This window comes from Carcharodon carcharias, chromosome 4, assembly GCF_017639515.1.
Source record: "Carcharodon carcharias isolate sCarCar2 chromosome 4, sCarCar2.pri, whole genome shotgun sequence".
Lineage (NCBI taxonomy): Eukaryota > Metazoa > Chordata > Chondrichthyes > Lamniformes > Lamnidae > Carcharodon > Carcharodon carcharias.
The window spans coordinates 203,330,436-203,402,524 of NC_054470.1; the positions used below are offsets into that span (position 1 = coordinate 203,330,436).

The 72,089-nt window shown below is 51.6% G+C and overlaps 1 protein-coding gene across 1 annotated transcript; it reads right to left on the minus strand.

Moving 5' to 3' along the window:
- Nucleotides 1-6,472: 6,472 nt before the first annotated feature.
- Nucleotides 6,473-55,224, minus strand: LOC121276839 (alanine--glyoxylate aminotransferase 2, mitochondrial-like). Its single transcript, XM_041185383.1, has 7 exons — nt 55,171-55,224; nt 47,636-47,820; nt 37,446-37,569; nt 21,408-21,502; nt 15,723-15,927; nt 7,223-7,316; nt 6,473-6,498 (listed from the first exon to the last, which is right to left on the minus strand). Exons 1-7 carry the CDS (start codon nt 55,222-55,224, stop codon nt 6,473-6,475), a joined length of 783 nt encoding a protein of 260 aa, XP_041041317.1.
- Between the last annotated feature and the right edge of the window lie 16,865 nt (nt 55,225-72,089).

A 72,089-nucleotide genomic window follows, 5' to 3' on the forward strand; every position in this document is an offset into this window, starting at 1 on the left:
ACTGCAGGACACTCTTCCCAGACTGCTTCACCATGGTGCTGTCTGCAGGACACTCTTCCCAGACGTCTTCACTGCGATGCTGACTGCAGAACACAATTCCCAGACTGCTTCAACGCGATGCTGATTGCAGGACACTCTTCCCAGACTGCTTCACAGCAATGCTGACTGCAGGATACTCTTCCCAGACTGCTTCACCGCGATGCTGACTGCAAAACACTCTTCCCAGACTGCTTCACAGCAATGCTGACTGCAGGACACTCTTCCCAGACTGCTTCACCATGATGCTGACTGCAGCTCGCTCTTCCCAGACTGCTTCACAGCGATGCTGACTGCAGAACACTCTTCCCAGACTGCTTCACAGCAATGCTGACTGCAGGACACTCTTCCCAGACTTCTTCACCATGATGCTGACTGCAGGACACTCTTCCCAGACTGTTTCACCATGATGCTGACAGCAGGACTCTCTTCCCAGACTGCTTCACCGCGATGCTGACTGCAGGACACTCTTCCCAGACTGCTTCACCGCGATGCTGACTGCAGGATACTCCTCCCAGACTGCTTCACCTTGATGCTGACTGCAGCTTGCTCTTCCCAGACTGCCTCACCACGATGCTGACTGCAGGACACTGTTCCCAGACTGCTTCACCGCCATGCTGACTGCAGGACACTCTTCCCAGACTGCTTCACCGCCATGCTGACTGCAGGACTCTCCTCCCAGACTGCCTCACCACGATGCTGACTGCAGGACACTCTTCCCAGACTGTTTCACCATGATGCTGACTGCAGCTCACTCTTCCCAGACTGCTTCACCACGATGCTGACTGCAGGACACTCTTCCCAGACTGCTTCACCACGAAGCTGACTGCAGCTCGCTCTTCCCAGAGTGCTTCACCATGATGCTGACTGCAGGACACTCTTCCCAGACTGCTTCACCGCCATGTTGACTGCATAACACAATTCTCAGACTGCTTCACCATGATGCTGACTGCAGGACACTCTTCCCAGACTGCTTCACCATGAAGCTGACTGCAGGACACTCTTCCCAGACTGCTTCACCGCGATGCTGACTGCAGGACACTTCCCAGAATGCTTCAACGCGATGCTGACTGCAGGACTCTCTTCCCAGACTGCTTCACAGCGATAATGACTGCAAGACACTCTTTCCAGACTGCTTCACCCCGATGCTGACTGCAGGACGCTCTTCCCAGACTGCACCACTGCGATGCTGACTGCAGGACACTCTTCCCAGACTGCTTCACTCTGATTCTGACTGCAGGACACTCTTCCCAGACTGCTTCACTCTGATTCTGACTGCAGGACACTCTTCCCAGACTGCCTCACCACGATGCTGACTGCAGGACACTCTTCCCAGACTGCCTCACCACGATGCTGACTGCAGGACACTCTTCCCAGACTGCTTCACCGCGATGCTGACTGCAGGATACTCTTCCCAGACTGCTTCACCATGATGCTGACTGCAGGACACTCTTCCCAGACTGCTTCACCATGATGCTGATTGCAGGACACACCTCCCAGACTGCTTCACCGCGATGCTGACTGCAGGACACTCTTCCCAGACTGCTTCACCATGATGCTGACTGCAGGACGCTCTTCCCAGTCTGCTTCACAGTGATGCTGACTGCAGGACACTCTTCCCATACTGCTTCACCGTGATGCTGACTGCAGGACTCTCTTCCCAGACTGCTTCACAGTGATGCTGACTGCAGGACACTCTTCCCAGACTGCTTCACCGCGATGCTGACTACAGGACTCTCTTCCCAGACTGCTTCACCGCAATGCTGACTGCAGGATACCCCCCCCAAGACTGCTTCACCACGATGCTGTCTGCAGGACGCTCTTCCCAGACTGTTTCACTGCAATGCTGACTGCAGGACACTCTTCCCAGACTGCTTCACCGCGATGCTGATTGCAGGACACACTTCCCAGACTGCTTCACCGCGATGCTGACTGCAGGATACTCTTCCCAGACTCCTTCACTGTGATGCTGACTGCAGCTCGCTCTTCCCAGACTGCCTCACCACAATGCTGGCTGCAGGACACTTTTCCCAGACTGCTTCACCACGATGCTGACTGCAGAACACTCTTCCCAGACTGCTTCACAGCATTGCTGGCTGCAGGATACTTTTCCCAGACTGCTTCACCACAATGCTGACTGCAGAACACTCTTCCCAGACTGCTTCACAGCAATGCTGACTGCAGGACACTCTTCCCAGACTGCTTCACTGCGATGCTGACTGCAGGACACTCTTGCCAGACTGCTTCACCACGATACTGACTGCAGGACTCTCTTCCCAGACCGCTTCACCGCGATGCTGACTGCAGGACGCTCTTCCCAGACTGCTTCACTGCGATGCTGACTGCAGGACACTCTTCCCAGACTGCTTCACCACGATGCTGACTGCAGGAAACTCCTCCCAGTCTGCTTCACCGTGATGCTGACTGCAGCTCGCTCTTCCCAGACAGCTTCACCACGATGCTGACTGCAGGACACTCTTCCCAGACTGCTTCACCACGATGCTGACTGCAGCTCGCTCTTCCCAGACTGCTTCACCACAATGCTGGCTGCAGGACGCTCTTCCCAGACTGCCTCACCACGATGCTGACTGCAGGACACTCTTCCCAGACTGCTTCACCGTGATGCTGACTGCAGCTCACTCTTCCCAGACAGCTTCACCATGTTGCTGACTGCAGTACACTCTTCCAAGACTGCTTCACCACGATGCTGACTGCAGCTAGCTCTTCCCAGACTGCTTCACCATGATGCTGACTGCAGGACACTATTCCCAGACTGCTTCACCATGATGCTGACTGCAGGACACTCTTCCCAGACTGCTTCACCGCGATGCTGACTGCAGGACACTCTTCCCAGACTGCTTCACCGCGATGCTGACTGCAGGACACTCTTCCCAGACTGCTTCACAGCGATGCTGACTGCAGGACACTCTTCCCAGACTGCTTCACAGCGATGCTGACTGCAGGACACTCTTCCCAGACTGCTTCACCATGATGCTGACTGCAGGACTCTCTTCCCAGACTGCTTCACCGCGATGCTGACTGCAGGACACTCTTCCCAGACTGCTTCACAGCGATGCTGACTGCAAGACACTCTTTCCAGACTGCTTCACCGCGATGCTGACTGCAGGACGCTCTTCCCAGACTGCTTCACTGCGATGCTGACTGCAGGACACTCTTCCCAAACTGCTTCACTCTGATTCTGACTGCAGGACACTCTTCCCAGACTGCCTCACCACGATGCTGACTGCAGGACACTCTTCCCAGACTGCCTCACCATGATGCTGACTGCAGAACACTCTTCCCAGACTGCTTCACAGCAATGCTGACTGCAGGATACTCTTCCCAGACTGCTTCACCGCGATGCTGACTGCAGGACACTCTTCCCAGACTGCTTCACCATGATGCTGATTGCAAGACACACCTCCCAGACTGCTTCACCGCGATGCTGACTGCAGGACACTCTTCCCAGACTGCTTCACAGCGATGCTGACTGCAGGACACTCTTCCCAGACTGCTTCACAGCGATGCTGACTGCAGGACACTCTTCCCAGACTGCTTCACCGTGATGCTGACTGCAGGACTCTCTTCCCAGACTGCTTCACCGCGATGCTGACTGCAGGACACCCCCCCCAAGACTGCTTCACCACGATGCTGTCTGCAGGACGCTCTTCCCAGACTGCTTCACTGCAATGCTGACTGCAGGACACTCTTCCCAGACTGCTTTACCATGATGCTGACTGCAGGACACTCTTCCCAGACTGCTTCACCGCGATGCTGACTGCAGGATACTCTTCCCAGACTCCTTCACTGTGATGCTGACTGCAGCTCGCTCTTCCCAGACTGCCTCACCACGATGCTGACTGCCGGACACTCTTCCCAGACTGCTTCACCACAATTCTGACTGCAGGACACTCTTCCCAGACTGCTTCACCGACATGCTGACTGCAGGACACTATTCCCAGACTGCTTCACCGCGATGCTGACTGCAGGACTCTCTTCCCAGACTGCTTCACAGCGATGCTGACTGCAGGACTCTCTTCCCAGACTGCTTCACCGTGTTGCTGACTGCAGGACACTCTTCCCAGACTGCTTCACCATGATGCTGACTGCAGGACACTCTTCCCAGACTGCTTCACCGCGATGCTGACTGCAGGACTCTCTTCCCAGACTGCTTCACCGCGATGCTGACTGCAGGACACTCTTCCCAGACTGCTTCTCCACAATGCTGGCTGCAGGACACTTTTCCCAGACTGCTTCACCATGATGCTGTTTGCAGGACACTCTTCCCAGACTGCTTCACCGTGATGCTGACTGCAGAACACAATTCCCAGACTGCTTCACTGCGATGCTGACTGCAGGACACTCTTCCCAGACTGCTTCACAGCGATGCTGACTGCAGGACTCTCTTCCCAGACTGCTTCACTGTGATGCTGACTGCAGGACACTCTTCCCAGACTGCTTCACCATGATGCTGACTGCAGCTCGCTCTTCCCAGACTGCTTCACCACGATGCTGACTGCAGGACACTCTTCCCAGACTGCTTCACCATGATGCTGACTGCAGGACTCTCTTCCCAGACTGCTTCACCGCGATGCTGACTGCAGGACACTCTTCCCAGACTGCTTCACCATGATGCTGACTGCAGGACTCTTTTCCCAGACTGCTTCACAGCGATGCTGACTGCAGGACACTCTTCCCAGACTGCTTCACTGTGATGCTGACTGCAGGACGCTCTTCCCAGACTGCTTCACCATGATGCTGACTGCAGCTCGCTCTTCCCAGACTGCTTCACCACGATGCTGACTGCAGGACACTCTTCCCAGACTGCTTCACCACGATGCGGACTGCAGAACACTCTTCCCAGACTGCTTCACAGCAATGCTGACTGCAGGACACTCTTCCCAGACTTCTTCACCATGATGCTGACTGCAGGACTCTCTTCCCAGACTGCTTCACAGCGATGCTGACTGCAGGACACTCTTCCAAGACTGCTTCACAGCAATGCTGACTGCAGGACACTCTTCCCAGACTGCTTCACAGCAATGCTGACTGCAGGACTCTCTTCCCAGACTGCTTCACCGCGATGCTGACTGCATGACTCTCTTCCCAGACTGCTTCACCGCGATGCTGACTGCAGGACTCTCTTCCCAGACTGTTTCAGCGCGATGCTGACTGCAGGACACTCTTCCCAGACTGCTTCACCGCGATGCTGACTGCAGAACACAATTCCCAGACTGCTTCACCGCGATGCTGACTGCAGGACTCTCTTTCCAGACTTTTTCACCGCGATGCTGACTGCAGGACACTCTTCCCAGACTGCTTCACAGCGATGCTGACTGCAGGACACTTTTCCCAGACTGCTTCACCATGATGCTGACTGCAGGACACTCTTCCCAGACTGCTTCACCGCGATGCTGACTGCAGAACACAATTCCCAGACTGCTTCACCGCGATGCTGACTGCAGGACTCTCTTCCCAGACTTTTTCACCGCGATGCTGACTGCAGGACACTCTTCCCAGACTGCTTCACAGCGATGCTGACTGCAGGACACTCTTCCCAGACTACAACTTCTTGCTGCTGTTTTTTTATATTTGTACACTCTGTCCCTTCCTGTCACTCTCTGCGTATCATTACCTAAATAGCTGCCCTACAATGCTGCTATATCCTTTTGCTTTGTAAGTCTATGTATCCCCATTACAGAACCTTCCCCCCTCTATTCAGTTTAAAAGCCTGTCTACAGCCCTAGTTATTTGGTTCACCAGGAGAATGGTCCCAGCACATAAAAACCACCCTCTACCATCATCCTCTCCCTCCAGCCACTAAACCAATCTTGGATCTGATTTACCCGGTTGCCCTGGATCCGATGGGCTCTTATCCTCATGACCATTTCTCCCATGTGGGACCTTGTTAAAAGTTTTACTGAAGTCCATGTAGACTACATCAAGTGCACTACACTCATCTACACAACTAATCACATCCTTGAAAAATTCAATCAAATTTGTTCGACATGATCTCCCCCTGACAAAGCCATGCTGACTATCCCTGATTAACCCCTGCTCTCCAACAGGGATCCCCTTGTGTGAAAGATGAGATTCAGTGACCATTTGGCTCACGCTGTGAAAGGTTCCTGGAGGGGTCGGATGGAGGGGGAGGTAGATGATGAGAGATCCATAGCATCTGTTTTGGGTGGCATTAAAGTATAAGATTGCTTTTATAACTTGTGTTATCCCTACAAATCTGTATATATCTGTAAAGGCATAGTTGTGGGTGAAGGAGTATTGTAATATAGTTCATCCTTTCTTGTTTAATAAATATTTTATTCTTTTGGTAGAAGTTCATGAGCAGACTCCTGTGACTCTGTTCAGTAGCCCCTCTCCACGTATCTAAACAAACAAATTAAAGTTAGGATCTATCTAGCTGGGTTCCACCCTGGGTTCAGGCTTGTTCAGGGGTAACTTCAGCTGGGATCATAACAATATACACAAAGTAACAGACAGAATAACACAGACACAGACACCCACACACACAGACACAGACACACATACACACAGACACCCACACACAGACACAGACACGCACATACACACACACACAGACACCCACACACACAGACACAGACACGCACATACACACACACACAGACACAGACACGCATACGCACACACACACACAGACACCCACACACATACACAGACACCCACACACACAGGCACAGACAAACACATGCACAGACACACACACACACACACACAGGCACAGACAAACACACACACAGACAGACACCCACACACACACAGACACAGATAAACACATGCACAGACACACACAGACACAGACACCCACACACACAGACACAGGCAAACACATGCACAGACACAGACAAACACAGGCACAGACACAAACACACACACACACACACACACACAGACACACAGACACACACACAGGCACAGACAAACACATGCACAGACACACACACAGACACACACACACACACACACACACACACAGAAACAGACAAACACATGCACAGACACACACACAGACACACACACACACAGACAAACACATGCACAGACACACACAGACACAAACACGTGCACACACACACACACACACACACACACACACAGACAAACACGTGCACACACACACACACACATGCACAGATATACACAGACAGACCTGGAGAGCAGTTACAGGAGCGAAGGGTTTGTACTGGAGAATCCCGACACTGGCTCCCACCCCATAAACCTTGGAAAACATCTGGACACATAATCTGGAAAAAGGAAAAGTGTGTGATGCAAGGATGGGAACATGTTCCAAGTCTTCAGTACAGGAAGGTGGTAGCATAGGAGTACTGTCACTGGACATCATTGTTATTGATTTGTTCTTGGGATGTGGGCATCACTGGCTGGGCCATCATTTGCCCCATTCCAAATTGCCCTTGTTCAGGGTCATTTCAGAGACAACCACATTGCTGTGGGTCTGGAGTCACATGTAGGCCAGACCAGGTAAGGAGGGCAGATTTCCTTCCCTAAAGGGCATTAGTGACCCAGATGGGTTTTTACAACAATGGACAATGGTTTCATGGTCATTATTAGACTGTTAATCCCAGGATCTCATTGAATTCAAATTTCATCACCTGCAGTGTTGGGGATTGAACCTAGAGCAGCTCCCTGGGTCTCTGAAATATAAGAGCAGTGACAATAACACTACGCCTCCTCCACCTCCACCAATATTGCAGAGACACAGGGTATTGATCTGGGGACCTGGCTTCGAATCCCGACAATGCAGTTGGTGGAATTTGAATTCAATACAAATCTGGAATTCCAGTGAGAGTCAGTGTGTGTGGGATCCGTACCCCAGTGAGATTCAGTGTGTGTGTGGGACCCGTACCCCAGTGAGAGTCAGTGTGTGTGGGACCCGTACCCCAGTGAGGGTCAGTGTGTGTGTGGGACCCGTACCCCAGTAAGAGTCAGTGTGTGGGACCCACTCTGCAGTGAGAGTCAGTGTGTGTGGGACCCGTACCCCAGTGAGAGTCAGTGTGTGTGGGACCCGTACCCCAGTGAGGGTCAGTGTGTGGGACCCGAACCGCAGTGAGAGTCAGTGCGTGTGACCCATACCCCAGTGAGAGTCAGTGTGTGGGACCCGTACCCCAGTGAGATTCAGTGTGTGTGTGGGACCCATACCCCAGTAAGAGTCAGTGTGTGGGACCCACTCTGCAGTGAGAGTCAGTGTGTGTGGGACCCGTACCCCAGTGAGGGTCAGTGTGTGGGACCCGTACCCCAGTGAGAGTCAGTGTGTGGGACCCGTACCCCAGTGAGAGTCAGTGTGTGTGGAGCATGTACTCAAGTGAGAGTCAGTGTGTGTGGGACCCGTACCCCAGTGAGAGTCAGTGTGTGTGGGACCCGTACCCCAGTGAGAGTCAGTGTGTGTGGAGCATGTACTCAAGTGAGAGTCAGTGTGTGTGGAGCACGTACCCCAGTGAGAGTCAGTGTGTGTGGGACCCGTACCCCAGTGAGAGTCAGTGTGTGTGGGACCTGTACCCCAGTGAGAGTCAGTGTGTGTGGGACCAGTACCCCAGTGAGAGTCAGTGTGTGTGGGACCCGTACACCAGTGAGAGTCAGTGTGTGTGGGACCCGTACCCCAGTGAGAGTCAGTGTGTGTGGGACCCGTACCCCAGTGAGAGTCAGTGTGTGTGGGACCCGTACCCCAGTGAGAGTCTGTGTGTGTGGGACCTGTACCCCAGTGAGAGTCAGTGTGTGTGGGACCTGTACCCCAGTGAGGGTCAGTGTGTGTGGGACCTGTACCCCAGTGAGATTCAGTGTGTGTGGGACCTGTACCCCAGTGAGAGTCAGTGTGTGTGGGACCCATACCCCAGTGAGAGTCAGTGTGTGTGGGACCCGTACCCCAGTGAGAGTCAGTGTGTATGGGACCCGTACCCCAGTGAGAGTCAGTGTGTGTGAGGAACCTGTATCCCAGTGAGAGTCAGTGTGTGTGGGACCCGTCCTCCAGTGAGAGTCAGTGTGTGTGGGACCTGTACCCCAGTGAGAGTCAGTGTGTGTGGGACCCGTACCCCAGTGAGAGTCAGTGTGTGTGGGACCCGTACCCCAGTGAGAGTCAGTGTGTGTGGGACCCATACCCCAGTGAGGGTCAGTGTGTGGGACCCACTCTGCAGTGACTATTTATTTTTTAAGGGGTTGGATTGAAACCCTGTCTCCCTTTCCCATTCTGATGGTGAAGTTGAACAACAAAGTAGCTTTGTTAATTAAGGATGGCATTAGTTCAGTACTAAGAGAAGACCTTAGCTTGAAAAAGCAAGATGAAGAGATTGGGTGGAGATAAGAAATAGTAACGGTATGAGGTCTTGCAGGAATAGTTTATAGGCCCCTTACCAGTAGCTACACTGTAGGACGGAGCATACAGGAAGAAATAAATGGGGTGTGTAAGAAATGTACCTCAATAATCATGGGTGACTTTAATCTACATGTAGATTGGGAAAATCAGATTGGCAATGGTAGCCCCAAAAATGAGTTCATAGTGTGTTTTCGGGACAATTTCTTAGAGCAGTACGTTCAACAGCCAACTAAGGAGCAGGCTATCCGAGACCTGGTAATGTGTAGAGAGACAGGATTAGTCAATAACATCATGTTCAAGGAGCCTTTAGGTGACAGCGATCATAACATAACAGTAGCTCATGCTCAGTTTGAAATGAAGTGTAGGTCCATGACTGCTGTTTTAAACGTAAATAACAGGTAACTGTGAGGGCATGAAGACAGAGCTAGCTAAGATGAACTGGGAAACTAGATTAAAAGAAGGTAGCACATGGTGGAGTTGCAGTGGCAAACTTTTAAGGAGATATTTCATAACACTCAGGAAAAAATTGATCCCTGTGAGAAAGAAAGTCTCTTTGAGAAGGATGCATCATCCGTGGATAAATAAGGAAGTTAATGATGGTATTAAGTTGAAAGAAACACTGTACAAATCTGCAATGATTAGTGGTAGGTCAGAGGATTGGAAAGACTAAGAACCAGCAAAGAATAACTAAAAAGATAATAAAGAGGCAGAAAGCAGAGTATGAGAGAAAGCTAGCTAATAATATAAAAAGATTAAGACTTTCTCGAAGTATTTGAACAGGTAAAGAGTAACTAAAGCTCGTGTTGGTCCTCTGGAGAGAGTGAGTCTAGGGAATTGATAAGGAAATGGTGGAGGCATTGAACAAGTATTTTGTGTCAAAAAACAAAAACAGAATTACCTGGAAAAACTCAGCAGGTCTGGCAGCATCGGCGGAGAAGAAAAGAGTTGATGTTTCAAGTCCTCATGACCCTTCGACAGAACTTGAGTTCGAGTCCAAGAAAGAGTTGAAATATAAGCTGGTTTAAGGTGTGTGTGTGGAGGGTGGAGAGATAGAGAGACAGAGAGGTGGAGGGGGGGGTTGTGGTTGTAGGGACAAACAAGCAGTGATAGAAGCAGATCATCAAAAGATGTCAACGACAATAGTACAATAGAACACATAGGTGTTAAAGTTAAAGTTGGTGATATTATCTAAACGAATGTGCTAATTAAGAATGGATGGTAGGGCACTCAAGGTATAGCTCTAGTGGGGGTTTTTTTTTAAATAATGGAAATAGGTGGGAAAAGGAAAATCTTTATAATTTATTGGGAAAAAAAAGGAAGGGGGAAACAGAAAAGGGGTGGGGATGGGGGAGGGAGCTCATGACCTAAAGTTGTTGAATTCAATATTCAGTCCGGAAGGCTGTAAAGTGCCTAGTTGGAAGATGAGGTGCTGTTCCTCCAGTTTGCGTTGGGCTTCACTAGAACAATGCAGCAAGCCAAGGACAGACATGTGGGCAAGAGAGCAGGGTGGAGTGTTAAAATGGCAAGCGACAGGGAGGTTTGGGTCATCCTTGCGGACAGACCGCAGGTGTTCTGCAAAGCGGTCGCCCAGTTTACGTTTGGTCTCTCCAATGTAGAGGAGACCACATTGGGAGCAACGAATGCAGTAGACTAAGTTGGGGGAAATGCAAGTGAAATGCTGCTTCACTTGAAAGGAGTGTTTGGCCCCTTGGACGGTGAGGAGAGAGGAAGTGAAGGGGCAGGTGTTGCATCTTTTGCGTGGGCATGGGGTGGTGCCATAGGAGGGGGTTGAGGAGTAGGGGGTGATGGAGGAGTGGACCAGGGTGTCCCAGTATTTTGTGTCTGTCTTCATGGTAGAGAACTTAGAAAACTTCCCAAAGATTCTTGAAAATCAAGAGGTGACAGGGAGGTATGAACTTATTACAATCACCATTACCAGAGAAAGGCCGACAAGTCCCCAGCATCAGGTGGCTTGTATCGTAGGGTTTTAAAAGAAGTGGCTACAGAGATAGTAGAGGCATTGGTTATAACCTTCCAAAATTCCTTAGATTCTAGAAAGTTCCAGTGGATTAGAAAATAGTGAACGTAACACCTTTATTCAAGAAAGGAGGGAGACAGAAAGCAGGAAACTATAGGCCAGTTAGCCTAACATCTGTCATAGGGAAAATGCTAGAATCCATTATTAAGGAGGTTTTAGCAGGATACTTAGAAAATCACAATGTGATCAGGCAGAGCCAACATGGCTTTGTGAAAGAGAAATTGTGTTTAACTATTTATATAAACGACATAGATGACTATGTGGGGGGTAGGGTTAGTAAGTTTGCGGATGACACAAGATTGGCCAAGTGGTTAACAGTGAAAAAAAAAACAAAAAAACTGCGGATGCTGGAAATCCAAAACAAAAACAGAATTACCTGGAAAAACTCAGCAGGTCTGGCAGCATCGGCGGAGAAGAAAAGAGTTGACGTTTCGAGTCCTCATGACCCTTCGACAGAACTTAACAGTGAGGTTGAGTGTCTTGGGCTCCAGGAAGATATAGACGGGATGGTCAAATGGGCAGATAAGTGGCAGATGGAATTTCACCTGAAAAGTGTGAGGTGATACACTTTGGAAGGAGTAATTTGACAAGGAAGTATTCAATGAACTGCATGACACTAGGAAGTTCTGAGGAACAAAGGGACCTTGGCGTGTGTGTCCATAGATCTCTGAAGGCGGAGGGGCATGTTAGTGGGGTGATGAAAAAGGCGTATGGAACACTTGCCTTTATCAATAGAGGCATAGATTACAAAAGTAGGGAGGTCATGTTGGAGTTGTATAGAACCTTGGTGAGGCCACAGCTGGAGTACTGTGTGCAGTTCTGGTCGCCACATTATAGGAAGGATGTGATTGCACTGGAGGGGGTGCAGACGAGATTCACCAGGATGTTGCCTGGGATGAAACATTTAAGTTATGAAGAGAGGTTGGATAGACTTGGGTTGTTTTCGTTGGAGCAGAGAAGACTGAGAAGCGACCTGATGGAGGTGTACAAGATTATGAGGGGCATGGACAGGGTGGATAGGGAGCAGCTGTTTCCCTTAGTTGAAGGGTCAGTCACAAGGGGGCATAAGTTCAAGGTGAGGGGCAGGAGGTTTAGGGGGGATGTGAGGAAAAACTTTTTTACCCAGAGGGTGGTGACGGTCTGGAATGCGCTGCCTGGGAGGGTGGTGGAGGCGGGTTGCCTCACATCCTTTAAAAAGTACCTGGATGAGCACTTGGCACATCATAACATTCAAGGCTATGGGCTAAGTGCTGGTAAATGGGATTAGGTAGGTAGGTCAGGTGTTTCTCACGTGTCAGTACAGACTCAATGGGCCGAAGGGCCTCTTCTGCACTGTGTGATTCTGGTTATAGAGTTTTCAGACACAATAGAGTAGGAGATAAAAAAAGAGGGGGGTTAGCACTAATGGTTAAAGAATCAATTCCAGCTGTGAGAAGGGATGATATACTAAATGGGCCAACAAACGAAGCTTTATGGATTGAGCTTAGAAATAAAAAAAGGGACAGTCACACTACTGGGAGTATACTACAGACCCCCAAATAGTGAAAGGGAGATAGAAGAACAAATATCTAGGCAAATTTCTGCTTGTAAGGGCAAGAGGCCAATAATAGTAGGAGACTTCAACTCTCCTAATATCAACTGGGATTCAAGCAATACAAAGGACACTGAGGGAGAAAAATTCATGCAGTGTGTCCAGGAAAATTCTTTCAACCAACTAGTGACAAACCCAAAGAGAGGAGGTGCAATTCTAGACCCAGTCTTGGGGAATGAAGAAGGGCAAGTGGGTGAAGTGACAGTTGTCGACCATATCGGGGACAGTGATCACAATTCAGTAAGATTTAGCATTACCGTGGAAAAGGACAGAGATAAGGCAGGAGTAAAAGTCTTGAATTGGGGGAAGGCAAATTTTGCAGAAATGAGAAGGGACTTGGCTGAGGTGGACGAGACAGCACTGCTGGAGGATAAAACAGTGGAAAACCAGTGGGAAGCACTAAAAAGCGAGATCCTTATTGTACAAAGTGGACATGTCCCCTACAAAAATAAGAGTGGTACTGCTAAATCTAGACACCCCTGGTTGTCGAGAGGAATACAGGCGAAGATCAAACAGAAAAAGAAAGTGTACGATAGGCACAAAGGACTAAGCACTGCAGACAGCCTAGATGAATATAGGAAGTGCAGGGACCAAGTAAAAAAGAAAATAAGGAAATCAAAGAAGGCATGAAAAAGATTAGCAAGTAAAGTTAAAGATAACCCAAAGATGTTTTTACCAATACATTAATGCTAAAAGGTTAGTTAAGGAAAAAGTGGGACCTATCAGAGATGAAGATGGATACTCGTGTGTAGATGCAGAGGCTGTGGGAAGGGTTTTGAATGAATATTTTGTCTCCGTGTTTACAAAGGAAAAGGGAGGATGTAGATATAGTAGTCCAGGAGGAACACTGCGAGATATTGGACAGGATAGTCATAAAGAGAGAGGAAGTACTCGAAGGGTTGAAATCCTTGAAAGTTGATAAGTCACCAGGGCCAGATGGATTGTTTCCAAGGCTGCTGAAGGAATTCAGGGAGGAGATAGCAGATGCTCTGAGGATGATTTTCCAATCTTCACTAGATACAGGGGAGGTACCGGAGGACTGGAGAAATGCAAACGTAGTTCCATTGTTTAAAAAGGGATCAAAGGAAATGCCAAACAATTATAGGCCAGTTAGTCTTACATCGGTGGTGAGCAAATTAGTAGAATCAATATTGAGAGATAGGATTAACTGGACTAGTCAGGGATGGTCAGCATGGATTTGTTAAAGGAAGGTCCTGCATCACAAATTTGATTGAATTCTTTGAGGAAGTGACAAGAAGGGTTGATGAAGGTAGTGCAGTGGATGTTGTGTACATGGATTTTAGCAAGGCATTTGACAAGGTCCCACATGACAGATTGGTCAGCAAAGTAAAAGCCCATGGGATTCAGGGTAATGTAGCAAACTGGATAAAAGGTTGGCTTTGTAACAGGAAACAAAGGGTAATGGTCGATGGATGGCCTTGCGAATGGAAAGTTGTCTCAAGTAGTGTTCCACAGGGCTCGGTGTTGGGACCCTTGCTGTTTGTGTTATATATTAATGATTTGGACGTGAACGTTGGGGGCACGATTGGGAAATTTGCAGATGAGACAAAGATTGGCCGAGTAGAGGATAGTGTAGAGGATAGCCATAATCTCCAAAACGATATAGATGGGTTGGTGGAGTGGGCGGTTATGTGGCAGATGGATTTTAACATACCGAAGTGTGAGGTCATACATTTAGGAAGGTCAAACAGTTACAGGGATTACACAGTAAATGGGAATATACTAAGAGGGGTAGATGAAGTGAGAGATCTTGGCGTACAAGTACATAGGTCCCTGAAAGCAGCAGTTCAAGTAGACAAGGTTGTAAAGAAGGCATTTGGAATGCTCTCCTTCATTGGCAGAGATATAGAATATAAAAGTAAGGATATAATGTTGGAATTGTATAAAACGCCGGTGAGACCACAACTGGAGTATTGTGTGCAGTTCTGGTCACCACATTGCAGGAAGGGCGTAATAGCTCTGGAGAGAGTGCAGAGGAGGTTTACAAGAATGTTGCCAGGGTTAGAAAAGTGTAGCTACAAGGAGAGATTGGATAGGTTGGGGTTATTTTCCTTAGAACAAAGAAGGCTGAGAGGTGACTTGATTGAGGTGCACAAAATTATGAGGGGAATAGATAGAGTGGACAGGATAAAATTGTTTCCCTTGATGGAGAATTCTAGAACCAGGGGACATAGATTCAAGATAAGTGGCAGAAGGTGTAGGGGGGGACATGAGAAAGAACATTTTTACGCAGAGGGTAGTGGGTGCCTGGAATTCGCTGCCCAAGTTGGTGGTAGAGGCAGAAACTTTAAACTCTTTTAAAAAGTACCTGGATCTGCACCTTAAGTGCTGTAAGCTGCAGGGCTATGGGCCGGGTGCAGGAAGGTGGGATTAGAAAGGGCACATGGGTGTCCTCGGGCTGGCATGGACAAGATGGGCTGAATGGCCTCCTTCTGTGCTGTAACTTTTCTTTGGTTCTATGATGGCCATAATCATGAAAGGAATTTCATGGTGGAAGACACAGTTCTCGCGAAGAACTTTGGAAGTCGGCCCAATTGGCAACTGGGTGAAGTGACAGGACCTCTCTCCTATAATGTGTCAATAAACAGCCGGATAATTCGACACATGGATCATCTCTGGAGAAGAGAGACAGTCCCACAAGAAGGAATACCCTCATCATTTGTGTTTGAGTCTACGCCGCAGGTGGAAGAAATGTCACACGAGTTGGAAGTACCGGTGGGGCTTGTTCGACCCGAGAGGGTCAAAGACACAAGCCTGGCCACTTCCACTGAAGAGCCTGGTGGACAGCTGACTCCTGAGAAGGGAGTCTCGGAAAAACCAGCCGAGGCCATTGAGCTACGACACTCGACACGTCTGGGGAAGCCTCCTGAGAGAGTTGACCTGTAAATAGTTATTTCTGTAAATAATTGGGATGTTGTGAAGCTTGTTCACTGTACTTTCATGTAAAGGGGAGGGACGTGGTAAAGTGGAGTGCTCTGTACCTTTAAGAGAATGTAGTTAGTTGACCATGTGACTGTATTGCCCAATCGCTACACAGTGTGGGCTTCTTGGTTACTAAGTGGAGAACTGGAGGTGATTGAAGAAGCACACGTGGTGTTAGTGCTCTGTTCTTAGTTCCAATAAACCACCAGTGTTTGTTCAGTTAATCGGTCTCTCTGCCTGTTTTGTTTCAAGCACCAATTAATGTGTTAATATCAAAAGCGTAGTTAGCGTTCGCCAGACAAAATGGCCCAACAATTTGCTTGGTGATTGTAATTTTCCCGAGTTCCTCCCTCCCATTTCCTGATTTGCAGCTATTTCTGGATGTTACTTGTGCTCTCTGTAGTGAAGATTGAAACACAATACCTGTTTAATTTGTCCGCCATCTCCCTACGTTCCATTATCAATTACCCAGACACACTCTCTATAGGACCGATGCTCACTTTGTTAACTCTTTTCTTACTTAAATATCTATGGAAACTCTTACTATCCATCTTTATATTACTAGCTGGCTTTCTCTCATACTCTAATTTTTCCCTCATTAATCTTTTTGTCATTCTTTGCTGTTCCTTATATTCATTTCAATCTTCTGATCTGCCACCCACCTTTGTGTAATGATATGCTTTTTCTTTAATTTGATACTGTCGTTAAGTTTTTTAGTTAACCACAGATGGTGGACCCTCCCCCTTGGAATTTTTCTCTCACTGGAATGTGTATATTCTGTGTATTCTGAAATATCCCTTTAAATGTCTGTCACTGAACTTCTATTGACATATCCCTTAACCTCATTTGCCAGTTCACTTTAGCTAGCTCTGCTTTCATGCCCTCAAAATTGCCCATCTTTAAATTTAAAATACTAGTCCTGGACGCACTCGTTTCTCTCTCAAAATGAATGTAAAATTCAATCATATTATGATAGCTGCTACCTAGGGGAATCTTCATGAGGAGGTTATCAATTAATCCTATCTCATTGCTCAATACCAGGTCTAGTATAGCCTGCTCTCTGGTTGGTTCCAGAACATGTGGTTCTAAGAAACTATCCCAAAAACATTCTATGAACTCCTCATCTATGCTACCTTTGCCCATCTGATTTTTCCAGTCTATATGTAGATTAAAATCCCCCGTGATTATTGCTATATCTTTCTGGCAAGCTCTCATTATCTCTTCTTTTATACTCTGTCCTACTGTGTAGTTACAATTAGGAGCCTGTACACCACTCCCACAAGTGACTTCTGCCCTTTATCATCCTCATCTCAACCCAAACCGCTTCTACTTCCTGGTTTCCTGAATTTCGGTCATCCCTCTTGTCTGTGCTAATACCATCATTAATAAACAGAGCCATCCCTCCACCTTTTCCTAACTTCCTGTCTTTCCTAAATGTCACCTACCCTTCAATATTCAGATCCCAATCTATGTCATCCTGTAACCATGTCTCTGTAACGTCTGTCAGATTGGATTTATTTATTTCGATTTGCGTTATCAGTTCATCTGTTTTGTTTCGAATGCTACATGATTTAAGACACAGAGCCTTTAGTTTTGTCTTTTTATTTGTTTTGTAGTTTGTCTGCTGATTTACCCTTAGGGCAGAATCTTTTGGTCAGCATGAGTGGCCTAACACACCAACGCATAAAATGATGCCCAATAACGGGCGTGTGTCCCGACACCATCGTGCACCATCACGGTATTTTGTTCGGTGGGCGCGTGCCGGAGTTGGCTGCGCACCCTCCCAAAAGTTAAGGGCCTATTAAGAAATTAATTAAAGTCCTTACGAACGCTGCCCATCCAACCTTAATGTTGAAGGGCAGGCGAAAAGGCCAGGCGGCCTTGACAGTTTTTCGGAAACTTCATCCACGAGCGGGATGAGATTTCCTAAAGCTTTTATTAATTACATTTCTTCCTAAATATAAAAACATGTCCCATGAGGGAACATGTTTAAATAAATTTTCGAGCCATTTATTTATTTATCTGAAAACTGCTTCAATCTCCCTGAGGCAGCTCTATGCCTCAGGGAGATTACAGCGCTCTTGCGTGTGCATGCATGAAAGACCACTGGCCCTGACTCTCCCTTCTCCTCCCCCCCCCGCCCGCACTGGTAGTTCTGAGCGCTATGGCTCGCGTCTTACGCTGGGCGAGCCTTAATTGACCCGCCCATGTAAATTGGCGGCATGGCAGCCGATCTCGGGCAACGATTGGCTCCTTGACCACCCCTGCCCGCTCCCACCGAACCCGCCTGCCATAGGAAAACTCCTAGTCTTTGAATTGTACTCTCTGTCACTTCCTATCATAGTCTGTTTATCATTTCCCATATTAATGCCTGTCTCTCTCCCCTTGTCTCTACTCTTTGGTTTACCACATCTTCCCAAATTTGATTCCTTGCCCCCACTATTCAGTTTAAAACTCTCTCTATTTCCCTAGTTAAGTGGCTCACAAGGACACCAGTCCCAGCACGGTTCATTTGTAGAACATCCCAACGGTACAGATCCCACTTTCTCCAATACTGGAGGCAGTGCCCCACGAGCTGGAACCCACTGCTCCCACACCAATCTTTAAGCCATGCATTCATTTCTCGAATCTTATTTGCCCTATGACAATTTGCATGCAGCCAGGTAATAATCTAGAAATTATTACCTTTGAGGTTCTGCTTCTTAATTTGGAGTCTAGCTCCTCATACTGACTCTGCAGAGCCTTCTTCCTCGTTCTGCCTATGTCATTGGTACCTTCCTGGACCACAACTACTGGATCCTCCTCCTCCCACTGCAAGTTCCTCTCCAACCCTGAGCAGATGTCCCAACCCCTGGCACCCGGCAGGCAACACAGCCATCTGGACTCTCGCTCCTTGTGAATGGTGTCAATCCCCCTCACTATACTGTCCCCTACTACCACTGCATTCCTTTTTGCACCCCCATTTGGATGGCTTCCTCTACTACAGTGCCCTCGTCAGTTTGCCCATCCAAACAAGCTGAGAGAACCTCATACCTGTTGGACAATTGCAGAGGCTCACACTCCTGCTCTCTGGGTCATTCACAGTCACACCCTCCTGTCCCCAGAGGCTCACACTCCTCCACCCCTGCCCTCCGGGTCACTGTCATGAAAGTATAATAATTTTCACAATATTTTTCTGGTTTATTGTAGTGGTTTATGGGGGTAAGTAGTTGGGTCTGTCTGTGTGTGATTTAATTATATTTGGAGTCAAGTAGACAAGTTTAACTATCAAAAGAAGGTCGGTGCTTGACATGCTGACTTAGGATGTGAGGCTTGATGGGAATTTGCATTTTTTAGATAGAAAAAGGGAGATTTGGATTTCAAAGGGATCTCAGTCTGTTTACAAATAGCCAGATAAGCAAGGCTAAGGAATGTGTTGATTTTCCCCAAAAGCTACTGACAATAAATAGCAACAAGGTTTTTATATTGTGAGGAAGATACAGTTTCATAGACACATGGGACAATAGAATTTAAACATCACAAAAGAGAGAAACAGGTATAAAGGGGAATGAGGCTGTGTTAGGAGAAGACATTGAGATCTAACAGAAGTATGTGAAGTAGCCTGAATGAAGCCTCCAGTACTCCTGCCTAAGTCTGCTGTCTACTGAAACTGAAGCTGGAGAAAAATCATTTGGAATTCCACTGTCCAGGGTATTGTGTTCATTTGCTGGATCTGTTTAAAATCTAAAATCTATTTTTGGACTGTTGTTTTAAAGGGGGTGTAACTGGGAGTCAGGTTAATTAGGAATTTTCGGACTTATTCTTGTAGTAATTTATAGCCTTATGCATGTGCTTGAAATCTTTTCTTTTGTTAATAAATATTTTGATTCAGTTTTTTTAAATTTCACAATCTTGGTGGACTTGTTCCTTCTGAATTCAGTGCACGCATCTCGAAATAAATACAAGCTGCAAAACCATTGTGGTAACACAATCAAGTTTCCCTTGTGGATTTGGTCTACCTGGCACACACCATCTGTGACATCATGACAGTCTCCTTCCCTGTCTCACTCACAGTCACACCCTCCTGTCCCTGGCCACTGTCCAAATCAGTAGACCCTATCTCCTAAATGGTGTGACTGCCTCCTGGTACAAAGTATCCTAGGAATTTTCCCCCACCCTGATGTGCCACAGTGTCTGCAGCTCAGCCTCCAGCTCAATGACTCTGAGCCAAAGCTCCTCGAGTCACAAACACTTACTGCTGATGTGTTTTCCCTGGATCACAATGTTATCCAGGAGCTCCCACATGCTGCAGCCTTGACACATCACCTGTCCTGCCATCCTCAATGTGTTTTAAATAATTACTTAATTATATTAACCAATTAATTAATGTTGCTTTCTTTTATATTCAATTAAATTTACCACCAAATTGTACTATTTTAAACCTTAGGGACAGAATAGACCTTACCACTTACCAGATACTCACCAAACAGCTATCTCATTTCCCTGTAGTAGAGCAAGAACCATGTCAGGCTATTGCTTGACTAGTCTGTGAGACAGCTCTCCCAATTTTGGCACTAGCCCCCAGATGTTACTAAGGAAGACTTTGTAGGGTTGACAGGGCTGAGATTGCCGGTGTCGTTTCTGGAGCCTAGGTCAATGCCGGTGGTCAGTCCGGTTTCATTCCTTTTTTTTTGTGACTTTGTGGTGGTTTGTTACAACTGAGTGGCTTGCTATGTCATTTCAGAGGGCATTTCAGAGTCAACCACATTGCTGTGGGTCTGGAGTCACATGTAGGCCAGACCAGGTAAGGACAGAAGATTTCCTTCCCTAAAGTGGAGTGAATCGAATTGGCTGAAGACTGACATCTGTGATGCTGGGAACCTCTGGAGGAGACCGAGATGGATCATCCACTCAGCACTTCTGGCTGAAGATTGTAGCAAATGCTTCAGCCTTATCTTGTGCACTGATGTGCTGGGCTCCTTCATCATTGAGGATGGGGATATTTGTGGAGCCTCCTCCTCCAGTGAATTGTTTAATTGTCCGCCACCATTCACGACTGGATGTAGCAGGACTGCAGAGCTTAGATCTGATCTGTTGGTATTGGGATCGCTTAGCTCTGTCTATCACTTGCTGCTTATGCTGTTTGGCAAGTATTCCTGTGTTATAGCTTCACCAGGTTGACACCTCATTTTTAGGTGTGCCTGGTGCTGCTCCTGTCATGCCCTCCTGCACTCTTCATTGGATCAAACCAGAGGTTAGAGGTCAAGGTTTGGGAATTCTGTGGCAAATAATTCACTTTCTGACTTGGTCCAAACATGGACAAAAGATTGGAACTGCAGGGCCAGGCACCGGGCGGGGCACCGAGGGTCTCCCTTCCCCCTGTCCGCCGGAGCTCCTTCTCCAGCTTCACCCCTACCCCACACTTGCTGCAACTCTGGTTGGGTGAAGCGAGCGGTCACCTGAGAGTGATGATGTTGTGGTTGTGAGTGTGAACCCGGGCCAGGAGCATGGCCAGATCATTGGCCTCAGAGCCACTGTTCACCAGCATTACAACCTGCAAAACAGGAAACAGAACCATGAACAACAGCCCCCGGGCCATGAAACCCCTCGTCCCCCACCCCCAACACCCACCCCCGGGCAGGGACCCACCCACCCCCAACACCCACCCCCGGGCAGGGACACACCCACCCCCAACACCCACCCCCGGGCAGGGACCCACCCACCCCCAACACCCACCCCCGGGCAGGGACCCACCCACCCCCAACACCCACCCCCGGGCAGGGACACACCCACCCCCAACACCCACCCCCAGGACAGGGACCACACCCATCCCCGGGCAGGGACCCACCCACCCCCAACACCCATCCCCAACACCCACCCCCAGGACAGGGACCACACCCATCCCCGGGCAGGGACCCACCCACCCCCAACACCCACCCCCGGGCAGGGACACACCCACCCCCAACACCCACCCCCAGGACAGGGACCACACCCATCCCCGGGCAGGGACCCACCCACCCCCAACACCCATCCCCAACACCCACCCCCAGGACAGGGACCACACCCATCCCCGGGCAGGGACCCACCCACCCCCAACACCCACCCCCGGGCAGGGACCCACCCAACCCCAACACCCACCCCCAACACCCACCCCCAACACCCACCCCCGGACAGGGACCCACCCACCCCCAACACCCACCCCCAACACCCACCCCCAACACCCACCCCCAACACCCACCCCCAACACCCACCCCCAACACCCACCCCCGGGCAGGGACCCACCCACCCCCAACACCCATCCCCGGGCAGGGACCCACCCACCCCCAACACCCACCCCCGGGCAGGGACCCACCCACCCCCAACACCCACCCCCAACACCCACCCCCGGGCAGGGACCCACCCACCCCCAACACCCACCCCCGGGCAGGGACCCACCCACCCCCAACACCCACCCCCGGGCAGGGACCCACCCCCAACACCCACCCCCAACACCCACCCCCGGGCAGGGACCCACCCACCCCCAACACCCACCCCCGGGCAGGGACCCACCCACCCCCAACACCCACCCCCGGGCAGGGACCCACCCACCCCCAACACCCACCCCCGGGCAGGGACCCACCCACCCCCAACACCCACCCCCAACACCCACCCCCAACACTCACCCCCAACACCCACCCCCGGGCAGGGACCCACCCACCCCCAACACCCACCCCCGGGCAGGGACCCCACCCACCCCCAACACCCACCCCCGGGCAGGGACCCACCCATCCCCAACACCCACCCCCAACACCCACCCCCGGGCAGGGACCCACCCACCCCCAACACCCACCCCCGGGCAGGGACCCACCCACCCCCAACACCCACCCCCAACACCCACCCCCGGGCAGGGACACCCCCACCCCCAACACCCACCCCCGGGCAGGGACACACCCACCCCCAACACCCACCCCCGGGCAGGGACCCACCCACCCCCAACACCCACCCCCGGGCAGGGACCCACCCACCCCCAACACCCACCCCCGGGCAGGGACCCACCCACCCCCAACACCCACCCCCAACACCCACCCCCAACACTCACCCCCAACACCCACCCCCGGGCAGGGACCCACCCACCCCCAACACCCACCCCCGGGCAGGGACCCCACCCACCCCCAACACCCACCCCCGGGCAGGGACCCACCCACCCCCAACACCCACCCCCAACACCCACCCCCGGGCAGGGACCCACCCACCCCCAACACCCACCCCCGGGCAGGGACCCACCCACCCCCAACACCCACCCCCAACACCCACCCCCGGGCAGGGACACCCCCACCCCCAACACCCACCCCCGGGCAGGGACACACCCACCCCCACCCCCAACACCCACCCCCGGGCAGGGACCCCACCCACCCCCAACACCCACCCCCAACACCCACCCCCAACACCCACCCCCGGGCAGGGACCCACCCACCCCCAACACCCACCCCCAACACCCACCCCCGGGCAGGGACCCCACCCACCCCCAACACCCACCCCCAACACCCACCCCCAACACCCACCCCCAACACCCACCCCCGGGCAGGGACACACCCACCCCCAACACCCACCCCCGGGCAGGGACCCCACCCATCCCCAACACCCACCCCCGGGCAGGGACCCACCCACCCCCAACACCCACCCCCAACACCCACCCCCGGGCAGGGACCCACCCACCCCCAACACCCACCCCCAGGACAGGGACCCACCCACCCCCCACCCCCAACACCCACCCCCAGGACAGGGACCCACCCACCCCCCACACCCAACACCCACCCCCGGGCAGGGACCCACCCACCCCCAACACCCACCCCCAACACCCACCCCCGGGCAGGGACACCCCCACCCCCAACACCCACCCCCGGGCAGGGACACACCCACCCCCACCCCCAACACCCACCCCCGGGCAGGGACCCCACCCACCCCCAACACTCACCCCCAACACCCACCCCCAACACCCACCCCCAACACCCACCCCCGGGCAGGGACCCACCCACCCCCAACACCCACCCCCAACACCCACCCCCGGGCAGGGACCCCACCCACCCCCAACACCCACCCCCAACACCCACCCCCAACACCCACCCCCAACACCCACCCCCAGGCAGGGACCCACCCACCCCCAACACCCACCCCCGGGCAGGGACCCCACCCATCCCCAACACCCACCCCCAACACCCACCCCCGGGCAGGGACCACACCCATCCCCACCCCCCACCCCCAACACCCATCCCCGGGCAGGGACCCACCCACCCCCCACCCCCAACACCCACCCCCGGGCAGGGACCCAGCCACCCCCAACACCCACCCCCAGGACAGGGACCCACCCACCCCCCACCCCCAACACCCACCCCCAGGACAGGGACCCACCCACCCCCCACCCCCAACACCCACCCCCGGGCAGGCACCCACCCACCCCCAACACCCACCCCCAACACCCACCCCCAACACCCATCCCCAACACCCACCCCCGGGCAGGGACACCCCCCACCCCCCCAACACCCACCCCCGGGCAGGGACCCACCCACCCCCAACACCCACCCCCGGGCAGGGACCCACCCACCCCCAACACCCACCCCCGGGCAGGGACCCACCCACCCCCAACACCCACCCCCGGGCAGGGACCCACCCACCCCCAACACCCACCCCCGGGCAGGGACCCCACCCACCCCCAACACCCACCCCCAACACCCACCCCCAACACCCATCCCCAACACCCACCCCCAACACCCACCCCCAACACCCACCCCCGGGCAGGGACCCACCGACCCCCAACACCCACCCCCGGGCAGGGACCCCACCCATCCCCAACACCCACCCCCAACACCCACCCCCAACACCCACCCCCGGGCAGGGACACCCCCACTCCCAACACCCACCCCCGGGCAGGGACACACCCACCCCCACCCCCAACACCCACCCCCGGGCAGGGACCCCACCCCCCCACCCCCAACACCCACCCCCGGGCAGGGACCCCACCCCCTCACCCCCAACACCCACCCCCGGGCAGGGACCCCACCCCCCCACCCCCAACACCCACCCCCGGGCAGGGATCCCACCCCCCCACCCCCAACACCCACCCCCGGGCAGGGATCCCACCCCCCCACCCCCAACACCCACCCCCGGGCAGGGACCCACCCCCCACCCCCCCAACACCCACCCCCGGGCAGGGACCCACCCACCCCCCACCCCCCAACGACCCACCCACCCCCCACCCCCAACACCCACCCCCGGGCAGGGACCCCCCCCACCCCCAACACCCACCCCCGGGCAGGGACCCACTCACCCCCCACCCCCAACACCCACCCCCGGGCAGGGACCCACCCACCCACCCCCAACACCCACCCCCGGGCAGTGACCCACCCACCCCCAACACCCACCCCCGGGCAGGGACCCACCCACCCCCAACACCCACCCCCGGGCAGGGACCCACCCACCCCCAACACCCACCCCCGGGCAGGGACCCACCCACCCCCAACACCCATCCCCAACACCCATCCCCAACACCCATCCCCAACACCCACCCCCAACACCCATCCCCAACACCCACCCCCGGGCAGGGACCCACCCACCCCCAACACCCACCCCCGGGCAGGGACCCACCCCCCCACCCCCAACACCCACCCCCGGGCAGGGACCCACCCCCCCACCCCCAACACCCACCCCCGGGCAGGGACCCACCCACCCCCCCAACACCCACCCCCGGGCAGGGACCCACCCACCCCCAACACCCACCCCCAACACCCACCCCCGGGCAGGGACCCACCCACCCCCCCACCCCCAACACCCACCCCCGGGCAGGGACCCACCCCCCACCCCCAACACCCACCCCCGGGCAGGAACCCACCACCCACCCCCAACACCCACCCACCCCCAACACCCACCCACCCCCAACACCCACCCCCGGGCAGGGACCCCCCCACCCCCAACACCCACCCCCGGGCAGGGACCCACCCACCCCCAACACCCACCCCCAACACCCACCCCCAACACCCACCCCCGGGCAGGGACCCCCCCACCCCCACCCCAGGGCCGTGAGCCCCCTGAGGACAGCAGTGGGTCAACTCCTTGTGTGACGTCTGCTGGAGTTGGACCATCTGGCTGGAAGCAGCCAATCAGATCGCTTTATTGTGAAGTGAGGCACACTAAACAAATGTGTCCCACCCTCAGAATGGGGAGGGTTAAGTGCCTGACCTCAAGAAGCAGAGAGTGGACGGATCTCAGCTCCCACATGGGGTAGAATCCCGGCTGTAAAGACTGGCATTCCAGCAGGAAGCTGACCAGTGCCTTCCACAGGAAACCCCTTCCTTTTAAAGAAAGGGAATATCATGGATTAGTTCATGAGCTGCCAATTGGAACCAAAGGTTTGGTGTGTTGCCAGAATTGGGAAACGATTTGGCCAGGCTAGCAGCAGGAACCTTTTACTTGGGAAGAGAAATCTTCGGTGTATTTAAGAGCGAGATAGATAGGTTCTTGATTGGTAAAGGGGTCAAAGGTTACAGGGAGAAGACAGGAGAGTGGGGTTGAGAAACTTATCAGCCATGATTGAATGGCGGAGCAGACTCGATGGGCCGAATGGCCTAATTTCTGCTCCTAGGTCTTATGGTCGGGACCCCAGTGAGCAAGTCAAGGACGTCGGTAAGGTGTGGTCAACTGCACCGAGGGACCTATAACGCTATCGGAAGAACAACCGAGGGGTGAGTGTAAGTATTACATTAGGAACAGGGGGGTTAGTCTCTGACAGGACAGAGCCCCGGTAATGGAATTGGATTTTGTGATTGCTGAATACAGACCCCCTGAGGGCCGAGGTGATTCAATAAAGTGATTGTGGATTAACAGAAGCGACTTGCCTCGCTGCTCATTCTCCAGAGGCCATACCCTCGTGGATCTGCAGTCAGGAGTTTGAGTGTGAGGAGGGTCTCTAAAGGAGAAAGGGGGTCTGCTGATTGCACAGCAGGAGCCCAGGAGCTGATATGGCTGAAGAGACGGCACTGCTGTCAAAAGGGGGAGGAAATGTGATCATCTCGTGACAATGGAAGTCAGGTTTTAATTGTGAGAAGTTAAAGGTAGTTAAAGCGTGGTTAAGGGAGGAAGCTAGTCCAGAGAATCCATTCGGATAGGTCGAGGGGTGGGCCGAATGGTCCCAGAGGTGGATGAAGATAGAAAAGGTGGTGTGCCTGTATCTGTACAGCCGTGAACACTGTAAAGATCAGTGTGAAAATGTTAAAGAAGCAGAGACCCCGAGAAAGCAAATCCTCAGACTGGGAAGCAACACGGTAATCGATTAATAAAGGAACTTGAGGAACTAAAGACAGAAACGGCAACTGAACTGTCAGAGCCTGAACAGCCCGTGAGCTTTCCCAGGGCCTGAACAGCCCGTGAGCTTTCCCAGGGCCCAAACAGCCCGTGAGCTTTATCAGGGGCAGCTCTTTACGATCGAGGGAGAGAGAAACAAGAATCGAGTTATATTATGAGAGTCGATGCAGAGGGGCAGGACATGAAGACTAAGGGTGGATTTGTCTGGTCCTGTTGGTGTTGGGCACCATGGTGGGGTGAGTGGACAATATGGCGAGAAGACAAAAGTGGCTTTTACGATGTTGTGAAACCAGTTTGTGATTGTCCGCTCAGCCAGTCAACGGCGAGACACACTCCCCCCAATCAGACATCGGGGGCCTCACTGTGATACATCTGCTCGCCGGAATCTTCCCCCCTACACTGGATCATCCAGGCCTGTCGGTGTGATTTCACACCAACCTGTTACACAACTGAACATAAGTGACGTGCATCTGGTGAGCTGCACTTCACTCGGGACTTCGAGGTTTGTTTGCCTACCTTGCTTCAGGCAGCACTCACAGTCACCAGCTCCAGGCTTCACAGGCAGCACCACATCACTTTTAAAGAGGTTCACAGGCAGGTCTCTACCTACCAGATCAGCCGTAAGGCTGCAGCGCTAGGGCTTGGGGAAGGGGGAGAAGTGGCCTCAGGCAAGGGAAGAGGCTGCAGGGTGAGGGCTGTCCTGGGGAAGGAGGGTATCCCAGGGGCACAAGTTGATCTGTACAAGTGGTCTCAAGATGGTGAGGGCTGAGGAGGCACCTCCAGAGGAGATGAGGCCAGATGGAGATGTGAGGGTGTGTGTGAGAGAGTGAGTGGTGATGTCCCTTGAGCTGGCAGTGAGTGAGATGCCAGTGAGTGTGTGATGGGCTTGTGAGTGTGTGAGTTTAGAGTGATGATATGGTTGCCTTAACCTGGTGGCACAGGTGAGATCATTCATCCTCTTTCTGCACTGGATGGCCAACCTCTCGTGTGCAGCATTGGCACTGACCACCGCTCACAGTGCCTACCAAGCCGGAGTGGTAAGATTGCTGGACACCCGGTGGCCAGAGCAGGGGTAAATGACATCACAGTGGCCTCCGAAAGGCATTCCAGTGATGGGCACTGAACTCCCTTTGGCTTTCAGGGCCATGTCTTCACTGGAGCAGTCCTGGGCTCCAGGCATTGAGAACTGTGTGTGTGACACCCAGAGGGAGGAAGCAGTGAGGTAACAGTGTGACAGGCGATTCAGAGTCTGCTCACCAGCGAGACAGCGCCTTTCCTGTGGCTGCATCATTAATGAAGTGGGAAGTGCACGACACAGGGTGAAACCCACCATCGCAGCCAGCGGGTAAAACCTTGCTTTTCATGCCCACTACCACACTTAGTGCGGAATGATCCCAGATTTGTAATAAGTGTGCCAGCAAGAAGGCAGTTTACCAATGAATAAAGGAGCAGAATGGGGAGAGGGGCCAACACACTCAGTGCTGGGCACAGATCAGGCCGTTAGCAGGAACGGTTCATAGCCCAGCAGGGTCTGACTACCATAATGGGGGGGTGGGGGGGGGAAAGCAGTTAGTGAGGGGGCATCTGTGGAATATGGGGTCACCCTGGGAGCAGGAGGTCATCTGCTGCTGGTGGTCCCCATAATGCAGACAAAATTTACCCCAGCACTGCCAGCGATGGGTGAGGGAGGGGCACAACCACCATCCCCCATTACTGTATGGTATACGAGGTCATATACCACCGCTCAGCTAAAGGAACACCTATCAGGAGTCACTGTGCTTGGGCAGGGAGGGGAGGTGTCTCTGTACAGCATTTGGAACAGTTGTCTGGGTTGATGATGAGATAGAAAGGGCAGCACTGATGGTTCTACACCCCTCTGTATTCAGGGCTGTGAATATAAACTCTAAGAACAAAGAACAATGTCCAAAGAAAAGTACAGCACAGGAACAGGCCCTTCGGCCCTCCAAGCCTGCGCCGATCATATTGCCCGTCAACTAAAACATTTTGCACTTCCGGGGTCCGTATCCCTCTATTCCCATCCTATTCATGTATTTGTCAAGCTGCCTCTTAAACACCACTATCGTACCTGCTTCCACCACCTCCTCTGGCAGCGAGTTCCAGACACTCACTACCCTCTGCGTAAAAAACTTACCCTGCACATCTCCTCTATAGTTTTCTCCTCTCACCTTAAATCTATGTCCCCTAGTAATTGACTTCCACCCTGGGAAAAAGCTTCTGACTATCTACTCTGTCCATGCCACTCATAATTTTGTAAACTTCTATCAAGTCGCCCCTCAATCTCCGTCACTCTAGTGAGAACAATCCAAGTTTCTCCAACCTCTCCTCTTGGCTAATAACCTCCAGACCAGGCAGCATCCTGGTAAACCTCCTCTGCACCCTCTCCAATGCCTCCATATCCTTCTGGTAATGTGGTGACCAGAATTGCACGAAATATTCCAAGTGTGGCCTAACCAAGGTTCTATACAGCTGCAGCATGACTTCCCAGCTTTTATACTCAATACCCCTGCCAATGAAGGCAAGCATGTCATATGCCTTCCTGACTACCTTATCCACCTGTGTTGCCACTTTCAGTGACCTGTGGACCTGTACACCCAGATTCCTCTGCCCGTCGATGCACTTAAGGGTTCTGCCATTTACTGTATAATTCCTGCCTGTATTAGACCTTCCAAAATGAATTACCTCGCATTTGTCCGGATTAAACTCCATCTGCCATTTCTCCGCCCAAGTCTCCAACTGATCTATATCCCGTTGTACCCTTTGACAATCCTCTTCACTATCTGCAACTCCTCCAACCTTAGTGTCGTCTGCAAACTTACTAATTAGCCCAGTTACATTTTCCTCCAAATCATTTATGTATACTACAAACTGCAAAGGTCCCAGCACTGATCCCTGTGGAACTCCACTAGTCACAGCTCTCCATTCAGAAAAGCACCCTTCCACTGCTACCCTCTGTCTTCTATGACCAAGCCAATTCTGTATCCATCTTGTCAGCTCACCTCTGATCCCATGCAACTTTACCTTCTGTACCAGTCTGTCATGAGGGACCTTGTCAAAGGCTTACTGAAATCCATGTATATGACATCCACTGCCCTTCTATCGTCGATCATCTTTATCACTTTCTCGAAAAACTCGATCAAGTTAGTAAGACACGACCTCCCCTTCACAAAACTATGCTGCCTCTCACTAATACACCCATTTGCTTCCAAATGGTAGTAAATCCTGTCATGAAGAATCTTCTCCAATAATTTCCCTACCACTGACCTAAGGCTCACCGGCCTATAATTTCCTGGATTATCCCTGCTACCCTTCTTAAACAATGGAACAACATTGGCCATTCTCCAGTCTTCTGGGACCTCACCCGTAGCCAGTGAGGATACAAAGATTTCTGTCAAGGCCCCAGCAATCTCCTCCCTTGCCTCCCTCAGTACTCTGGGGTAGATCCCATCTGGCCCTGGGGACTTATCCACCTTAATATTCTTCAAGATGCCTAACACCTCCTCTTTTTTGATCTCAACATGATCCAGGCTATCTACACACTCTTCCCTAGACAAATCAACCGCTAAGTCCTGCTCTTTGGTGAATACTGATGAGAAGTATTCATTTAGTATCTCTCCCATTTCTTCTGGCTCGACACACAGATTCCCACCTCTGTCCCTGAGTGGGCCTACCCTTTCCCTAGCTACCCTCTTGCTTTTTACATATGTATAAAAGGCCTTGGGATTTTCCTTAATCCTTTTCATGACCCCTTTTAGCCCTCCTGACTCCTTGCTTAAGTTTCTTCCTACTTTCTTTGTATTCTCTACGGGCTTCATCTGTTCCCAGCCTTCTAGCCCTTACGAATACTTCCATTTTCTTTTTGACTAATCTCACAGAGTGGAGGAGAAACTTGGGGTACTCTTAAGGAAGCCATTGTTTGTCTGCACTAGAGTGCTGTTTATGGCTGCAGTCGAGCGTTTCAGTTGGAGTTTGGTGAGTGAGGGAGTTCGGGGAGGAGGTGCTCCTTTCTTTTTCTACCTTTCCTCAAAGAAGAGCAGCAGCCTCGGTAAGTAGGACCTGGTGAGTAAACCAGAAAAGTGTAATATTTTTAAACATGTAGCTATACTTGGATTTAACTGAGAAGTGACAGGAATAAAGGAAATTTAGGGCCAACATAATAAAGTAATATAAATAATCCAAAGTAGAATAAAGTTAACGTAAGGGAAGTAGAGGTAAGACATGGCAGGGCAGTTCAGTTGAGTGGAATGCGTATCCTGTAATATGTGTGAAGTCATGGATGCTACTGGTGTCCTAGACGACCACATGTGCAGGAAGTGCTGCAGCTGCAGGAACTGGAGCTCCGGGTTTCAGAGCTCGAGTGGCAGCTGGAGTCACGGTGGCACATCAGGGAGGCTGAGAGCCTCGTGGATAGCACATTCAGAGAGGTGGTCACACCGCAGCTTAAGGGTCTGGAGAAAGAGAGTATATAGGAGGGGTGGAAGAAGAAAGGAAGGGCTATAGTGATTTGGGATTCATCGGTTAGGGGAACAGACAGGTGTTTCTGTGGCTGTAGACGTGACTCCAGGATGGTGTGTTGCCCCCCACCGGTTCCAGGGTCAAGGATGTCACAGAGCGGTTGCAGGACATTCTTCTGGAGGAGGGTGATCAGCCAGAGGGCGTGGTTCACATTGGTACCAGTGACTTAGGTAGGAAGGGGGATGTGGTCCTGGAATCAGAATTTAGGGAGCTGGGTAGAAAATTAGCAAGCAAGACCTCAAATGCAGTAATCTCCGGATTACTCCCAGTGCCACGTTCCAGTGAGTACAGAAGTAGGAGGATAAGGCAGGTGAATATGTGACTGGAAAGATGGTGCAGGAGGGAGGGCTTTAGATTCCTGGGACACTGGGACTGACTCTGGGGGAGATGACACCTGTACAAGCCAGACGGGTTGCACCTGAACAGAGCTGGGACTGAGTTCCTTGCGGAGTGTTTTACTAGTGCTGCTGGGAGGGTTTAAACTAACTTAGCAGGGGTGTGGGAACCAGGAGAGAATATTAGAGAGGAATACCAGGGTGAATGGAATGTTGGGAGAGGCAGATCGCACTAAAATAGAGAATAGTAAGTTAATAGTTGGAGCCGGAGTAAGGAAGCAAGTAATGAAGTCTAAATCAGGGTTACACTGCATGTGTGTGAATGCACAGAGTATAGTAAATAATTGGGGAGTTACAGGCGCAGATTGCCAAGTGGGATTATGATGTTGTGGTGAAAACAGAGACCTGGTTTAAGGAAGGGCAGAACTGGGTGTTAAATATTCCTGGGTACAAGGTGTTCAGAAAGGATAGGAAAGGGGAAAAAGGAGGAGGGGTGGGGTTTTTGGTTAAGGAGAGTATTGCAATACTGGAGAACAAGGATGTGTCAGAGGATTCAAGGACAGAATTGATTTGGCTAGAGCTCAGGAATAAGAAGGGAGCAATTACATTACTGGGTGTACTATAGAGGCCACCAGCTAGTGGGAAGGATAGCGAGGAACAAATCTTCAAGGAAATTACAGAGAGGTGTAAACATCATACAGTTGTTAGAATAGGGGACTTTAATTACCTGTATATAGACTGGGATAGTGTTCGTGTAAGGAGCAGTGAGGGACAAGCGTTCCTAGATTGTGTCAGGAGAATTTTCTACAGCAGTGTGTGTCCAGTCCAACAAGAAAGCTGGATAAGCTGTCGGTGCTTAAAGTGGATAAGGAACCAGGACCGGATGAGATGCATCCAAGAATATTGAAGGCAGTAAGAGTGGAAATTGCAGAGGAACTGGCAATAAGCTTTCAATGTTCCCTGGATTCAGGGGAGGTGCCGGAGGACTGGAGAATTGCAAACATTATGTCCTTGTTCAAAAAAGGTTATAAAAATCTGCCCAGCAATTACAGACTAGTCAGTTTAACCTTGGTGCTGGGGAAACTTCTAGAAACAATTATTCAGGATAGTGTTAACAGTTACATGGAAAAATATGGATTCATTTGGAAAATTCAGCATGGATTTGTTAAAGGAAAATCGTGTCTAACTAACTTGCTGGAGTTTTTTGAAGAGGTAACAGGTGGTTGATAAGAGCAAGGCCATTGATGTGGTGCATATGGACTTCCAAAAGGTGTTCAATACAGTGCCACACAACAGACTTGTGAGGAAAGTTATAGGTCATGGAATAAAAGGGACATTAGCAATGTGAATACAAAATTAGCTGAGGAATAGGAATCAGAAAGTACTGGTTAGTGGGCATTTTTCGGGCTGGAAGAAGGTTTGTAGAGGAGTTCCCCAGGAGTCAGTATTGGGATCCTTGCTCTTCCTGATATATTTAAATAATCTAGATCTTGGTGTGCAGGGGACAATTTCAAAGTTTGCGGATGACACAAAACTTGGGAGAATTGTAAACTGTGAGGGGGACAGTGTAGAACTTCAAAAGGACACATTGGTGGAGTGGGCAGATAGGTGGCAGATGAAGTTCAATGCAGAGAAGTGTGGGGTGATACACTTCGGTACAATGAACATGGATAGACAGTATAAGATAAAGGATACTATTCTAAAGGGTGGGGAGGAGAAGAGAGACCTGGGTGTATATGTACATAAGTCATTAAAGGTGGCAGGACAGACAGAGAGAGCTGTTTCTAAAGCATACAGTATTCTAGGCTTCATTAATAGGGGCATAGAGTGTAAGAGCAGGGAAGTTATGATGAACTTATATCAGACACTGGTTTGACCTCAGCTGGAATATTGTGTACAGTTCTGGGCACCATATTATAGGAAGGATGTGGACACATTGGAGAGAGTATAGAAGAGGTTTACAAGAATGGTTCCAGGGATGAGAAACTTCAGCTATGAGGATAGATTGGAGAGGTTGGGACTGTTCTCCTTGGAGAGGAGAAGGCTGAGAAGAGACTTGATAGAAGTTTTCAAAACCATGAGGGGTCTGGACAGAGTAGATCGGGAGAAAAAGTTTCCACTCAGAAACTGATCAAGAACCAGGGGTCACATATTTAAAGTGATTTGCAAAAGAAGCAAATGTGAGGTGAGAAAAAGCTTTTTCACACAATGAGTGGTTCGGGTCTGGAATGCACGGCCTGGAAGTGTGGTGGAGGCAGGTTCAATCGAGGCATTCAAGAGGGCATTAGATGGTTATTTGAATGGAAACAATATGCAGGGTTATGGGGACTAAGTTAAAATGCTCAGAGAGCTGGTGCAGACACGATGGGCCAAATGGCCACCTTCTACCCCGTAACAATTCTGTGATTCTGGAGAAGCAATGGGGATGGGAATGGGTGATCCTTTCGGAGCAGTGACAGCCACTAAGCAGGGCAGCAAGGAAGCTGCCAATAGTTAACCCGAGCGAAAGTGGGAAGTATAGAGACAAGCAATGGCTGGGAGGGGATCTGGTGAAGAAACAAGTGAATGGGCAACTCCAAACCAAGTGGTTAAGGCCCCTGATTAATGGCCTTCACCCAGGGGTAAAGGGGAAAGCTGGTGTGACCCCAAGGATCATACCATAACTGAGGGTGGGGTAATACGAAAGGCTGCCATAATGCAGAAAAACACCCCTGCACCCACTCAGAATGGGAAGATCCACACGGGCCAGACAGGAATGGGATGAGTAATGGGAGAGACCCCTTGACATGGAAAGAGGGGGATGGTTAGGCCAAGGACAGCCCCCCGGATACAAAGTGGTTAACTGCTTGCTGCACCTGCATGCTGGCTTTCAGTGATTGGTGTACAAGGACACCCAGGTCCCTTTGCACATCAACATTTCCCAATCTAACACCATTGAAATACTCTGCCAGTCTGATTTTCCTACCAAAGTGGATAACTTCACACTTATCCAGGTTATACGGCATCCGCCATGTATTTGCCCACTCACTCAGCTTATCTAAATCACCTTGAAGCCTCTTAACACCCTCCTCACCACTCATATTCCCACCAAGTTTTGTGTCGTCAGCAAACTTGGAAATATTACATTTGATTCCCTCATCCAAATCATTGATATCTATTGTGAGTAGCTGGGACCCAAGCACTGACCCCTGTGGTACCCCACTAGTCACCTCCTGTCACTCCAAAAAAGGCCAATTTATTCCTACTCTCTGTTTCCTGTCTGTTAACCAATTCTCAATCCATGCCAGTATATTACCCCTAGTCCCAGGTGCTTTAATTTTACACACTAACCTCTTACGTGGGACCTTATCAAAAGCTTTCTGAAAATCCAAATACACCACATCCACTGGGTTCTTCCTTATCTTAAAAATTCCCTCTGAACAAGGGCAATTAGGGATGGGCAATAAATGCTGGCCTAGTCAGCAACACCCACACCCCATGAATGAATTTTTAAAAATCTGTTCTGCTAGTTATGTCCCCCAAAACACTCCAGTAGGTTTGTCAAACATGAATTTCCCTTTCATAAATCCATGTTGACTTTGTCTAATCTCGTTGATATTTTCTAAGTGTTCTGTTACCACATCCTTTATAATAGGCTCTAGCATTTTCCCTACTACAGAGGTTAGGCTAACTGGTCTGTAATTTGCTGTTGTCTCTCTCCCTCCTTTTTTAAATAGAGGGATTATATTGGTCACCCTCCAATCTGCCGGGACTGTTCCAGAATCTACAGAATTTTGGAAGATGACAACCAACACATCCACTATTTCCATGGCCACCTCCTTTAGTTCCCTGGGATGTAGATTATTAGGCCCTGGGGATTTATCAGCTTTCAGTCCCACTAGTTTCTTCAGCACTATTGTTTTAGTAATACTAATTTCCTTCAATTCCTCCTTCGCACTAGACTCTTGGTTCCCTGGTACTTCTGGGAAGTTATTTGTGTCTTGCTCCATGAAGACAGAACCAAAGTAGTTGTTTAATTGTTCTGCCATTTCCTTGTTCTCTATTATAAATTCTCCCATTTTGAACTGTAAGAGACCTATATTTGCCTTCACTAATCTTTTTCTTTTTACATACTTATAGAAGCTTTTACTGTCTGCTTTTATGTTCTTTGCAAGTTTACTCTCATACTCTACTTTTTTCCTTTCAATCAATCTCTTGGTCCTCCTTTGCTGAATCCTAAACTGCTCCCAATCCTCAGGCTTGTTACTTTTTCTAGCAACTTTATATGACACCTCTTTGGATCTAATACTATTCTTAATTTCTTTTGTTAGCCTTGGTTGGGCCGCTTTTCCTGTTGTGTTTTTGTACCAGAAAGGAATGTATAACTGTTGCAATGCATACATTCATTCCTTAAGTATTAGCCATTGTCTATCCAGCATCATACCTTTTAATGAAGTTCCCCAATCTGTCATTGCCAACTCACACATCATATCTTTGTAGTTTCATTTGTTTAGATTTAGGACCCTAGTTTCAGATCAGACTACTTCAGTTTCCATCCGAATGAAGAATTCTATATGTTCTGGTCACTGTTCCCTAAAGGACCCTACATAACAAGATTATTAATTAACCCCTTCTCTCATTGCACGATACCAAACCTAGGATAGCCTGTTCTCTAATCGGTTCCTCGACATACTGATCTAAAAAACCATCTTGTTTTCACTCCAGGAATTCATCCACCACAGTGTTATTGCTAATTTGATTTGCCCTGTGAGTAGATTAATGTCACCCATGATTACTCTAGCACCCTTGTTACATGCATCTCTAATTTCCTGTTTATTGCCATCCTCTACCTTACACTACTGTTTGGAGGCCTATAGACAACTCCCACTGATGTTTTTCACCCCTTGTTGTTTGTTGGGGGAGGGGGTGACTGTGAGGTGGGGGTGGGGTTGAGGTTGAGGGTGTTGGTGAGCATGGGGTTAAGGGTAAGGGTGAGGGTGGGGTTGAGGGTGGGGGTGAGGGTGGGTGTGGGGGTGGGGTTGAGGGTGGGGGTGAGGGTGAGCGTGGGGTTAAGGGTAAGGGTGGGGGTGGGGTTGAGGGTGGGAGTGAGGGTGGATGTGGGGGTGGGGTTGAGGGTGGGAGTTAGGGTGGGTGTGAGGGTGGGTGTGGGGGTGGGGTTGAGGGTGGGGGTGGGGTTGAGGGTGGGAGTGAGGGTGGATGTGGGGGTGGGGTTGAGGGTGGGGTTAAGGGTAAGGGTGGGGGTGGGGTTGAGGGTGGGTGTGGGGGTGGGGTTGAGGCACCTGCCCCTGTTCCTACCTGTAATGGGGGTGGGAGGAGGGAGGTGAGTTTCTGGACGTACAGGTGGATTGGAGGCTGCAGGTAGATATTGGTCGTGTGACACAGACGCCCAACCTGCTCCCGAGACACCGCCGTCACCCTCCTGTCAGAAAGAAGAGTAACTTCCGTCAGCTCAACACCCTCCCCTCCCCCAACACACACCCCTCCCCCAACACACACCCCCTCCCCCAACGCGCACCCTCCCCTCCCCCAACGCGCACCCTCCCCTCCCCCACACACCCCCACTCCCCTCCAACCCCCCCAACACCCCCTCCCCTCCCCCAACACACACCCTCCCCTCCCCCAACACACACCCCCTCCCCCAACATACACCCCCCTCCCCCACCACACCACCTCCCCTCCCACCAACACCCCCCCCTCCCCCAACACCCCCCCCCTCCCCAACACCCTCCCCCCCCCCAAACACACCCCCCCCCAACTCCCCTCCCCCAACACCCCCCCACCCCCACCCCCCCCCCCCCACCCACCCCTCCCCCAACACACCCCCCTCCCCCCACACACCCCCCCGCCCCCCCCAACAACCCCCCCCCCCAACACACCCCCCCTCCCCCACACACACCCCCCCTCCCCACACACCCCCCTCCCCCAACACACCCCCCCTCCCACAACACCCCGTCTCCCCCACACACCCTCCCCTCCCCCAACACACCCCCCTCCCCCAACACACCCCCCCCTCCCCCAACACCCCCCCCTCCCCCAACACACACCCCCTCCCCCAACACCCTCCCCTCCCCCAACACCCTCCCCTCCCCCAACACACCCCCTCCCCCAACACACCCTCCCCTCCCCCAACACACCCTCCCCCCAACACACCCTCCCCTCCCCAACACCCCCCCCTCCCCCAACACCCCTCCCCTCCCCCAACACACCCTCCCCTCCCCCAACACCCTCCCCTCCCCCAACACACACCCCCTCCCCCAACGCGCACCCTCCCCTCCCCCAACACCCTCCCCTCCCCCAACACACCCCCTCCCCCAACACACCCTCCCTCCCCCAACACACCCTCCCCTCCCCCAACACACCCTCCCCCCCCCCAACACACCCCCCCCCCAACACACCCCCCCCCCCCCAACACACCCCCCCCTCCCCCAACACACCCTCCCCTCCCCCAACACACCACTCCCCTCCCCCAACACATCACCCCCCCCAACACACCCCCCCTCCCCCAACACACCCTCCCCTCCCCCAACACACCCTCCCCTCCCCAACACACCCCCCCCCAACACACCCCCCCTCCCCCAACACACCCTCCCCTCCCCCAACACACACCCCCCTCCCCCAACACACCCCCCCTCCCCCAACACACCCCCCTCCCCCAACACACCCCCCCCTCCCCAACACACCCTCCCCTCCCCCAACACACCCCCCCCTCCCCCAACACACCCCCCCTCCCCCAACACACCCCCCCTCCCCCAACACACCCCCCCTCCCCCAACACACCCCCCCCCTCCCCCAACACACCCTCCCCTCCCCAACACACCCTCCCCTCCCCCAACACTCACCCCCCTCCCCCAACACACCCCCCTCCCCCAACACACCCTCCCCTCCCCCAACACACCCCCCCCCAACACACCCCCCCCTCCCCCAACACACCCCCCCCTCCCCCAACACACCCCCCCCTCCCCCAACACACCCCCCCCTCCCCCAACACCCTCCCCCCCTCCCCCAACACACCCTCCCCTCCCCCAACAACCCTCCCCTCCCCCAACACCCCTCCCCTCCCCCAACACACCCCCCCCCCCAACACACCCCCCCTCCCCCAACACACCCCTCCCCTCCCCCAACACACCCCCCCCTCCCCCAACACACCCCCCCCTCCCCCAACACCCTCCCCCCCTCCCCCAACACACCCCCCTCCCCCAACACACCCTCCCCTCCCCCAACACACCCTCCCCTCCCCCAACACACCCTCCCCTCCCCAACACACCCCTCCCTCCCCCAACACACCCTCCCCTCCCCCAACACACCCTCCCCTCCCCCAACACACCCCCCCTCCCCCAACACCCCCCCCTCCCCCAACACACCCTCCCCTCCCCCAACACACCCCCCTCCCCCAACACACCCCCCCTCCCCCAACACACCCCCCCCTCCCCGCAACACCACTCCTCCCCTCCCCCAACACACTCCCCCCCGCCCCCACACACCCCCCCTCCCCCAACACACCCTCCCCTCCCCCAACACACCCTCCCCCCACTCCTCCCCTCCCCCCAACATCCCGCCCCCCCTCCCCCCAACACACTCCCCTCCCCCAACACACCCTCCCCTCCCCCAACACCGCCCCCTCCCCAACACACACCCCCTCCCCCAACACACCCCCCTCCCCCAACACGACCCACCGCCCCCAACACCCCCTCCCTCCCCAACACCCCCCCCTCCCCCAACACACCCCCCCTCCCCCAACACCCCTCCACCCTCCCCCAACACCCCCCCCTCCCCACACACCCCCCCCTCCCCACACACCCCCCCTCCCCCACACACCCTCCCCTCCCCCAACACACCCCCCTCCCCCAACACACCCCCCCTCCCCCAACACACCCTCCCCTCCCCCAACACCCCCCCCTCCCCCAACACACCCCCCTCCCCCACACACCCCCCCCCCCCTCCCCCAACACACCCCCCCTCCCCCAACCCCCCTCCCCTCCCCCAACACCCCCCCCCTCCCCCACCACCCCCCCCCCTCCCCCAACACACCCCCCCCCTCCCCCCAGCACACCCCCCCTCCCCCAACACCCCCCCCCCCCCCCACACCCTCCCCTCCCCCCACCCCCCCCCCCTCCCCCAACCCCCCCCTCCCCTCCCCCACACCCCCCCCCTCCCCCAACACCCCCCCCCCCCCCACCCCCCCCCCCTCCCCCACCACCCCCCCCCTCCCCCACCCACCCCCCCCCCCCACACCCCCCCCTCCCCCACACACCCCCCCCCCCCACACACCCTCCCCTCCCCCCACACCCCCTCCCCACCCCCCCCCCCCACACCCCCCCCCTCCCCCCCCACCCCCCCCCCTCCCCCCACACCCCCCCCCTCCCCCCCCCACCCCCCCCCCCCCCAACACCCCCCCCCTCCCCCAACACCCTCCCCTCCCCCAGCACACCCCCCCCTCCCCCAACACACCCTCCCCTCCCCCAACACACCCCCCTCCCCCAACACACCCCCCCTCCCCCAACACCCCCCCTCCCCCAACACACACCCCCCTCCCCCAACACACCCTCCCCTCCCCCAACACACCCTCCCCCAACACACACCCCCTCCCCCAACACCCCCCCTCCCCCAACACACACCCCCTCCCCCAACACCCCCCCTCCCCCAACACACACCCCCTCCCCCAACACACCCTCCCCTCCCCCAACACACCCCCCCCAACACACCCTCCCCTCCCCCAACACACCCTCCCCTCCCCCAACACACCCTCCCCTCCCCCAACACACCCTCCCCCCCTCCCCCAACACACCCCCCCTCCCCCAACACCCCCCCTCCCCCAACACACACCCCCCTCCCCCAACACCCCCTCCCCTCCCCCAACACACCCTCCCCTCCCCCAACACACCCTCCCCTCCCCCAACACACACCCCCTCCCCCAACACCCCCCCCACCCCCAACACACCCCCCCTCCCCCAACACCACCCCCTCCCCCAACACACCCTCCCCTCCCCCAACACACCCTCCCCTCCCCCAACACACCCCCCCCTCCCCCAACACACCCCCCCCTCCCCCAACACACCCCCCCTCCCCCAACACCCCCCCTCCCCCAACACCCCCTCCCCTCCCCCAACACACCCTCCCCTCCCCCAACACACCCTCCCCTCCCCCAACACCCCCTCCCCTCCCCCAACACACACCCCCTCCCCCAACACACCCCCCCTCCCCCAACACACCCTCCCCTCCCCCAACACACCCCCCCTCCCCCAACACACCCCCCCCAACACACCCCCCCTCCCCCAACACACACCCCCTCCCCCAACACACCCTCCCCCAACACACCTCCCCTCCCCCAACACACCCTCCCCCAACACACCTCCCCTCCCCCAACACACCCTCCCCTCCCCAACACACCCTCCCCCAACACACCTCCCCTCCCCCAACACACCCTCCCCTCCCCCAACACACCCCCCTCCCCCAACACACCCTCCCCTCCCCCAACACACCCCCCCTCCCCCAACACACCCTCCCCTCCCCCAACACACCCTCCCCTCCCCCAACACACCCTCCCCTCCCCCAACACACCCCTCCCCTCCCCCAACACACCCTCCCCTCCCCCCAACACCCCCTCCCCTCCCCCAACACCCCCTCCCCTCCCCCAACACACCCTCCCCTCCCCCAACACACCCTCCCCTCCCCCAACACACCCCCCCTCCCCCAACACACCCTCCCCCAACACACCCTCCCCTCCCCCAACACACCCTCCCCTCCCCCAACACACCCCCCCTCCCCCAACACACCCTCCCCTCCCCCAACACACCCCCCCTCCCCCAACACACCCCTCCCCTCCCCCAACACACCCCCCCTCCCCCAACACACCCTCCCCTCCCCCAACACACCCCCCCCTCCCCCAACACACCCCCCCCCCCAACACACCCCCCCTCCCCCAACACACACCCCCTCCCCCAACACACCCTCCCCCAACACACCTCCCCTCCCCCAACACACCCTCCCCCAACACACCTCCCCTCCCCAACACACCCTCCCCTCCCCCAACACACCCTCCCCTCCCCCAACACACCCTCCCCTCCCCCAACACACCCTCCCCTCCCCCAACACACCCTCCCCTCCCCCAACACACCTCCCCTCCCCCAACACACCGTCCCCTCCCCCAACACACCTCCCCTCCCCCAACACACCGTCCCCTCCCCCAACACACCCTCCCCTCCCCCAACACACCCCCCCCTCCCCCAACACACCCCCCTCCCCCAACACACCCCCCCTCCCCCAACACACCCTCCCCTCCCCCAACACACCCTCCCCTCCCCCAACACCCTCCCCTCCCCCAACACACCCTCCCCTCCCCCAACACACCCTCCCCTCCCCCAACACACCCTCCCCTCCCCCAACACACCCTCCCCTCCCCCAACACACCCCTCCCCTCCCCCAACACACCCCCCCTCCCCCAACACACCCCCCTCCCCCAACACACACCCCCCTCCCCCAACACACCCCCTCCCCCAACACACCCCCCCTCCCCCAACACCCCCCCTCCCCCAACACACCCTCCCCTCCCCCAACACACCCCCCTCCCCCAACACACCCCCTCCCCCAACACACCCCCCCTCCCCCAACACACCCTCCCCTCCCCCAACACACCCCCCCCTCCCCCAACACACCCCCCCCTCCCCCAACACCCCCCCCCCTCCCCGAACACACCCCCCCCCTCCCCCAACACACACCCCCTCCCCCAACACGCCCCCCCCTCCCCCAACACACCCTCCCCTCCCCCAACACACACCCCCCTCCCCCAACACACCCTCCCCTCCCCCAACACACCCTCCCCTCCCCCAACACACCCCCCCTCCCCCAACACCCCCCCTCCCCCAACACACCCTCCCCTCCCCCAACACACCCCCCCCTCCCCCAACACACCCCCCCCTCCCCCAACACACCCTCCCCTCCCCCAACACACCCTCCCCTCCCCCAACACACACCCCCCTCCCCCAACACACCCCCCTCCCCCAACACACCCCCCCTCCCCGAACATGCACTCCCCCCTCCCCCAACACGCACCCCCGATCCCCTGCCCCTCCTCCTGCCCCAACCGCCTCCCCCAAACCCTCCCCCTCCTCCAACACCTTCCCCGAGCCTCCCCTCCCCGATCCCCTCATCCCCCACCCCCACCCCCAACCCCTTCCGCGATTCCCTCATCCCCCATCCCCCCTCCCCAATCCCTTCATCCCCCAAACCCCCTCCCCGTCCCTCATCCCCCTCCTGCACCTCCAACCTCCTCCCTGATCCCCTCATCCCCCAACCCCAACCTCCTCCCTGATCCCTTCAGCCCCCCCAACCCCTTTCCCTCATCCCCCACCCCCAACCTCCTCTCTGATCCCCTCATCCCCCAACCCCAACCTCCTCCCTGATCCCTTTAGCCCCCACCTCCAACCCCCTCCCCTCATCCCCCTCCCCAGTCCACTTATCCCCTCATCCTTCATCCCCTTCCCCCAACCACAACCCCCTCTCCGATCCCCCATCACCATCTCCCCAACTCCCACCCACAGCCCCCTCCCTGATTCCCTGACCCCCATCATTCCATCCCTCACCGTCTCCCTCACCTTCCCATTCTCCACCCCGAGCCCCATTCCGCCCGTAACCTCATTTCCCGCCCCCCACCCCCCACCACAACTCCACCATCCCACCGAGGTGTAGGTGATGGGGCAGTAGTATTGTCGCTGGACCAGCGCTCCAGACACCCTGGGTAATGCTCTGGGGACCCAGTTCGAATGGTGGAATTTGAATTCAATAAAAAAGGACTCTGGGTCTATACTGGATGGAGTTTAGAAGGATGAGGGGGGATCTGATTGAACCTTACAGAATACTGAAAGGCCTGGAGAGAGTGTACATGGGGAAGATGTTTTCATTAGTAGGAGAGACTAGGACCCGAGGGCACAGCCTCAGAGTAAAGGGAAGACCTTTTAGAACAGAGATGAGGAGAAACTTCTTTAGCCAGAGAGCGGTGAATCTATGGAATTCATTGCCACAGAAGGCTGTGGAGGCCAGGTCATTGAGTGTATTTAAGACCGAGATAGATAGGTTCTTGATTGGTAAGGGGATCAAAGGTTACGGGGAGAAGGCGGGAGAATGGGGTTGAGAAACTTATCAGCCATGATTGAATGGCGGAGCAGACTCGATGGGCCGAATGGCCTAATTTCTGCTCCTGTGTCTTATGGTCTAAAAACCTGGAATTAAGCATCTAATAATGACCATGAAACCATTGTCGATTGTTGTAAAAACACGTCCGGGTCACTAATGTCCTTTAGGGAAGGAAATCTGCTGTCCTTACCTGGTCTGGCCTACATGTGACTCCAGACCCACAGCAATGTGGTTGACTCTGAAATGGCTGAGCCAGACACTCAGTTGTATCAAACCACAACAAAGTCACAAAAAGGGAATGAAACCGGACGGACCACCCGGCATCGACCTAGGCACTGGAAACAACAACAACTATCTCAGCCCTGTCAACCCTGCAAAGCCCTCCTTACTAACATCTGGGGGCTAGTGCCAAAACTGGGAGAGCTGTCTCACAGACTAGTCAAGCAACAGCCTGACATAGTCATCCTCACGGAATCACACCTTACAGATAGTGTCCCAGTCACCAACATCACCGTCCCTGGGTATGTCCCTGGGTATATCCCTTACAGATAATGTCCCAGACACCACCATCACCATCCCTGGGTATGTCCCTGGGTATATCCCTTACAGATAATGTCCCAGACACCACCATCACCATCCCTGGGTATGTCCCTGGGTATGTCCCTTACCGATAGTGTCCCAGACTCCACCATCACCATCTCTGGGTATGTCCCTGGGTATATCCCTTACAGATAATGTCCCAGACACCACCATCACCATCCCTGGGTATGTCCCTGGGTATATCCCTTACAGATAGTGTCCCAGACACCACCATCACCATCCCTGGGTATGTCCCTGGGTATATCCCTTACAGATAGTGTCCCAGACACCACCATCACCATCCCTGGGTATGTCCATGGGTATATCCCTTACAGATAGTGTCCCAGACACCACCATCACCGTCCCTGGGTATGTCCCTGGTTATATCCCTTACAGATAATGTCCCAGACACCACCATCACCATCCCTGGGTATGTCCCTGGGTATATCCCTTACAGATAATGTCCCAGACACCACCATCACCATCCCTGGGTATGTCCCTGGGTATATCCCTTACAGATAGTGTCCCAGACACCACCATCACCATCCCTGGGTATGTCCCTGGGTATACCCCTTACAGATAGTGTCCCAGACACCACCATCACCATCCCTGGGTATGTCCCTGGGTATATCCCTTACAGATAGTGTCCCAGACACCACCATCACCGTCCCTGGGTATGTCCTGTCCCACCAGCAGGACAGACCCAGCAGAGGTGGTGACACAGTTGTATACAGTCAGGAGGGAGTTACGCTGGGAGTCCTCAACATCGACTCCGGGCCCCATGAAGTCTCATGGCATCAGGTCAAACATGGGCAAGGAAACCTCCTGCTGATGACCACGTCCCGCCCTCCCTCAGCTGATGAATCAGTGCTTCCTCCATGTTGAACATCACTTGGAGGAAGCACTGAGGGTAACAAAGGCACAGAATGTACTCTGGGTGGGGGACTTCAATGTCCATCACCAAGAGTGGCTCGGTAGCACCACTACAGACTGAGCTGGCTGAGTCCAAAAGGACATAGCTGCTAGACTGGGTCTGCAGCAGATGGTGAGGGAACCAACAAGAGGGAAAAACATACTTGACCTCATCCTCACCAACCTGCCTGCTGCAGATGCATCTGTCCATGACAGTATCGGTAGGAATGACCACAGCACAGTCGTTGTGGAGATGAAGTCCCACCTTCACATTGAGGATACCCTCCATCGTGTTGTGTGGCATTACCACTGTGCTAAATGGGATGGATTTTGAACAGATCCAGCAGCTCAAGACTGGGCATCCATGAAGTGCTGTGGGCCATCAGCAGGAGCAGAATTGTACTCGGACATAATCTGTAACCTCATGGCCCAGCATATCCCCCACTCTACCATTACCATCAAGCCAGGGGATCCACCCTGGTTCAATGAAGAGTGCAGGAGGGCATGCCAGGAGCAGCACAAGACATGCCTCAAAATGAGGTGGCAACCTGGTGAAGCTATAACACAGGAATACTTGCCAAACAGCAGAAACAGCAAGTGATAGACAGAGCTAAGTGATCCCACAACCACAGATCAGATCTAAGCTCTGCAGTCCTGCTACATCCAGTCGTGAATGGTGGTGGACAATTAAACAACTCACTGGAGGAGGAGGCTCCACAAATATCCCCATCCTCAATGATGGAGGAGCCCAGCACAGCAATGCAAAAGGTAAGGCTGAAGCATTTGCTACAATCTTCAGTCAGAAGTGCCGAGTGGATGATCCATCTCGGCCTCCTCCAGAGATCCCCAGCATCACAGATGCCAGTCTTCAGCCAATCCGATTCACTCCACATGATATCAAGAAACAGCTGAAGGCACTGGATACTGCAAAGTCTATGGGCCCTGACCATATTCCAGCAATAGTACTGAAGACTTGTGCTCCAGAACGTGCCGTGCTTCTAGCCAAGCTGTTCCAGTACAGCTACAACACCCACCCCCCCAGCATCCCATGTGCCCATCCCAATCCCAATTACTGAGCCACCCCATCCCCCAACCTCCCATCTGACCATCCCCCACTCCCTCAACCCCAACCCCGCATCCCCAACACCGCATGTGGCCGTCACCACCTCCCCCCATCCCCTATCCCCATCCTCACTCCTCCCCCACATCATCTACCCAAAGGATCAAAAAGCCATTACAGAGCTTGGTGTAGTCTATAGACCACCAACTGGTGGGAAAGATGTAGAGGAGCAAATCTACAGGCAAATTACAGAAAGATGCAAACATTATAGAGCACTTGTAATGGGGGACTTTTATTATCTGAATATAGACTGGGATAGTATTAGTGGAAAGGGCAGAGAGGGGCTAGAGTTCCGAGAGTGTGTTCAGCAGTATGCTTCCAGTCCGATGAGAACGAAGGCACTGCTAGACCTGGTGCTTGGGAATGAGGTGGGCCAAGTAGACCACGTGTCAGTGGAGGAACATTTAGGGGACCGGGATCATTGTATCATTCGGTTCAGGCTGTCTATGGAAAAGGACAAAGGACAATCCAGAGTAAGAATAATTAACTGGGGGAAAGTCAACTTTAATGGACTAAGAATGGATCTGGGTCAGATAACTTGGCATCAAAGATTAGCCTGGCAAAACAGTGACTAGATAATGGGCTGCACTTAAACCGGAGATAGTTTGTTGCGCAGGCAAGTTAATCTTCACAAAGGGCAAAGGTAGAGAAAAGAAATCCAGATTTCATATCAGTCCATTCCCTGGGCAACAAAGCAATAGTGAATGATAATTAAAGAGACAAACAGTAAAGCCTGGTTACTCACGGGTGACAGTGGCCAATGCTGATGGTAACTATTCCCCCAAAGAAGTCCAGGTACCTGCAACCATCCATGTCCCACACCCACTGCATGTGACCCTGATGGATGAGGAGCGGGTGGTTGTAGTAAGTTATGGGCAAGTGCGAGAGGTTCTGTCTCCGGATCCTCAGTGTTGCATCGTAAGAGAGACCCTGCAGACAGAGTACAAATCAGGCTCAATAATCTCCCACAGTACTGACTCTCCCACACCCCCAACATCACCACCACCCCAGCAATCCCCTTCTAAAACCCCCTCCCAATCCCCTCTCTCATAACATCCCTCCCTCTCCCTCCACCATCGTTTTAATCCTCAGTCATTCCCCATCCCTTCCTCAACCTTGCACAGTGTGTCCAGTTGTTCACCTCTCTGTGTCTGACTGTCTCTGTTTCTCTGTCTGTCTGCCTGTGTCTGTGGGTCTCATTCTGTCTGCCTGTGTCTGTGGGTCTCTGTCTGCCTGCCTGTGTCTGTGGGTCTCTGTCTGTCTACTGTCTGCCTGTGTCTGTGGGTCTCTGTTTGTCTGCCTGTGTCTGTGGGTCTCAGTCAGTCTGCCTGTGTCTGTGTGTCTCAGTCTGTCTGCCTGTGTCTGTGTGTCTCAGTCTGTCTGCCTGTGTCTGTGGGTCTCAGTCTGTCTGCCTTTGTCTGTGTGTCTCAGTCTGTCTGCCTGTGTCTGTGGGTCTCTGCCTGTCTGCCTGTGTCTGTGTGTCTCAGTCAGTCTGCCTGTCTGTGTGTCTCAGTCTGTCTGCCTGTGTCTGTGGGTCTCTGTCTGTCAGTCTCTGCCTGTCTGCCTGTGTCTGTGGGTCTCAGTCAGTCTGCCTTTGTCTGTGGGTCTCAGTCAGTCTGCCTGTGTCTGTGTGTCTCTGTCTGTCTGCCTGTGTCTGTGTGTCTCCGTCTGTCAGCCTGTGTCTGTGAGTCTCTGCCTGTCTGCTTGTGTCTGTGTGTCTCAGTCTGTCTGCCTGTGTCTGTGGGTCTCTGTCTGTCTACTGTCTGCTTGTGTCTGTGGGTCTCTGTTTGTCTGCCTGTGTCTGTGGGTTTCTGTCTGTCAGTCAGTCTGCCTGTGTCTGTGGGTCTCTGTCTGTCTACCTGTGTCTGTGAGTCTCAGTCAGTCTGCCTGTGTCTGTGTGTCTCAGTCTGTCTGCCTGTGTCTGTGTGTCTCAGTCTGTCTGCCTGTGTCTGTGGGTCTCAGTCTGCCTGCCTTTGTCTGTGGGTCTCAGTCTGTCTGCCTGTGTCTGTGGGTCTCTGCCTGTCTGCCTGTGTCTGTGTGTCTCAGTCAGTCTGCCTGTCTGTGTGTCTCAGTCAGTCTGCCTGTCTGTGTGTCTCAGTCTGTCTGCCTGTGTCTGTGGGTCTCTGTCTGTCAGTCTCTGCCTGTCTGCCTGTGTCTGTGGGTCTCAGTCAGTCTGCCTTTGTCTGTGGGTCTCATTCAGTCTGCCTGTGTCTGTGTGTCTCTGTCTGTCTGCCTGTGTCTGTGTGTCTCAGTCTGTCAGCCTGTGTCTGTGAGTCTCTGCCTGTCTGCTTGTGTCTGTGTGTCTCAGTCTGTCTGCCTGTGTCTGTGGGTCTCTGTCTGTCTACTGTCTGCCTGTGTCTGTGGGTCTCTGTTTGTCTGCCTGTGTCTGTGGGTTTCTGTCTGTCAGTCAGTCTGCCTGTGTCTGTGGGTCTCAGTCAGTCTGCCTGTGTCTGTGGGTCTCTGTTTGTCTGCCTGTGTCTGTGAGTCTCTGCCTGTCTGCCTGTGTCTGTGTGTCTCAGTCTGTCTGCCTGTGTCTGTGGGTCTCTGTCTGTCTGCCTGTGTCTGTGGGTTTCTGTCAGTCAGTCAGTCTGCCTGTGTCTGTGTGTCTCAGTCTGTCTGCCTGTGTCTGTGAGTCTCTGCCTGTGTTTGTGGGTCTCTGCCTGTCTGCCTGTGTCTGTGTGTCCTAGTCTGTCTGCCTGTGTCTGTGGGTCTCTGTTTGTCTGCCTGTGTCTGTGGGTCTCAGTCAGTCTGCCTGTCTGGGTGTTGGGACACCATTGGATGTTGGGAACCTCATTGTAATACATCAGCAAATCATTATCAGGCCAGCCCAGCAGAATTGTCTGCCGTGACTGGATAATCGATCCACATCAGCGAGAGAGCTCGCCGTGTTTCACAACAGCACATAAAAGGCCTGAACTTTGCAGATACACTTTGAGGGGAGCTCAGAGGTGAGATCACAGTAACATTGTACAGCACTCGCCAGGGTCACCACAGGGACTTCAAGCCTCAGGGGCGCTGGGGGGTCAGGGTTAAGGGCAGCCTGGTCGTTGAGACAACTCGTGGCAGAAGGTGCCAAGGACCTGCCAGTGAATATAACGCACAAGCATTCGGGGTGTGGGGTCAGGGTGAGGGAAGTGACCATGCATCAGGGACACCTTGTATAAAGTGACCATTCCTCTGTAGCTGAGACAGTTCAGGCACAGCCACGTTGATAAGATTGGAGTTGGGCCTCCAGCTTCTCTGTCCACTCAAGCAGCGCAGAGGCATCAAATTGTCACCAAATGTTCCAGAGCTTTTCACCTCCGCACCTCCCAGCACCCCCGGCACAGACTGCAAACTCATGAGCATTTTAATCGACTGCACAACAGTTGGACGACTGGACACGTTGTACAATCTCCTCGCTAAAATCTGGCCATGGAGCAGTCACTGCTGGAGGTGCTCACAACTCCTTTGCAATGTCACCATCCCAGTTTGGACCAGTCTCCCCCATGGTTCAAGCTAACAGTGCAGCCTTGCAGTGTGGGTTAGGAGAATGTCTGTGTCTGAGCTGAGGGCACAGCCTGCAGTCCAATGGGTAAAGCTGCTGCCAATCGGTCAGGTGGAGTGGGGCGGAGGTGGGTGGGGTTTCAGGGAGCCGTGCAGCACAGTAAACAGTGACCATCCAAGTGGTGCCAACACTCTCCAGGATGCATTCAGGGGCCTTCAGACTTACACAAGAGAGGTTCTTAGTACACCCATGTTAACCCACACGCCTCTCTCTTTCATCCTGCAGGAGGAGTACATCAGGATCATGGAGTCTGGTGAGCCAGCTGTATGTCTCATGGTTTACAGGGAGCAGAGACGATGGAGAGAGAGTGATGGAGGTGTCTGGCTGTGCAGAGGGAGGAACATCACCCTCAGGAAGAAGTGGTGACTGGGGTTCCTGCACACACTGTCTAAGAGCCACAGTGAGCCCTCGCTGGTCGGCGCCTCGCCACACCCAGGGTCTATAGATGTCGTCTTTCATTCTGCAGATGACCGAGAACCAGTAATAGAATGCTAAAGGCATTGAGAGTGAGAGATACAGAGAGAGAGGAGGACAGAGAGGGAGAGAGGCAGAGAGAGAGCAAGGGATAGTTATGAGGGACACGGAGTGTGATAGAAGGAGAGAGTGGGGGAAGGAGAGAGAGAGATAGAAAGATAGAGGGAGAGACAGTGAGACAGAGAGGGGGACATTGACAGAGACAAGGGAGAATGTGAGAGAGAAAGGAGGAAAGGTAGAAATTGAGAGTCAGAGAGGGAGAGAGGGACAGAGAATGAAAGACAGAGAGAAGGAGGCAGAGATGGACAGAAAGAGAGAGACAAAGAGAGAAGAAAAGACAGAATGGTAGAGGGAGGTGAGAATCTGGGAGCTGTAGGTGGGCAGAGAGATTTAGGGCTTCAACTACAGAAATCACTAAAAGCTGATTGGGTATTGACAATAAATAGTTAAAAAGGCAAAGGGGATGTTCACCTCCATCTGTAGGTGAGACATAAAGGAGTGGAAGCTGCCTTCCAGCTGCAAACAGATCTGGTTAAAGCCCATCTGGAGTCAGGGTGTTCAGTTCTGGCTACTAGACTCAGGAAGGGGATATTGGCCTGGGAGACGGAGCAGTGCAGATTCCCCAGAATTATCCTGGGGAGAATTATAAACCCAGTTTGCATATTCTGGGTTTATATTCCCCATAGTTTAGAAGATTAAGGGGTGATCTAACTGAGAGGCTAAAGATGTTTAAAGGATTTAATTTTGAAAAGTTGCATAGCCTGGAGATGGTACTTTTGCTTGGTGAGAGCAGGTCTCTGTGAATGAATAGATGTGACTCCGAGCCCAACTGATAATCTTAAACTAGTTGTCAGTGTCATTCTTAGCACACTCAGGGTTATTCAGTGAATGTTGTCCAATGGCAGAAACATTTAACATTAGACATTATATTCTGAGTTTTACTAGCACGGGCTGGTTGGGTTTGGCCTGTACTTTACCCATTGCAAACAGCGGAAGATTCACCAGCATCACACTGGCATTGAAATTCATACACCACATTGTGTAATAAGATTTAATAGCGGAGGGAGAGGGAAGCTGTTTCTTCTGATGGGGGGAGTCCAGAACAAGGGGGAAGAAACTTCAGATAAGAGCCAGGCAGTGATGTCAAGATGTGTGAAAGTTGGTTTCCAGTGGGATGGAGCTGCTTGGCTTTTGAGGGGGAGGGAGATTGTCTCGTTCATGGGATGTGGGTGTTACTAGCCAGCATTTATTGCCCAGCCCTAATTGCCCCTGTACTGCAACCACATTGCTGTGGGTCTGGAGTCACATGTAGGCCAGACCAGGTAAGGATGGCAGATTTCCTTCCCTAAAGGACATTAGTGACCCAGATGGGTTTTTACAACAATTCCATGGTCATTATTAAACTTTTAATTTGATTTTTATTGAAGTCAAATTCCACCACCTGCCATGGTGGGATTCGAACCCTGGTCCTCAGAACGTTACCCTGGATTACTCATCCAGTGACAATACCACTGCACCATCACCTTTATCCTCCCCCCAGGTGCTCGGAATTGTGTGGTGGGTAACTCACCTCCTGACTCTCCAAAGCATGTCCACAATCTACAAGTCAGGAGTGTGATGGAATACTCCCCACTTGCCTGGATGAGTACAGCTCACACAACACTCAAGAAGCCTGACACTATCCAGGACAAAGCAGCCGCTTGATTGGCACCACATCCACAAACATTCACTCCCTCCACCACCGACGCACAGTAGCAGCAGTGTGCACCATCTACAAGATGCACTCAGGGACTCACCGAGGCTCCTTAGGCAGCATCCTCCAAACCCACGACCAATATCATCTAGAAGGGCGAGAGCAGCAGGATAGATGGGAACACCACCACCTGGAAGTTCCCCTCCAAGTCACTCAGCATCCTGACTTGGAAATATATCACTGTTCCTTCACTGTCGCTGGGTCAAAATCCTGGAACTCCCTCCCTAACAGCACTGTGGGTGTACCTACACCACATGGACTGCAGCGGTTCAAGAAGGCAGCTCACCACCACCTTCTCAAGGGCAACTAGGGATGGACAATAAATGCTGGCCTGGGCAGCTACTCCCACAGCCCATAAATTAATTAAAAAAAAAGTTACAGGCTAGAATCTAATCGAGGGGTTTGGGTAGTTTATATAACAGTTTTCTGGGAGTGAGTTACAAACTAGAATCTAATCAAGAGGTTCGAGAGGTTTATCTATAGAATAACAGATACCCATGAACGACTTCCCGACGTGAATCTAATCGAGGGTATTGGGTGGTTTATATATGAACATTAGAAATAGGAGCAGGAGTAGGCCATTCAGCCCCTCAAGCCTGCCCCATCATTCAACAAGACCATGGATGCTCTGCCCCAGGTCTCAACTCCTCTTTCACGCCAGCTCCTCACAGGCCTCAACTCCCCGATATTTCAAAAATCTATCTACCTCCTCTTTAAATGCTTTCAGTGATCTAGCCTCCACAACTCTCTGCAGTATAAATAGAATAACAGACAACTGAGAGCGAGTTCTAGGCTGGAACATAATCGAGGGGTCCAGGTGTCTGATACAGAGAATAACAGATACCCTGGAGCGTGTTACAGACTGGAATCTAATCGAGAGGTTCGGGGGTTTTATTTATAGGATAACAAATACCCTGGAACGTGTTACAGACTGGAACCTAATCGAGAGGTTCGGGGGTTTTATTTATAGGATAACAAATACCCTGGAACGTGTTACAGACTGGAATCTAATCGAGGGGTTCAGGGGTTTTATGTATAGGATAACAAATACCCTGGAACGTGTTACAGACTGGAACCTAATCGAGGTGTTCAGGGGGTTTATGTATAGGATAACAGATACCCTGGAACATGTTACAGACTGGAACCTAATCGAGGGGTTCAGGGGGTTTATGTATAGGATAACAAATACCTTGGAACGTGTTACAGACTGGAACCTATTCAAGGGGTTTGGAGGGTTTATGAATAGGATAACAGATACCTGGAGGTGACTTCCAGGGTTGAAGCTAATCAAAGGGTTCAGAGGGTTTATATACCGAAAATCAAACACTTGGGAATGAGCTGCAGACTGGAATATAGTTGACGGGTTTGGAGTTTTACTTATAGATTTACAGATACCAGAAGTCAATGGTTAATAAATTATACAGGATCACATGAGACATTGAGAATCAAACCAGGAAATGATGTATGAAACACTGGCCCAGCGTCAGCTGAAGGTTTTGGAGAGAGACTGGAAAAGATTCATGAGAATGGCTCCGGGGATGAGGAACTTCAGTTATGAAGATAGATTGGAGACGTTGGGAACAAAAACAAAAATACCTGGAAAAACTCAGCAGGTCTGACAGTATCTGCGGAGAGGGATGCAGAGTCTCATACGGACTGGAAACGTTAACTGTGTTCCTCTCCGCAGATGCTGTCAGACCTGCTGAGTTTTTCCAGCATTTTTTTGTTTTTGTTTCGGATTTCTAGCATCTGCAGTGTTTTGCCTTTATCTTGGAGATGTTGGGAATGTTTTCCTTGGAGAAGAGAAGGTTGAGAGGAGATTTGATAGAGGTTTTCAACATCATGAGGGGTCTGGATAGGGTAGATAGGGAGAAGCTGTTCCCATTGGTGGAAGGATCGAGAACTAAAAGATGCTGATGCTTGAAGTAATTGGTAGCAGAAGCAATGGCTGCAATGAGGAAAAACTGTTTCACACAGCGAGGGGGTCAGGATTTGGAGTGTAAAGCCTGAGAGTGTGGGGGAGGCAGGTTCCATTATGGCTTTCAAAAACAAATTGGATTGTTATATGAAGAGATCAAATTTGTACATTGAACTGGGGACAGAATTTTCACAATGAGACTAAGTGCGGTGGCCACCAGTTTTGCGGTACCCACCCCGCTGGCCGGAATGGTGGGAACTCATGCCCGATTCCTTGCTTGAAAGTGAATTAGTTTTGCACAGGCGAGTATTGATCTGAATCACCTGGTGGGTCAGGAGCTGATTCCTCCACCTACCATCAGCTGGAGGGGTTGAAGGTCCTGGCGCCATATTTGAATGCTAATCCAAAATAATATCTCACTCTCTCCAGCCCACCTGTCTTGCAGCCACATGGAGGAGGCCGAGAGCCTCAGGGAGACGGCAGCACCCGCTTCACCCACCAGGCTCTCCAGGCCTTGACCAGAGGAGTTCAGGCACACAGGCATGCCCTATATCCCAGGGGTGGCTGCAGGAAGCACAGCAGCCTCACCTCTGCAGCCACAGAGCAGGTCAGCGTGGCTGGCATCCACGGCCGAACCACCATCGAGCGCAGGAAGAGGATGAATGATCTCATCCGCTCCGCCAGGGTAAGTCATCCTTCAACTCCCTCAAATATCAACCTCTCGTCATGGCATCCTGCACTCAAACAGCTACTATCTTCAGGGACCTCACACAACCGTTATTGGGAGCACATATCAACGCTCGTTCTCTCACCAAGACTTTCACATCACCACCATCCCATCGATCATGTTGTTCAGACTCCATCCTCTGGCCTTCCTGGGGTGGGCTCACCAGACCGGTGACCTGCATCTCCCCCAACCTCTGCTCTACCCCAACTCATCACATCCCTTTCTTCTGTATACAGGCCAAGCTGGCACACAACAGGCTGAGGGAAGGATGGTCGACATCCCCACCCTCAGTAAATTCGAGGAGGCTGCAGCCGAGGTGGCTTGGGAGGACGGGAATCACTCCTGTGGGGGAGGGGAGTCTAACCTGGGTTGTGGAGAAGTTACTAGAAAGAATTCGGAGGGGCAGAATATATCTGCACTTGGAGAGACACGGATTAATCAGGGATAGACGGCATGGATTTGTTAAAGGGAAGGTCGTGTTTGACAAATGTGATTGAATTTTTTCGGGAGGGAACCAGGAGTGTTGATGAGGGTAACGCATTTGATGTGGTCTACATGGACTTTAGCAAGGATCTTGATAAGATCCCTCATGGCAGACTGGTCAAGAAGGGAAGAGCCCCTGGGATCCAAGGCAAAGTGGCACCTTGGATCCAAAATTGGCTGAGAGGCAGGAAGCAGAGGGTGATGGTAGAGGGATGTTTCTGTGACTGGAAGTCTGTTTCCAGTGAGGTTCTGCAGGGCTCGGTGCTGGGGCCCTTGCTGCTTGTGCTGCACATAAATGGTTTGGACTTAAATAGAGGGGGTATGATCAAGAAGTTTGCGGATGACACAAAAATAGGGTGGTAAATAGAAACATAGAAACTAGGAGCAGGAGTAGGCCATTCGGCCCTTCGAGCCTGCTCTGACATTCATTATGATCATGGCTGATCATCCAACTCAATAGAACTCTCACAGAACTCATTTCTCGTTATCTTGACTCCCTTCTCTCTCCCGTTGTCCAGTTCCTTCCCACCTACATCCGTGATTCCTCTGACACCTTACAACACATCAACAATTTCCAGTTCCCTGGCCCCAACCGTCTCCTCTTCACCATGGACGTCCAATCCCTCTACACCTCCATCCCCCACCAGGATGGTCTGTTGTAAACTCATTTGCAATTAAGGATGTAACAATTAGACATACAAGAACATTGAGTTAATGGTGAGTTATCCCAAAGGTGTATAAATAACCAACAGAAACTGTGTAACTTCGAATTGCCTCTTAGAGCATTCTGAAAGAGCATTTCTCATGTCTGGACATTTGTGCCAAATAAAGAAATACTGCTGAATCGATCTACAGTCGACTGTAGCTTCTTCCTCGAACAGAGGCCCGAACAATCCCCATCCACCACTACTCTCCTCCGTCTGGCTGAACTCATTCTCACACGGAACAATTTCTCCTTCAACTCCTCTCACTTCCTCCAAATAAAAGGTGTGGCTATGGTTACCCGCATGGCCCCAGCTATGCCTGTCTCTTTATGGGGTATGTGGAACATTCCTTGTTCCATTCCTACTCCAGCCCCCTTCCACAACTCTTTCTTCGCTACATCGATGATTACTTCAGTGCTGCTTCATGCTCTCATCGAGACTTGGAAAAATTTATTAATTTTGCTTCCAATCTCCACCCCTCCATCATTTTCACATGGTCCATCTCTGACACTTCCCTTCCTTTCCTTGACCTCTCTGTCTCAATCTCTGGTGACAGACTGTCCACCAATATCCATTACAAACCCACCGACTCCCACAGCTACCTCGACGACAGCTCCTCACACCCCGCTTCCTGTAAGGACTCCATCCCATTCTCTCAGTTTCTTTGCCTCCGTCGCATCTGTTCTGATGATGCTACCTTCAAAAACAGTTCCTCTGACATGTCCTCCTTCTTCCTTAACCAAGGTTTTCCACCCACGGTCGTTGACAGGGCACTCAACCATGTCCGGCCCATCTCCCGCGCATCCGCCCTCACGCCTTCTCCTCCTTCCCAGAAACATGAAAGGGTCCCCCTTGTCCTCACTTATCACCCCACCAGCCTCCACATTCAAAGGATCATCCTCCACCATTTCCGCCAACTCCAGCATGATGCCACCACCAAACACATCTTGCCTTTACACCCCCCCCGCCCCTATCGGCATTCTGTAGGGATCATTCCCTCCGGGACACCCTGGTCCACTCCTCCATCACCCCTACTCCCCAACCCCCACCTATGGCACCACCCCATGCCCACGCAAAAGATGTAACACCTGCCCCTTCACTTCCTCTCTCCTCACCGTTCAATGGCCCAAACACTCCTTTCAAATGAAGCAACATTTCACTTCCATTTCCCCCAACTTAGTCTACTGCATTCGTTGCTCCCAATGTGGTCTCCTCTACATTGGAGAGACCAAACGTAAACTGGGTGACCGCTTTGCAGAACACCTGCGGTCTGTCCGCAAGAATGACCCAAACCTCCCTGTCGTTTGCCATTTTAACACTCCACCCTGCTCTCTTGTCCACATGTCTGTCCTTGGCTTGCTGCATTGTTCCAGTGAAGCAAACTGGAGGAACAGCACCTCATCTTCCGACTAGGCACTTTACAGCCTTCCAGATTGAATACTGAGTTCAACACCTTTAGGTCTTGAGCTCCCTCCCCCATCCACACCCCCTTTCTGTTTCTTCCCCCTTCCTTTTGTTTTTTTCCAATAAATTATATAGGTTTTTCTTTTTCCCACCTATTTCCATTATTTTTAAATATTTTTAAATCTTTTATGCTCCCCCCACCCCCACTAGAGCTGTACCTTGAGTGCCCTACCATCCATTCATTAGCACATTTGTTTAGATAATATCACCAACTTCGACACCTATGTGTTCTTTTGTTAGGTTTTCTGTGACATCTTTTGATGATCTGCTTCTATCACTGCTTGTTTGTCCCTACAACCACACCACCCCCCCCCCAACTTCTCTCCCTCTACCCAACCCACGCCCCCACCCCCACCTTAAACCAGGTTATATTTCACCCCTTCCTGGGATTCACCTAGTTTTGTCGAAGGGTCATGAGGACTCGCAATGTCAACTCTTTTCTTCTCCGCCGATGCTGCCAGACCTGCTGAGTTTTTCCAGGTAATTCTGTTTTTGTATCCAATTCAATAGCCTGCTCCCACTTTCTCCCCATACACTTTGATCCCTTTCGCCCCAAGAGCTATATCTAACTCCTTCTTGGAAACATTCAATGTTTTGGTCTCAACTACTTTCTGTGGTAGCGAATTCCACAGGCTCACCACTCTCTGGGTGAAGAAATTTCTCCTCATCTCAGTCCTAAATGGTCTACCCCATATCCTCAGACTGTGACCCCTGGTTCTGGACTCCCCCACCGTCGGGAAAGTCCTTCCTGCATCTACCCTGTCTAGTCCTGTTAGAATTTTATAGGTTTCTATAAGAACCCCCCTCATTCTTCTGAACTCCAGCGAATATAATCCTAATCGACTCAATCTCTCCTCATATGTCAGTCCTGCCATCCCAGGAATCACTTGGGTAAACCTTCGCTGCACTCCCTCTATAGCAAGTACATCCTTCCTCAGATAAGGAGACCAAAACAGCACACAATATTTCAGGTGTGGTCTCATCAAGGCCCTGTACAATTGCAGCAAGACATCCCTGCTCCTGTATTCGAATCCTCTGGCTATGAAGGCCAACATACCATTTGCCTTCTTTACCACCTGCTGCACCTGCATGCTTACCTTCAGCGACTGGTGTACGAGGACACCCAGGTCTCGTTGCACATTCCCCTCTCTCAATTTATAGCCATTCAGATAATAATCTGCCTTCCTGCTTTTGCTACCAAAGTGGATAACCTCACATTGATCCACATTATATTGCATCTGCCATGCTTTTGCCCACTCACTCAGCTTGTCCAAATCACACTGAAGCATCTCTGCATCCTCCTCACAGCTCAACATCCCACCCAGCTTTGTGTCATCTGCAAATTTGGAGATATTACATTTAATTCCCTCATCTAAATCATTAATATATATTGTGAACAGCTGGGGTCCCAGCACCGATCCCTGCAATACCCCACTAGTCACTGCCTGCCATTCGGAAAAAGACCCGTTTATTCCTACTCTTTGTTTCCTGTCTGCCAACCAGTTTTCTATCCATCTCAATATGCTACCCCCAATCCCAATCACTTTAATTTTACACGCCAATCTCTTATGTGGGACTTTGTCGAAAGTCTTCTGAAAGTCCAGATAAATCACATCCTTTGGCTCCCCCTCATCAACTCTACTAGTTACATCCTCGAAAAATTCCAGTAGATTTGTCAAGTGTGATTTCCCTTTCATAAATCCATGCTGACTCTGTCCGATTCTGCCACTGTTTTCCAAGTGCTCAGCTATTAAATCTTTTATAATGGACTCTAGAATTTTCCCCACTACCCACGTCAGGCTGACTGGTCTATAATTCCCTGTTTTCTCTCTACCTCCCTTTATAAATAACGGGGTTACATTAGCTACCTTCCAATCTATAGGAACTGTTCCAGAGTCTATAGAATCTTGGAAGATGACCACCAATGCATCCACTATTTCTAGGGCCACCTCCTTAAGTACTCTGGGATGTAGATTATCAGGCCCTGGGGATTTATTGGCCTTCAATCCCATCAATTTCTCCAACACCATTTCCCTTCTAATACTGATTTCTTTCAGTTCCTCCCTCTCACTAAACCATGTGTTCCCCAACATTTCTGGTATGTTATTAGTGTCCTCCTTTGTGAAGACAGGACCAAAGTATGTATTTAGTTGGTCAGCCATTTCTTTATTCCCCATTATAAATTCCCCTGTTTCTGACTGTAAGGGACCTACATTTGTCTTCACCAATCTTTTTCTCTTCACATACCTATAGAAACTTTTACAGTCAGTTTTTATGTTCTCCGCAAGCTTACTCTCGTACTCTATTTTCTCCTTCTTAACCAATCCCTTGGTCCTCCTTTGCTGAATTCTAAACTGTTCCCAATCCTCAGGTCTGATGTTTTTTCTGGCCAATTTGTATACCTCTTCCTTGGATCTAATACTATCTCTAACTTCCCTTGTAAGCCGTGGTTTGGCCACCTTCCCTGTATTACTTTTGCGCCAGACAGGAATAAACAATTGTTGCAGTTCACTCATGCGCTCTTTGAATGTTTACCATTGCCTATCCACCATCATTCCTTTAAGTAACGTTTCCCAATCCATCACAGCCAACTTGCGCCTCATACCATCGTAGTTTCCTTTATTAAGATTCAGGACCCTAGTCTCAGAATCAGCTACGTCACTCTCCATCTTGATGAAGGATTCTATCATATTATGGTCGCTCATCCCCAAGGGGCCTCGCACAACTAGATTGCCAATTATTCCTTTCTCATTACACAATACCCAGTCTAGAATGGCCTGTTCTCTAGTTGGCTCCTCAACGTATTGGTCCAGAAAACCATCCCGTATACACTCCAGGAATTCGTCCTCTAAGGTATTGTTACTAATTTGATTTGCCCAATCTCTATGCAGATTAAAGTCACCCATAATTACAGATGTTCCTTTATTACATTTAGAGGGGATGCGAGGAAAAATTTTTTCACCCAGAGGGTGCTGGGAATCTGAAACTGACTGCCTGGAAGGGTGGTAGAGGCAGAAACCCGCATAACATTAAAGGGGTGATTGGATGTGCACTTGCGATGCCATGGCATACAAGGCTATGGGCCCAGTGCTGGAACATGGGATTAGAATAGTTAGGTACTTGTTTGACCGGCGCAGACTAAATGGGCCAAAGGGCCTTTTTCTGTGCTGTACCCCACTGTGACTCGATGATTCTATGAAAATAGCAGCCCAACATCCCTGGATTTTGAGTCTTCAGGCAGGATAGAATAGAGAGGGGGATGAAAAAGGGAGGGTGTAGCATTATTGGTTAAAGAATCAATTACAGCTGTGAGGAGGGATGATATACTAAATGAAGCATCAAATGAGGCCATATGAGTTGACCTCAGAAATGAAAAAGGACAGCTACACTCCTAGGAGTGTAATATAGACCCCCAGATACACTGCTAGGAGTGAACTATAGACCCCCAGATACACTGCTAGGAGTGTACTATAGACCCCCAGATACACTGCTAGGAGTATACTACAGACACCCAGATACACTGCTAGGAATGTACTATAGAACCCCAGATACAATGCTAGGAGTGTACTATAGACCCCCAGAAACACTGCTAGGAGCATACTACAGACACCCAGATACACTGCTAGGAATGTACTATAGAACCCCAGATACACTGCTAGGAGTGTACTATGGACACCCAGATTCACTGCTAGGAGTGTACTTTTGACCCAAAGATACACTGCTAGGAGTGTACTACAGACACACAGATACACTGCTAGGAGTGTACTATAGACACCCAGATACACTGCTAGGAGTGTACTATAGACCCCCAGATACACTGCTAGTAGTGTACTATAGACCCCCAGATACACTGCTAAGAGAGTACTATAGACCCTCAGATACACTGCTAGGAGTGTACTATAGACCCCCAGATATACTACTAGGAGTGTACTATAGACCCCCAGATACACTGCTAGGAGTGTACTTTAGACACGCAGACACACTGCTAGGAGTGTACTATAGACACCCAGATACACTGCTAGGAGTGTACTATAGACCCCCAGAAACACTGCTAGGAGTGTACTATAGACACCCAGATACACTGCTAGGAGTGTACTATAGACCCCCAGATGCACTGCTAGGAGTGTACTATAGACCGCCAGATACACTGCTAGGAGTGTACTATAGACACTCAGAAAGACTGCTAGGAGTGTACAATAGACATCCAAGTACACTGCTAGGAGTGTACTATAGACCCCAAGATACACTGCTACGAGTGTTCTATAGACCCCCAGATACACTGCTAGGAGTGAACTATAGACCCCCACATACACTGCTAGGAGTGTATTATAGACAGCCAGATACACTGCTAGGAGTGTATTTTGACCCCCGAGATACACTGCTAGGAGTGTACTATAGACACCCAGATACACTGCTAGGAGTGTACTACAGACACCCAGATACACTGCGAGGAGTGTATTATAGACCCCCAGATTCACTGCTAGGAGTGTACTATGGACACCCAGATACACTGCAAGGAGTGTACTATAGACCCCCAGATACACTGCTAGGAGGGTACTACAGACACCCAGATACACTGCTAGGACTGTACTATTGACCCCCAGATATACTGCTAGGAGTGTACTATAGATCCCCACATACACGACTAGGAGTGTACTATAGACCCCCAGATACACTTCTAGGAGTGTACTATAGACCCCCAGATACACTGCTAGGAGTATACTACAGACACCCAGATACACTGCTAGGAGTGTACTATAGACCACGAGATACACTGCTAGGAGTGTACTATAGACCCCCAGATACACGACTAGGAGTGTACTATAGACCCCCAGATACACTTCTAGGAGTGTACTATAGACCCCCAGATACACTGCTAGGAGTGTACTATAGACACCCAGATACACTGCTAGGAGTGTACTATAGACATTCAGATACAGTGCTAGGAGTGTACTATAGACCCCCAGATACACTGCTAGGAGTGTACTATAGACCCTCAGATACAGTGCTAGGAGTGTACTATGGACACCCAGATACACTGCAAGGAGTGTACTATAGACCCCCAGATACACTGCTACGAATGTACTATGGACACCCAGATACACTGCTACGTGTTTACTATAGACCCCCAGATACACTGCTAAGAGTGTACTACAGACACCCAGATACACTGCTAGGAATGTAGTATAGACCCCCAGATACACTGCTAGGAGTGTACTATAGACACCCAGATACACTGCTAGGAGTGTATTATTGACCCCCAGATACACTGTTAGGAGTGTACTAGAGACATCCAGATACACTGCTAGGAGTGTACTATAGACCCCCAGATAAACTGCTAGGAGGGTACTATAGACCCCCAGATACACTGCTAGGAGTGTACTATAGACCCCCAGATACACTGGTAGGAGTGTACTATAGACATCCAGATACACTGCTAGGAGTGTACTATAGACCCTCAGATACACTGCTAGGAGTGTACTATAGACCCCCAGATACAGTGCTAGGAGTGTAATATAGACGCTCAGATACACTGCTAGGAGTGCACTATAGACCCCCATATACACTGCTAGGAATGTACTATAGACCCCCAGATACACTGCGACGAGTGTTCTATAGACAACCAGATACACTGCTAGGAGTGTACTATAGACTCCCAGAAAAACTGCAAGGAGTGTACTATTGACGCCCCAGATACACTGCTAGGAATGTACAAAAGACACTCAGATACACTGCTAGGTGTATACTACAGACACCCAGATACACTGCTAGGAGTGTACTATAGACCCCCAGATACACTGCTAGGAGTGTACTACAGACCCCCAGATGCACGACTAGGAGTGTACAATAGACCCCCAGATACACTGCTAGGAGTCTACTATAGACCCCCAGATACACTGCAAGGAGTGTATTACAGACACCCAGATACACTGCTAGGACTGTACTATAGACCCCGAAATACGCTGCTAGGAGTGTACTATAGACCCCCAGATACACGACTAGGAGTGCACTATAGACCACCAGATACACTTCTAGGAGTGTACTATAGACCCCCAGATACACTGATAGGAGTGTACTATAGACCCCCAGATACACTGCTAGGAGTGTACTATAGACCCCCAGATACAATGCTAGGAGTGTACTATAGACCCCCAGATACACTTCTAGGACTGTACTATAGACCCCCAGAATCACTGCTAGGAGTGTACTATAGACCCCGAGACACACTGCTAGGAGTGTACAATAGACCCCCAGATACACTGCTAGGAGTGTACTATAGACCCCCAGATACACTGCTAGGAGTGTACAATAGACCCTCAGATACAGTGCTAGGAGTGTACTATAGAGCCCCAGATACAAAGCTAGGAGTGTACTATAGACCCTCAGATACACTGCTAGGAGAGTACAACAGACACCCAGATACACTGCGAGGAGGGTACTATAGACCCCCAGATACACTGCTAGGAGTGTACTATGGACACCCAGATACACTGCTAGGTGTTTACTATAGACCCCCAGATACACTGCTAGGAGTGTACTACAGACACCCAGATACACTGCTAGGAATGTAGTATAGAGCCCCAGATACACTGCTAGGAGTGTATTATAGACCCCCAGATACACTGTTAGGAGTATACTAGAGACATCCAGATACACTGCTAGGAGTGTACAATAGACCCCCAGATACAGTGCTAGGAGTGTAATATAGACCCTCAGATACACTGCTAGGAGAGTACTATAGACCGCCAGATACACTGCTAGGAGTGTACTGTAGACCCCCAGATACACTGCTACGAGTGTTCTATAGACAACCAGATACACTGCTAGGAGGGTACTATAGACACCCAGAAAAACTGCAAGGAGTGTACTATTGACCCCCCAGATACACTGCTAGGCGTGTACTAAAGACACCCAGATACACTGCTAGGTGTATACTACAGACACACAGATACACTGCTAGGAGTGTAGTATAGACCGCCAGATACACTGCTAGGAGTGTACTATGGACACCCAGATACACTGCAAGGAGTGTACAATAGACCCCCAGATACACTGCTAGGAGTGAACTACAGACACCCAGATACACTGCTAGGAATGTACTATAGACACCCAGATACACGGCTAGGAGTGTACTATAGACACCCAGATACACTGCTAGGAGTGTACTATAGACCCCCAGATACACTGCTAGGAGTATACTATAAACCCCCAGATACACTGCTAGGACTGTACTATAGACCCCCAGACACACTGCTAGGAGTGTAGTATAGACCCCCAGATACACTGCTAGGAGTTTACAATAGACCCCGAGATACACTGCTAGGAGTGTACTATAGACAGCCAGATACACTGCTAGGAGTGTACTATAGACAATCAGATACAGGGCTAGGAGTGTACTATAGACCCCCAGATACACTGCTAGGAGTGTACTATAGACCCTCAGATACACTGCTAGGAGAGTACTACAGACACCCAGATACACTGCGAAGAGTGTACTATAGACCCCCAGATACACTGCTAGGAGTGTACTATGGACACCCAGATACACTGCTAGGAGTGTACTATAGACTCCCAGATACACTGCTAAGAGTGTACTACAGACACCCAGATACACTGCTAGGAATGTTCTATAGACCCACAGGTACACTGCTAGGAGTGTACTACAGACACACAGATACACTGCCAAGAGTGTACTATAGACACCCAGATACACTGCTAGGAGTGTACTATAGACCCCTAGATACACTGCTAGTAGTGTACTATAGACCCCCAGATACACTGCTAAGAGGCTACTATAGACCCTCAGATACACTGCTAGGAGTGTACTATAGACCACCAGATATACTGCTAGGAGTATACTATAGACCCCCAGATACACTGCTAGGAGTGTACTATAGATCCCCAGATACACTGCTAGGAGTGTACTATAGACACTCAGAAAGACTGCTAGGAGTGTACAATAGACCCCCAGGTACACTGCTAGGAGTGTACTATAGACCCCCAGATACACTGCTACGAGTGTTCTATAGACCCCCAGATACACTGCTAGGAGTGAACTATAGACCCCCACATACACTGCTAGGAGTGTATTATAGACAACCAGATACACTGCTAGGAGTGTATTTTGACCCCCGAGATACACTGCTAGGAGTGTACTATAGACACCCAGATACACTGCTAGGAGTGTACTACAGACACCCAGATACACTGCTAGGAGTGTACTATAGACCCCCAGATACACTGCTAGGAGTCTACTATAGACACCCAGATACACTGCAAGGAGTGTACTATAGACCCCCAGATACACTGCTAGGAGGGTACTACAGAAACCCAGATACACTGCTAGGACTGTACTATAGACCCCGAGATACACTGCTAGGAGTGTACTATAGATCCCCAGATACACGACTAGGAGTGTACTATAGACCCCCAGATACACTTCTAGGAGTGTACTATAGACCCCCAGATACACTGCTAGGAGTATACTACAGACACCCAGATACACTGCTAGGAGTGTACTATAGACCACGAGATACACTGCTAGGAGTGTACTATAGACCCCCAGATACACGACTAGGAGTGTACTATAGACCCCCAGATACACTTCTAGGAGTGTACTATAGACCCCCAGATACACTGCTAGGAGTGTACTATAGACCCCCAGATACACTGCTAGGAGTGTACTATAGACCCCCAGATACACTTCTAGGAGTGTACTATAGACCCCCAGATACACTTCTAGGAGTGTACTATAGACCCCCAGATACACTGCTAGGAGTGTACTATAGACCCCCAGATACACTGATAGGAGTGTACTATAGACACCCAGATACACTGCTAGGAGTGTACTATAGACACCCAGATACACTGCTAGGAAAATAGTATAGACCCCCAGATACACTGCTAGGAGTGTACTATAGACACCCAGATAGACTGCTAGGAGAGTACTATTGACCCCCAGATACACTGTTAGGAGTGTACTAGAGACATCCAGATACACTGCAAGGAGTGTACTATAGACCCCCAGATAAACTGATCGGAGGGTACTATAGACCCCCAGATACACAGCTAGGAGTGTACTATAGACCCCCAGATACATTGGTAGGAGTGCACTATAGACATCCAGATACACTGCTAGGAGTGTACTATAGACCTCAGATACACTGCTAGGAGTGTACTATAGACCACGAGATACACTGCTAGGAGTGTACTATAGACCCCCAGATACACGACTAGGAGTGTACTATAGACCCCCAGATACACTTCTAGGAGTGTACTATAGACCCCCAGATACACTGCTAGGAGTGTACTATAGACACCCAGATACACTGCTAGGAGTGTACTATAGACACTCAGATACAGTGCTAGGAGTGTACTATAGACCCCCAGATACACTGCTAGGAGTGTACTATAGACCCTCAGATACACTGCTAGGAGTGTACTATGGACACCCAGATACACTGCAAGGAGTGTACTATAGACCCCCAGATACACTGCTACGAGTGTACTATGGACACCCAGATACACTGCTAGGTCTTTACTATAGACCCCCAGATACACTGCTAAGAGTGTACTACAGACATCCAGATACACTGCTAGGAATGTAAGTATAGAGCCCCAGATACACTGCTAGGAGTGTACTATAGACACCCAGATACACTGCTAGGAGTGTACTATTGACCCCCAGATACACTGTTAGGAGTGTACTAGAGACATCCAGATACACTGCTAGGAGTGTACTATAGACCCCCAGATACACTGCTAGGAGGGTACTATAGACCCCCAGATACACTGCTAGGAGTGTACTATAGACCCCCAGATACACTGGTAGGAGTGTACTATAGACATCCAGATACACTGCTAGGAGTGTACTATAGACCCTCAGATACACTGCTAGGAGTGTACTATAGACCCCCAGATACAGTGCTAGGAGTGTAATATAGACCCTCAGATACACTGCTAGGAGTGCACTATAGACCCCCAGATACACTGCTAGGATTGTACTAAAGACCCGCAGATACACTGCTACGAGTGTTCTATAGACACCCAGATACACTGCTAGGAGTGTACTATAGACACCCAGAAAAACTGCAAGGAGTGTACTATTGAACCCCCAGATACACTGCTAGGAGTGTACTACAGACCCCCAGATGCACGACCAGGAGTGTACAATAGACCCCCAGATACACTGCTAGGAGTCTACTATAGACCCCCAGATACACTGCAAGGAGTGTATTACAGACACCCAGATACACTGCTAGGACTGTACTATAGACCCGAAATACGCTGCTAGGAGTGTACTATAGACCCCCCAGATACACGACTAGGAGTGCACTATAGACCACCAGATACACTTCTAGGAGTGTACTATAGACCCCCAGATACACTGATAGGAGTGTACTATAGACCCCCAGATACACTGCTAGGAGTGTACTATAGACCCCCAGATACAATGCTAGGAGTGTACTATAGACCCCCCAGATACACTTCTAGGACTGTACTATAGACCCCCAGAATCACTGCTAGGAGTGTACTATAGACCCGCAGAAGCACTGCTAGGAGTGTACAATAGAACCCCAGATACACTGCTAGGAGTGTACTATAGATACCCAAATACACTGCTAGAAGTGTACAATAGACCCTCAGATACACTGCTAGGAGTGTACTATAGACCCCCAGATACACTGCTAGGAGTGTACTATAGACCCTCAGATACACTGCTAGGAGAGTACAACAGACACCCAGATACAGTGCGAGGAGTGTACTATAGACCCCCAGATACACTGCTAGGAGTGTACTATGGACACCCAGATACACTGCTAGGTGTTTACTATAGACCCCCAGATACACTGATAAGAGTGTACTACAGACACCCAGATACACTGCTAGGAATGTAGTATAGAGCCCCAGATACACTGCTAGGAATGTAGTATAGAGCCCCAGATACACTGTTAGGAGTGTACTAGAGACATCCAGATACACTGCTAGGAGTGTACGATAGACCCCCAGATACAGTGCTAGGAGTGTAATATAGACCCTCAGATACACTGCTATGAGTGTACTATAGACGCCCAGATACACTGCTAGGAGTGTACTATAGACCCCCAGATACACTGCTACGAGTGTTCTATAGACAACCAGATACACTGCTAAGAGTGTGCTATAGACACCCAGAAAAACTGATTGGAGTGTACTATTGACCCCCCAGATACACTGCTAGGAGTGTACTAAAGACACCCAGATACACTGCTAGGTGTATACTACAGACACACAGATACACTGCTAGGAGTGTACTATAGATCCCCAGATACACTGCTAGGAGTGTACTATGGACACCCAGATACACTGCAAGGAGTGTACAATAGACCCCCAGATACACTGCTAGGAGTGAACTACAGACACCCAGATACACTGCTAGGAATGTACTATAGACACCCAGATACACTGCTAGGAGTGTACTATAGACACCCAGATACACTGCTAGGAGTGTACTATAGACCCCCAGATACACTGCTAGGAGTGTACTATTGACCCCCAGATACACTGCTAGGACTGTACTATAGACCCCCAGACACACTGCTAGGAGTGTACTATAGACCCCCAGATACACTGCTAGGAGTTTATTATAGACCCCCAGATACACTGCTAGGAGTGTACTATAGACACCCAGATACACTGCTAGGAGTGTACTATAGACACTCAGATACACTGCTAGGAGTGTACTATAGACACCCAGATACACTGCTAGGAGTGTACTATAGACCCCAGATACACTGCTAGGAGTGTACTATAGACACCCAGATACACTGCTAGGAGTGTACTATAGACCCCAGATACACTGCTAGGAGTGTACTATAGACACCCAGATACACTGCTAGGAGTGTACTATAGACACCCAGATACACTGCTAGGAGTGTACTATAGACACCCAGATACACTGCTAGGAGTGTACTATAGACCCCCAGATACACTGCTAGGAGTGTACTATAGACACCCAGATACACTGCTAGGAGTGTACTATAGACACCCAGATACACTGCTAGGAGTGTACTATAGACACCCAGATACACTGCTAGGAGTGTACTATAGACCCCCAGATACACTGCTAGGAGTGTACTATAGACCCTCAGATACACTGCTAGGAGTGTACTATAGACACCCAGATACACTGCTAGGAGTGTACTATAGATCCCCAGATACACTGCTAGGAGTGTACTATAGACCCCCAGATACACTGCTAGGAGTGTACTATAGACCCCCAGATACACTGCTAGGAGTGTACTATAGACCCCCAGATACACTGCTAGGAGTGTACTATAGACCCCCAGATACACTGCTAGAGTGTACTATAGACCCCAGATACACTGCTAGGAGTGTACTATAGACCCCCAGATACACTGCTAGGAGTGTACTATAGACACCCAGATACACTGCTAGGAGTGTACTATAGACCCCCAGATACACTGCTAGGAGTGTACTATAGACCCCAGATACACTGCTAGGAGTGTACTATAGACACCCAGATACACTGCTAGGAGTGTACTATAGACCCCAGATACACTGCTAGGAGTGTACTATAGACACCCAGATACACTGCTAGAGTGTACTATAGACACCCAGATACACTGCTAGGAGTGTACTATAGACACTCAGATACACTGCTAGACGTGTACTATATAACCCCAGATACACTGCTAGGAGTGTACTATAGACCCCCAGGTACACTGCTAGGAGTGTACTATAGACCCCCAGATACCATGCTAGGAGTGTACTATAGACCCCAGGATACACTGCTAGGAATGTACTATAGACCCCCAGAAAAACTGCTAGGAGTGTACTATAGACACCCAGATACACTGCTAGGAGTGTACTATAGACACGCAGATACACTGCTAGGAGTGTACTATAGACCCCCAGATACACTGCTAGGAGTGTACTATAGACCCCCAGATACACTGCTAGGAGTGTACTATAGACCCCAGATACACTGCTAGGAGTGTACTATAGACCCCCAGATACACTGCTAGGAGTGTACTATAGACCCCCAGATACACTGCTAGGAGTGTACTATAGACCCCCAGATACACTGCTAGGAGTGTACTATAGACCCCCAGATACACTGCTAGGAGTGTACTATAGACCCCCAGATACACTGCTAGGAGTGTACTATAGACCCCCAGATACACTGCTAGGAGTGTACTATAGACCACCAGATACACTGCTAGGAGTGTACTATAGACCCCCAGATACACTGCTAGGAGTGTACTATAGACCCCCAGATACACTGCTAGGAGTGTACTATAGACACCCAGATACACTGCTAGGAGTGTACTATAGACCCCCAGATACACTGCTAGGAGTGTACTATAGACCCCCAGATACACTGCTAGGAGTGTACTATAGACCCCCAGATACACTGCTAGGAGTGTACTATAGACCCCCAGATACACTGCTAGGAGTGTACTATAGACACCCAGATACACTGCTAGGAGTGTACTATAGACCCCCAGATACACTGCTAGGAGTGTACTATAGACACCCAGATACACTGCTAGGAGTGTATTATAGACCCCCAGATACACTGCTAGGAGTGTACTATAGACCCCGAGATAGACTGCTAGGAGTGTACTATAGACCCCAGATACACTGCTAGGAGTGTACTATAGACCCCCAGATAAACTGCTAGGAGTGTACTATACACCCCCAGATACACCGTTCGGAGTGTACTATAGACACCCAGATACACTGCTACGAGTGTACTATGGACCCTCAGATACACTGCTAGGAGTGTACTATAGACCGCCAGATACAGTGCTAGGAGTGTAATATAGAACCTCAGATACACTGCTAGGAGTGTACTATAGACCCCCAGATACACTGCTAGGAGTGTACTATAGACCCCCAGATACACTGCTAGGAGTGTACTATAGACAACCAGATACACTGCTAGGAGTGTACTATAGACCCCCAGATACACTGCTAGGAGTGTACTATAGACACCCAGATACACTGCTAGGAGTGTACTATAGACAGTCAGATACACTGCTAGGAGTGTACTATAGACCCCCAGATACACTGCTAGGAGTGTACTATAGACCCCAGATACACTGCTAGGAGAGTACTATAGA

Coding starts and splice junctions, on each gene's coding strand:
- LOC121276839 (XM_041185383.1), bottom strand. CDS start 55,224: ATGGTGGTTCGGCCGTGGATGCCAGCCACGCTGACCTGCTCTGTGGCT. Junction 37,570..47,635: donor AGCATTGGCCACTGTCACCC/GTGAGTAACCAG, acceptor TCTTTCTGACAG/GAGGGTGACGGCGGTGTCTC. Junction 6,499..7,222: donor CTCCTGTAACTGCTCTCCAG/GTCTGTCTGTGT, acceptor TTATGATCCCAG/CTGAAGTTACCCCTGAACAA.